This window comes from Salvia splendens, unplaced genomic scaffold (assembly GCF_004379255.2).
Source record: "Salvia splendens isolate huo1 unplaced genomic scaffold, SspV2 ctg640, whole genome shotgun sequence".
NCBI lineage: Eukaryota > Viridiplantae > Streptophyta > Magnoliopsida > Lamiales > Lamiaceae > Salvia > Salvia splendens.
In genome coordinates this window covers 39309-110279 of record NW_024599304.1, presented here as the reverse complement: position 1 = coordinate 110279, position 70971 = coordinate 39309, and the positions used below count along the sequence as shown (strand labels likewise).

The 70971-nt window shown below is 40.7% G+C and overlaps 4 protein-coding genes, 1 non-coding gene and 3 pseudogenes across 7 annotated transcripts; 5 read left to right on the top strand and 3 right to left on the bottom strand.

Moving 5' to 3' along the window:
* The window catches only part of LOC121790853, an 8323-nt pseudogene extending 1901 nt beyond the window's left edge, over positions 1–6422 (bottom strand).
* Positions 6423–9063: 2641 nt separating this feature from the next.
* LOC121790852 (60S ribosomal protein L36-2-like) lies at positions 9064–10555 on the top strand. Its single transcript, XM_042188959.1, has 4 exons — positions 9064–9177; positions 9494–9598; positions 10012–10211; positions 10336–10555. The coding sequence occupies exons 2-4, from the start codon at positions 9497–9499 to the stop codon at positions 10364–10366; spliced, it is 333 nt and encodes a 110-aa protein (XP_042044893.1). The 5' UTR covers positions 9064–9177; positions 9494–9496; the 3' UTR covers positions 10367–10555.
* A 564-nt stretch (positions 10556–11119) lies between these two features.
* Positions 11120–16296, bottom strand: LOC121790860 (annotated as a pseudogene).
* Positions 16297–31129: 14833 nt separating this feature from the next.
* LOC121790850 (signal peptide peptidase-like 1) lies at positions 31130–34191 on the top strand. 3 transcript variants are annotated; one of them, XM_042188954.1, is made up of 4 exons: positions 31130–31240; positions 31754–32720; positions 33268–33467; positions 33782–34191. In XM_042188954.1, exons 2-4 carry the CDS (start codon positions 31923–31925, stop codon positions 33822–33824), a joined length of 1041 nt encoding a protein of 346 aa, XP_042044888.1. In that variant the 5' UTR covers positions 31130–31240; positions 31754–31922; the 3' UTR covers positions 33825–34191. The 3 variants fall into 3 exon arrangements, with proteins under 3 accessions (XP_042044888.1, XP_042044889.1, XP_042044890.1); XM_042188955.1 differs by having other exon boundaries at positions 31235–31376; XM_042188956.1 differs by lacking the exon at positions 31130–31240 and having other exon boundaries at positions 31911–32720; positions 33268–33471.
* A 1209-nt stretch (positions 34192–35400) lies between these two features.
* LOC121790851 lies at positions 35401–38090 on the top strand. Its single transcript, XM_042188958.1, has 4 exons — positions 35401–35767; positions 37206–37269; positions 37850–37902; positions 38080–38090. The coding sequence occupies exons 1-4, from the start codon at positions 35584–35586 to the stop codon at positions 38088–38090; spliced, it is 312 nt and encodes a 103-aa protein (XP_042044892.1). The 5' UTR covers positions 35401–35583.
* Positions 38091–44019: 5929 nt separating this feature from the next.
* On the top strand, positions 44020–60516 carry LOC121790858 (annotated as a pseudogene).
* A 382-nt stretch (positions 60517–60898) lies between these two features.
* TRNAC-GCA lies at positions 60899–60970 on the top strand. Its single transcript has one exon. It is a non-coding gene; the product is annotated as a tRNA-Cys (tRNA).
* A 1105-nt stretch (positions 60971–62075) lies between these two features.
* Positions 62076–64746, bottom strand: LOC121790857 (tubulin beta-1 chain-like). Its single transcript, XM_042188966.1, has 3 exons — positions 64288–64746; positions 63365–63634; positions 62076–62948 (listed from the first exon to the last, which is right to left on the bottom strand). Exons 1-3 carry the CDS (start codon positions 64679–64681, stop codon positions 62263–62265), a joined length of 1350 nt encoding a protein of 449 aa, XP_042044900.1. The 5' UTR covers positions 64682–64746; the 3' UTR covers positions 62076–62262.
* Between the last annotated feature and the right edge of the window lie 6225 nt (positions 64747–70971).

Genomic DNA, 70971 nt, shown 5'->3' with positions numbered 1-70971 from the left:
CATACAAGAAATTTTATTTACAAGAAAAATACAGACACATAACCATTTGTATTTGCACTTATAAAATGCTTCAAACCAAATACAGCCCACAATTGAAGTAATCGAATCAAAGCAGAAATATCAGAGGAGTCACAACCGAATCAAACATAGGCAATTATCAATGATACTGATACGAGCGTGGATAGTGTAGATGCAGGGGAGGCCGAACCAGCTGCAGAGGAGGCAGAACCAAGGAAGTCAGCCTCGCAGCACCGTCCGAACAAGGATCCGAAGAAGCACCCGGAGGCATCCACCCGAACATTGAGGCCAAGAGATCGCATCAAGCCTCCACGGAGACTCGATAGCTGAGATGGAGAAGGCGTCGGCAATTGTTAGCGTTTTTAGTCTATTTTTAGTTTAGTTAGTTTAACTTCGGATTTATTATGTTTATCTTAATTTATTTTAATTATCATTAAGTCGGGGCCTTTCATAAGCCCCGTTCGGGTTTTCTTAGTTGGTTCTTTCCCGAACGTATTAGGATTACATCGAACCAACCCTAGGGTTTTAGTATAAATAGAGCCACAATGTAATTAGTCGATCATCTATGAAATTATTATACATTGGCTCAATTGCTTCTACAACAAGAAACAATACCTTCAGGCTGCCGACGAGAGAATTCTCGCGCTCAGCCGCCCTTTCGCCGTCTTCGTCGCCGACCCAAGCGTTGGGCGCTCGACCTTGACGTCGCTCGTTTCTTGATTGTGCTCGTGGAAATAACGTTGAGGGATTACACTCTTAACAACTGGTGTCTTTCATTGTGGACTCTTCATGGAGACCGGGAACGATCATGCTCCGCCAGTCGGCCTTCTCACTGGCGGTAACGCGCAGGTTATGATCGGTGATTCTTCGCGGCGTGTTCCGCCGGCCACCCGCGCTGGTGACGGCATGCAGCGTCTTCCTCACCGCGACACACCGGAGGGCAGTAATCGCTCTCGCGATGCGGCGGGAACAAGCGACCCGTTATCACTAGGGTTTGAGAAAATTTTGGCTAAATTTGATGCAATTGAGAATCGGTTGGGGAAGTTGGAGACTCGCCGTGACCCCGATCCGGATCCGCCTTATGTATCTGATGATCCGGACGTTGAGGAGTTTCAATTCCAACGTGAGGGGTGGCCGATCGACGATGATCTCCCCGGGACCTTCAACCACGGTCGGCGAAGCCGTGGTGGGGACTTACGTCGTCGGCGTGGGGCACTTCGCGACTCATTACATCGCGGGAGTCGCATGCAGCAGTTCGAACACGGGAATGCACCCTCTCGTTTTCGACCGGAGGCTCGGCAAGGCTCTAACTGGGATAGGCCGACAGATGGCTATCCACGGGATAGGGGATTTAGGGGGAACCGGCAACCCACAGCCTGGGACCCCCCAATCTCTCGTCAGGATTATGCGGCCGTTCGAAACGACCGTCCAAAGGAACTTTCCATGAAGGCGCCCCGATTTGACGGCTCGGATGCGACGAATTGGATTTCCCGGGTTGAGTATTACTTCGACCACTTGCGTATGCCGGACTCGGAACGTCTTCATTACGTAGTGATGCTTTTCCAACCGCCGGCAGCGGAATGGATTTTTAATTATCGGGAAAACAACCCGATGGTGACGTGGCTGGAGTTCTTGGAAGATGTTCGCCACAGGTTTGACCCGAAGAGTTTCCGTAACAGCATTGGACCGTTGTCAAAGTTGGTTCAAACGGGGTCGGTAACGGAATATCATGATGCGTTCGAGCGGTACCTGAACCGAGTAAAAGGCCTCTCCGACGAGGCGTTGATCCCTATATTTATAACCGACCTTAAGGAGCCTATCCAGGAGAAGGTGGAGTTGCAGGAACCGGAATCCTTGGCAGAGGCTATGGCATTGGCCCTGAGACTAGGGATATCACACGAGGAGCGCTCTCAACCGACGAGTCGTAGCAAGTGGGCCGGTCGTGACTCACGGTCTTACAATACCGTGACACCCCCACCGGCCGCCCAGGTGGAATTACCAGGGAAGGAACCAGTGAAGACGCTCTTCAAGCCGATCCGCGTCTCGAACGTAGAAAAGTCGGAACGGTCACGGAAGGGTCTCTGTTACCACTGTCCGGAAAAGTGGGCACCAGGCCATGTGTGTAAGCAGAAAATGTTGTCATACGTCGGCGAGGAAGAAGAGGATATTGGGACCAATGGGTCAGATGGGAGCGGGGATGGCGACACTATTATTACCGCAGATTTGTCGCATCTTCACGCCCTCGCGGGTGGTACTAAAGGTCGACCGTTTAATGTGGTGGGATCGATTGCGCAGACATCAGTGAGTATTCTAATTGATACGGGGAGCACCCATGATTTCTTACATCCACGTGTGGCAAACAAACTTCAGTTAGCACTATCGCCTATTCGTCCTTTTCGCGTTTACGTGGGCAACGGAGCATCCTTGGTCTGCTCACACATAGCACGTCGAACCAAGCTTTGTATTCAGGGCATTGACTTCCTCATTGATTTGCACATCATGGAGGTACACGGGCCGGATATCGTGTTGGGTATGGAGTGGTTGGAGTCCTTGGGAAAAATATCGGCCGACTTTGTGGGTAAAACGTTGGAGTTCAGTCGAGACGGGGTTCGTCTATCACTTCGCGGCATCCAGCCGACCCCACGCCTCGTCTCTTTGCAGTCCTTGGCAGTGCTGACAGCTCACTCATCGTCTCATGAGTTTTATGAGCTCATCCCGATCGAGGTGGACACGGCGACAGAGGAAACATTTCCGCCAAATCTACCTTCGGAGGTACGCCGGGTTCTGGATGGGTTTAGTGCGGTATTTGCAGCACCGACGGGCATGCCCCCGCGTCGTGAATTTGACCACCGCATCCACATGCTGCCCAACGCGAAGCAAGTCAATGTGCGTCCTTACCGCTATCCTTATTTCCAAAAGAATGAGATTGAAAGGCAGGTACGGGACATGCTCGAGCAAGGAATCATCCAACGGAGTCACAGCACATTTCTTCCCCGGTCCTTCTCATCCGTAAAAAAGACGGGACTTACGGATTTTGTATCGATTACAGAGCTCTGAACTTGGCCACAGTGCCGGATCATTTCCCTATTCCAACGGCGGATGAACTATTTGATGAGCTAGGACGAGCTAAGTTCTTTACTAAACTGGATCTGCGGTCGGGCTATCACCAGATACGGATGCATGACGCGGATATATTTAAAACGGCTTTCAGAACACATGACGGACATTTTGAATTCTTGGTTATGCCGTTTGGCCTTACCAATGCACCTTCGACCTTCCAGGCCGCAATGAACTCAATCTTCCAGCCCTTATTACGGAAGTGTGTGATCGTTTTCTTTGATGACATCCTGGTCTACAGTCCGACGTTGGAGGAGCATTGCTCGCAGTTAGCGGAAGTCTTGACATTATTACAGACACACGAGTTCTTTGTGAAGCTGTCAAAATGCTCTTTCTGCGGCACGACAGTGGAATATCTGGGTCACTTAGTGTCCGACGGGGTCCTTAAGGCCGACCCAGCAAAGATAGTGGCGATGACGTCGTGGCCAAGTCCAAAATCAGTTAAGCAGCTGCGTGGTTTTTTGGGGTTGACAGGGTATTATCGGAGATTCGTGGCAAACTACGCCATGATTGCAGCCCCCCTCACAGATCTACTAAAAAAGGAGGCATTTGCGTGGTCCTCAGACGCGGAGGCAGCATTCGCCAGACTGAAGGAGGCTATGACATCTGCTCCCGTTCTAAGCTTACCGGATTTTGATAAACAGTTCTGCATTGAGACGGACGCATCAGATGTGGGTATTGGAGCGGTGTTGATTCAGGATAAACACCCCATAGCGTACTTCAGTAGGAAACTTGGCCCGCGTCGCCGCGTAGCCTCGACATATCACAAAGAGCTGTACGCGATAGTGGAGGCGGTGCAGAAATGGCGTCAGTACCTTCTAGGGAGAGAATTCATCATCCGGAGCGATCAGAAGAGCTTGAAAGATCTCCTCCAACAGGTAGTCCAAACGCCAGACCAACACTTGTATGTCCGCAAATTAATGGGTTATCGCTTCAGTATTGAGTACAAAAAAGGAAGTACTAACAAAGAGGCGGATGCGCTACCTCGGCGAGACGACGTCGCGGACACGCCTAGCCACGGCGATCCCGATGTCGCACCGCGCGACACGGACAGCCAGCAGGACGCGCCGGATACCGCCGCCTTCCTCGCGATCGTCTCCCCCATTCCAGATATACTGGACCGGCTTCGCCAGGAGACTGCCCAGCTCCCAGACATGCGCGAGTTGGTCGCACAGATTACGGCAGGAAAAGCACCGCCACATCTATCCTTTATCGACGGCCTTGTTTATTTCAAGCGCTGGATCTTCCTCAGCCCCGAGTCCAACCTCAAGCGGCTTCTACTGCAAGAGAATCATTGTACGCAAATTGCAGGACATCCCGGGCATGAGCGAACCTTCCGCCTGCTCTCGGCGGGCTTCTATTGGGCAAATATGCGCACCGACGTGAAGAAGTTTGTGGACTCCTGCGTGGTTTGTCAATCGACTAAATACTCGACTCAGAAGCCTGCCGGACTGCTGCAACCCCTGCCAATCATGGTGGTGGTGGACCGACTTTCTAAGTACGCACATTTTGCCCCGTTACCTACAAAGTTCGACGCTCTACGGGTGGCTCATCTATTTATTAACACCGTGGTCCGTCATCATGGATTTCCAAAGACTATGGTCTCCGATAGAGACCCGGTTTTCTTGAATGCAACGTGGGCGGAAATGCTTCGACTAAGTGGCACCAAACTCCATTTCTCCACGGCATATCATCCACAATCTGATGGCCAGACGGAGGTTCGGAATCGTGGTCTAGAGCAATATCTCCGAGCTTTCGCTTCCGATCGGCCGTCGAAGTGGTGCAATCTGTTGCCGTGGGCCGAGCTGTCGTTGAATTGTTTCCATAACGACGCGCTAGGGACATCACCCTTCAAGGCCCTTTATGGCCGTGACCCCCCGTCATTGGTGGCTTCCCAACCGTCTGCCGCCACTCCCCCAAAGGCGGCAGAATTGATTGTTCAGCGCGGCGAGCTCCTCCGCCAGCTTCGCGGTAACTTGGAGCGTGCCCAGCAGAGGATGCGGGACTCCGCCAACAAGCATCGCCGGCATGTCGAGTTTGACGTAGGGGACCTCGTTTGGTTGAAACTGCAGCCGTACCGCCAACATTCGGTGGCGAAACCATTGTCAGCCAAGTTGGCCAGGCGATACTACGGCCCGTTCGAAGTTTTGGAGCAGGTAGGGCCCGTGGCGTACAGGCTGCGCCTCCCGGAAGGTAGCCGAATACATGACGTTTTTCACGTCAGCCTTTTGCGTGAATTTGTGGCGGGTGAAGGTTCGATGTTGCATGTACCGCTTCCAGACGACTTTGTGGGGGGGCGGCCGATTGTGCAGCCTGTAGAACTGGTGGATTCGCAGGTGATGTGGCATAAGGGCAGGGCAGTGGAGCACGTATTGGTCCGATGGTCGGATGGGTCAGACTCCCCGTCGTGGGAGCCTTTGGAAGTGATTCGTCGCCGTTTTCCAACTCTCCGCCTTGAGGGCAAGGCGTTTGTTAAGCCCGGGGGGGTTGATACGAGCGTGGATAGTGTAGATGCAGGGGAGGCCGAACCAGCTGCAGAGGAGGCAGAACCAAGGAAGTCAGCCTCGCAGCACCGTCCGAACAAGGATCCGAAGAAGCACCCGGAGGCATCCACCCGAACATTGAGGCCAAGAGATCGCATCAAGCCTCCACGGAGACTCGATAGCTGAGATGGAGAAGGCGTCGGCAATTGTTAGCGTTTTTAGTCTATTTTTAGTTTAGTTAGTTTAACTTCGGATTTATTATGTTTATCTTAATTTATTTTAATTATCATTAAGTCGGGCCTTTCATAAGCCCCGTTCGGGTTTTCTTAGTTGGTTCTTTCCCGAACGTATTAGGATTACGTCGAACCAACCCTAGGGTTTTAGTATAAATAGAGCCACAATGTAATTAGTCGATCATCTATGAAATTATTATACATTGGCTCAATTGCTTCTACAACAAGAAACAATACCTTCAGGCTGCCGACGAGAGAATTCTCGCGCTCAGCCGCCCTTTCGCCGTCTTCGTCGCCGACCCAAGCGTTGGGCGCTCGACCTTGACGTCGCTCGTTTCTTGATTGTGCTCGTGGAAATAACGTTGAGGGATTACACTCTTAACAGATACCAAATCAAGTGAAGCACCAGATAAGATATGGTAGCAAAAAGAACTACTTATGTACCTGATCCTTGACTACTCCGAATCCATTCCCAATTTCACAACTGATTGAACAAAGTAAAAATCTTGGGCATCACAGACAGCACACTTACTTGAATTTTCAAATGGGCACCAATAAAAAATGAGGTGAATGGGAACAGCTCCAGCCAATAACGTTGGAGTTTGCCACCTGCAACAAGGTCAACTAGTCAACTACCAACGAGCTTCAATTATTATTTATTAAAATAATAAATCAAATACGGTTAATTCAACATTATTAGATTACTTGTCAGAATATAAATTATTAATGACTTAAGAATAATGGGTTTTGATTCTTATTACTAATTTTTAATTGACTATAGTATATTGGAAATCAAGTCATGTGACTTTATGATACTAACAATTTAGCAGTGGATATAATAGTTTGATTCATAATTAAGTTGATTGAATAATTCGAATTATCACAAAATACCCCCACGAATAACTTTAGTAAAACAATCATAAGTAGGAGTTTTTACAATTGTTTTATTTTAACTCTAGTTTGTTTAACAATTGGTGTTTAAATTTTTGTTTATTTATCCATAAAAAAGTTTAACTGTTTAACTCTATCTTATTTTATTATTTGTCTTGATGTAAACCAGTTTCATCATTCATGTGGTTTTCCAGGGGGCCAGGACTGAAATCATATCATACTCACAGTTAATTAAAGGAATTAAATTAAAAAAATCGGTTGAAAGTTCATTCTGTTGGATATTTTGCTATCGTACGTCCTTCGTAAAAATATTGCATTATTATTATTAAAAATAAGTAAAATATGACTATAATACTTCTTTAAATACTAAGATAATAGTAGTGGTCTATTTTAAAATTATAACAAAGTATTTATGAGAGAATGTAAAAGAGATACCTCAAACGATAATATGTAATTCACCGAATACCTCAAATGATATTTTATTACATGTTGTATTAGTATATTGCTTCAATCTTTGGATACCTTTGTTATGATCTCATAGTTTGTTTCTTTGAAACCTCCAAAAAACACACCTCATATTGAGTTATGTTATTGTAATGCACCATCATCTCATTGCTTATATAAGTACGTATCTAATGTTTTACTATTAAGTTTTCATCATTTTTTTGTATCAACAAATTTTGCAATCTATATCAAACAAGAAACTAACGATCTATATTTAAGCTATTTGCCACATTTATTTCATAAATAAACTTGTTATGATATTAAATAGTGTAAATTCATTAAATACTCTATTCTTTTAAACCAAATTTGTATGATTACGTTTATTTGTTTTGCTCATTATTTTATGATTGTGTGCTTTTATATTCATTTTCATCACCTATACGTACATACTTATATTGTCCATATAAAAATTATGATTACGTTTTATTTGTTTTGCTCATTATTTTATAATTGTGTGCTTTTATTTTCATTTTCTTCACCTATACGTACATACTCATATTGTTCATGTAAAAAATGTCAAATAAAAAGAGAGGAAAAAATATTACTCTGACAATAGTTAGATCGCAATATATACACAGAATAAGTTCTATTAATTGATAACGAGAATATATATAAACTTTTCATATTTCTTAGTGAGTGAAACATAGTTGTACATTACCCATACATAATAATTAATAACTAATCAAATTGAAACCTTACTAATTCTTGCCATAAAATGAAATATTAACATACTTCTTGTCTTCATGTCTTATATAGCTTGAGTCTTGAGAGCATTTCAATAAATATTAAAAATAATTGATTGTACTTTCATGGTTGGAAACGAAAATTAAAGAAAAAAGAAAGAACCCTTGCACATATATAAATACAAGTTGCGAGTTGGGAGCCATGGCGGATCCAAAATAAAAAATCGTGGGGTCGAACTGAATAATATGAGATATATAATTGAACAAAAATACATAAAATATAAATACCACAATCTTATGCTTGCGAGATAGTTGGTTTCTTCGGGTATGCATTTTTTGGAAATGACTCAAAATCTATTCATCGGTAATAGTTGCAAACACCTCATTCTCGCTATACCATCGAACTGACGTTCAACCAGTCATCTCCCATCTTATTTCGCAACTCTAACTTAACAAATTTCATTGCAGAAAGCACTTTTTCAATAGATGTTGTTGCTACTGTTAAAATTAAGTCCAATTTTATCAGTCGATAAACCAATAGGAAAATCTTATATTTCGTCATTTCAACCACCACATGAATTCCAATTATTTGTGGCTCTTGCTCAACATTAGCATTAAAAGAGCCAATAGAAACTCAAGGTATTTTCTTAAGAAATTTATCCATTAACCTAAAAATAAAGTAACATGATCAATACTTTTTAAAGTCGAACTTCTAATTTTTTAGACAAAACCTTTTGTATTCTCCTCCAATTGAATATACGAAACATATTACAGAATAAATGGTTTAATTACTACTGTAGTACTATTAATAAGTGAGAGGCCAAATTAGTAAAGCCCAACTAGTGGTATTAAAATTTGTGTTTCTTTTTTTCTGCGTAAAAGCGACGACGGTCTGGTTTGGGGCAGGATCTTGGCGGCGTGGGGTCGGTGCTGAAGAAGGGTATTATCCGGCGATTCACCGAGGATGGCGGTGGGGTCGGCCGACCCCCTCCGACCCCACCTGGATCCGCCACTGGTTGGGAGCATTTAAATCAATATTAAAAAAAATTAACTGATTGGATAAAATGTACTATTGGTATTGGTATTGGTATAAAGTGTTGGGCTAGTGGAAGTATAATATAAGTAATTGGTTGGCCAAATGTAGCCCAACTTCAAATTCAACGATCCTATAAAAAAAAGCATTCTTCTAAACCCTAGTTTCAATCTTCAACCCTCATCCAAGCGTCGTCGCAGGGCAGATCGGAAAAGGTCTGCTCACCATTTTTCTCTCAAATTGATTATTCGTGCTTTGTATATTAATTTACCTTTGGTGCTTTTCGTGTCCTGCAAATATCAAAATTTTCATGTGCAATAACAACCGGCGTCTATTTATTCTCCTCTAGGTGTTTCAGTTTTCTCTCTCGAAGATTGTTTATTTATTTTTATTGAACTCGTTGCTTTAGACATTGTGCTTTGCCACTCTGGCCGTGAAGGGAGATTTATAACTCTGCTAGGACTTCCATTAGATTTTCGAGTATATTGTTTAAGGAACTGGAATTGATTTTTTGTTTGGTGTGGGATTTAGGTAATGGCTCCGAAGCAGCAAAACAGTGGGATATTTGTTGGGTTGGAAAAGGGGCATGTCGTTACCCCGAAGGAGTTGGCGCCACGCCCGTCTGAGAGGAAGGGTGTAAGTAAATTAAGATTATTATGTGAGATCATTTTGATGGACTTCTATTCTGTTTGATTTTTACAAACATTTTATGTTTCCATTTTCGATTGCTGCCAGTCTTTGTGAATATATGTGATGGAAGTAGGTTTTCAGTTTGTAAACTGTTAAAAAAAATTGAATGAGTTCAGTAACTCGGTGATTCCCTATACTACTATTGTACTGGTTGTTGTTGATATGTGAAAGTTCTATCATTATTTTTCTAACCGCTGAATTATTCATTTCCCATTTCAAAGAGTTAATATTACCGCTAGCTTTGTTAGCTTAATGGACCAACTCTGTACGGAACTTTTCTCTCTATGCAGGATGTTGTGCACTAGATTTTGTAGTGTTAATTTTATACTATACTAAATTCAACTGTTGATGTTAACTAGAAAACAAGCAAGAGAGTGCATTTTGTGAGGAGTCTCATCAGAGAAGTGGCTGGGTTTGCACCTTATGAGAAGAGGATCACCGAACTTCTCAAAGTCGGCAAGGACAAGAGGGCTTTGAAGGTAGCTAAGAGAAAATTGGGCACCCACAAGAGGGCCAAAAAGAAGAGAGAGGAGATGTCTGGTGCTCTCCGCAAGATGAGGTCAGCTACATGAATGACTGTGTTGTTATGCTTTTAATCGTTCAACTTATTTTATGATTCAACTGAGTTTGATATGTATGTTGGTCTCTTTCTTCATTTTACTTATGAGTTTTTTGTTATGCAGGGCCGCCGGTGGTGGTGAGAAGAAGAAGTGAGATCAATTTCTGTTATTTGCATTTTGTGAAATGTTTGGAACTCGTTGGCCTAGCTTCAATGATCTTTGTTCGTCATTTAGAAATTATGATCTCAAACACATACTATATTTTTGTTTTAGCGCCAACTTTTGTTCTTTTTTTTGTCTGATTTCTTCTTATATCAATGAAAACATGAGCTATTCTCCCGTAGTTTGACATCTTAGGTTCCGTTCTGTCTGGTAATTCAATGAAAATTGGCTTGAACGTTATATTGGCACGATAAAAGTCTACTTTTTTTTTGTTGCGTGCGACGTAGGTTTGAATCCAGCCATAATTTTATTCTGTATTACTATTAATTTTGAAAACTTATAAACCTCGTTTGGCCCGCACTCTGGTTGTGTTTTGATTAAAATTCAATTTTATATAAAGTTTCATATTTTCTGTATTTACATACCATTATAGATTAAAAATATAAATTTTAGTATAAAAATTCAAGACTTAGTTTGAAGTTTTTAATATATCAATTACTACGTGACAGTAGTTATAAAACATGCACCATTTTCAAGTTCCACATGAATAATTCTATGGGGTATCAAATATTACGTTACAATAGTAATAAAACATACACCATTTCAAGTTCACATGAATAATTCTATGGGGGAATCACTGACTTATCGAACTAGGAAAAAATAAATTTTGTTACATGTTTCATTTAAGAATTTACTATAACAAGAGAAACCATGCTTGAAAGTGAAACACTAGTGTGGGACCAACTTTGAGAGACTTGAAATCAGATATTAGGTGGTCGAACTTGTTAAACAGACATTTCTAACCGAAACTGGCATATATGATTACATTACCATACAACAATTTATTGCATCTTCTGCAAAAATCACTATGTGACGAACATTATTCCTCTTGGGCGTTTATTTCCTTGGGATTGTAAGTGAGAATGAAGCACAACATCGCAGAAGCAGTATGCCCAGAATGAAAGGTTAAAAGTTCAGATACAGACTACAAAAATCATGCCTTGAACTTCTGCGACAATCTCTCCACTCCTTCTTTCCAGTCTCCAGCAACGCGCTTTGCACCTTCCTTAACAGCTGAAGTCAATCCGGCAGAGTTACGCTGAACAACTTGTAAAGAACTGTCCCACTTCGATTTTCCAGCATCTTTTAGCTCCACTGCCTTTTTCTTCAAGCTAGATATGAATTCAACTATCATCTCAATGATTTTTGTTATTGTCTCTTTGCTTTTCACTCTTACTTCATCTGCCATTTTCTTAAGTTTGTCCACGAGGTTCTCGGACCTCTCAATGGATTCTTCGACAGAGAACTGCTTTCCAGCAGCAATCCATGTATCTCCAGCTTCAGCTTCCTCACGTAAGTCGTTGTCGACCACAACTTTTATGCCTTGTTGCTCCCATCGTTCTCTAGCCTCATCCAGGGCATTTGCTTGCACCCTTGCCTTTTTTGCCTCATCTTCAGCCCAGGCCCTGCACAAAAATACATGACAGAACTGACAAGTTATTCCAACTCATTTGACAGATCTCGAACGATCGTTCAAATGATCACAAGGGGTGGTGGAGGAGAAAATATTTTCACAGGAGTCTGGATAGAATAATAGGATGGACACTGCAGAAGACAAATCGACAATAAGGAGCTTCCATCATTATGCCAGAAAATAAGTTATTTTACCAAGTCCCTAATATTCACTCCTCGAAGTACTCTAAGTTTAGCATGAAACTAGGCCAACAAGAAAAAAATGGTCAAGCAAACTAGTATTGCAAAGATTGTTATGACCAGCACAGACTTCCTAAGTAGAACCATCAAAATTCTTTTATGTTGAATTAAAAAAAAAGTTTTTTCCCAAAAATTCATAATTGTAATAAGAACGCTAAACTTTTTCATAAGGAAAAGATGATATGAACTTCTCACCGTGCCATGGATAAGGCTTTGCGCTCAACTTCCAGCTCATATCGTAACCGTGTTAGTTCCTGACTCTCCTTTTCAGCATCTCTCCGAAGTTTATTCAGCCTTTCTTTCTCATATGAAGTCTCCATTTTATCGGTCATAAGGACCTGCAATTGTTCCTCCATTTCTCTTCTTAATCTAGAAAAAATTTCTAACTCTGAATCAACAGCAGCACGCTCCTTTATTAATGAAAGACTTTCCTCCTCCCTTGCAGCACTCAGTCTCTCCACTTCTCTTCTAGCTTCCTCAGCCAATTTCTCAACAGCATTGATCTTTTCCCTTTCCAGGGAAAGCTCCTTCTCAAAACTTGCATTTAGATCCTTCTCAACTTGAGCAACTAGAGCACTGTGCTCAGAAACAGCATTCTCTGCCATAGTTTTCTGCTTCAATCCGTGCAAGTTCATCACTAACAATAGCAAAAGCATCCCCAGTTGAAAGTGCAATGGCGGCCTGGGCTTTTGTAACAGGTTTTTCTGGCTGGAAAAGTCTTGTATATCCTGTCATGTAATGCTAATTGTAAAGAGAGAACACCTGCTTTAGAAACATAATTCCCCAACAAGAAAACTCACCAAATGCAAGAGTTATAATACCCTGATCTCCAGCTGCTATGTCTGCTACCACTGCAGGCCATGCATCAGGGTTAATCTTGTCAATATCCATGAATCCAGTTAACTGCTGCAAGATCTTAACTCCTCATTTAATGAAAGAAAACAGAGTTAGCAATAAGTTATCAATGACTTGTGTAAATCAAGAGTAAGTTATATTCTATATTTCTATCATTATGTGATAACCTTTTTGTCAACCGCTGGTAGCTTCCTTTTTTCAAGAGCCATCTTCCAACTCACAAGATCTTGACGAGATAAGGAGCTGTTAAAAGAACAAAATTTGAAACATAGAAAACAATAAAAATATTTAACAAGATTAGCAAATAATCCAAATGGTTATATCAACTCCGTTAGAAGGCATAACAACTTCACATCAAGGATAACCATTAAAATTAACAATAAGACCGGGAACAAAATTTAGGGACATATTCAAATCAGACTGATGATGTCATCCAATGGAAGCCACCCAGAACAAGAATGGTGAGAGTGGACAAATAATCTTAAACTTTCAACTTACAAAAAATTCAATATGAGGAAAATAGAGGGGCAATAAGAAATAAATTTTGCAGCCATGAATCTGTAATGTCCAAGATAAAGGGAAGCATTCCTCTTTATCATTATGAATCCAATTTGTCAATTTTATAGTTAAATAGTTGAAAATTTGAAGTCATCAATCACAAGGAATTTAACTGTTTATATACACCTTTCAGGAAAGAAATATAATGGACTAGTATCTTCTTTGTCGTATGATTGCATGTCGTGTCTTGAAAGCTTGCTGGCAATAAGTCCAGCCTCTGCCAAGCCTGAAAACATGTAAACTCGTTCAGACATCAATATTCAAAAAACAAATAGTTGGACGTTTAGAGCTATGGATTATGACCAAAATGTTAGATTTCACCTTGAATAAATGGGAAATCAGGGTCTTCAGGTGTAATGTCATCAAAGGCAAGTTCAGAAACATTTTCGATGAACATAGCAGGATAAACTTTGGAAGTTGTGTTCCTACAATAATTCCAAATACTCGAGATTAATATGAATGCTACATTACTTTGAGATTCATTCCTAATAGGCTAATATATGTCTCATTAGAACAACTTAAACCTGGAAAGAGTACTACTGGCTTGAACTAGCCAACGAGCATACTCCCGTTGTGTACATAAGTCTCCAGGTTGAACACAATCTTCAATGACCTAATAAGCACAAAATCATTTACACTTGGGAATGTGTGACCAAATCCCATCTTGTGCAGAATTCAGTATCTAAAGCAATATTCAACAAACCTTTAAGACTTGCAAAGCAGAAAATGCTTGACTTTGAAGTTGATCGACAATAGCAGGAACCAAAACCTTCCCTGGAGGGGATTGCAGAGCTGGAGAGACAAGTGATGGAGCCGGTATGCCAGCTGAAGTGAAATAATTTCCAGGAACCGTAGAGTCAAAAAGGGGTTGGCTAACTATGTCATTTTGATTGTTTTGAAGACCTTGATATCCAGATTGATTGGAGTCTTCTAGTAAAGGTGTCCAAGTCAATACAGTTCCATTTAATGTTTTCTCAACCGACATTTCAACATTTTGATTAAAAGCAACCTCATCAATTTTGCTTGAAATGACATCTATTGTTAGGAGCTCCTTGCTTGGCTCAACATCCATTATGGAAAGCACGTCTCCTGACTTCAAAAGCACTTCTTGGGTAATGCTTGTTCCAATAGTTGCATTGGACTCTGATTCGTTTGATATATTTGAAATTGAAGACTCGACAGAAGAAGGGTTAAGCGACAAGCTGGACTCTTGATTCAAGTTAGACAGCCTGTTCATACTGTCAGTGAATGAATTTTCTGAATCAGCAGCAAATTCAGATGGTTCTAGTGTACTGGCATCAGCAGGTTTGTCCAATGCTGGTTCAATGGGTGAGGAATCTCCATTAATATCATGTAGAGGATGTTTGTTAGTGGCTTCAGGAGAAACCATATTGCCGCTAACAGCTGATTCTGTTTGGACATCTACAGGACCAAAGACTCCACCTTCCTCCGATGACTGTCTCAAACCAGTATCTTCGCTGACTCTACTTTCTATAGCATCAATATTTTCGTTAATGGAAAGAGGATCTCCATCTTTACCTGCCATGCTTTCTGCAGTATTACTATCCAGCATCTCAACTACCTTCCCATATTTATCCCCCTCAACTTGATTCTGTTTGTCATCCAAGGACAAGGACTCTTCTTGTTCTGCTGTCAATTGCTCCATTTGTTCTCCAATTCCTGCACATAAGAGCTCATATATTCAAATATAAATAGACCTCCACATCATCAATAAAGAAGGGCAGGCCTCAGGGAAACATTCATCATATAACATGTCAAAAGGTGACAATATTCCTGTACAGAGATTGCAGGGTTGTAGTTATTCTTTTTAGCGACATCATCATCATTTCCTATTTGCTAAAGAAATGTCAATAGTTTGATGATTCTATCTGCTCCATGAAGCCCTATGTTTGCTAGATCTTAACAATATAACTACAAAGGAAGAAATTACCCACTTGTAGTACTCCTTCTACTCATAGAGAATGCAGCAAATGTGATGCCAGCAACCAGAATCACCCCGGCAACTCCTGCTGCCAGTATCCCTGAAAGTCAACTAATTCACTAGTGTTATTAGCCAACAACAAAAGCCACCAGCATAAAATTATACATGCACTACACACAGAAACAGCAAATCCATCAGCCTGAATAAACATATCCAGTGGAAATTTAATTTCAGGAGGCCAACTCTATTCAGGTAGAGCTCATAACTTCAGTCATTACACAGACTGGAGAAAGCAACATCATTCTTACCTACAGCCGATTTCTTCGGCTTGGGATCACCAGAACGTTTTTCAGCGTAACCAGTCGCCCAGCCAGAGAAATCATCAGCCGCAGAATTCGAGTTCGTCCATGATGAATTGACTGGACTACGTTGTTCCAAGCCGTTGCCGTTGACCGCGCTACTCCGTACAACGAGCGACTCGAGTTCCACACGGCGGCGATCGATCTTCGGAAGGCGAGTCTGCACAAACGCCAGTTTAGGTTTCCGGCCAGCGAATGCGAATTTAAGCTGAAACGACGTCGGACAGAACGCCGTCGTGGCCACAGCGTTCATTTCCGATTTCTTTTGGGATATAGGCCTCCGCGGCGACTATCTATTCCTGCAGCTCAAAATTGATAATGTTCGGGTTTGGTGGGGATAATTTTAGGGGTTTTTTCTTAGAATCGCGATAGGGTTTTGTGTACCAAGGTTTCCATCGCTGAGTGCGTACTTGTTACCCATCTTATCCGACGACGAACTGCAAAATTCGAGTTTCAGGGATCAACCGAACTACCGAATCGGCTAATTTGGTAGGTTAAATTCTTTCTACTTTTAACAGTAAATCGCTTAACTGTTAATCTGATAAAAGAATAATAAATCAATCATCAAATCCCATTTTGACGCTGACTACTTAGTTTCTTTTATGAATTTATTTCATGGAAGTAGTTAATTATGTATTTTGTGAGGGAAAAGAAATAAGAAAAGAAGAGAGAATCGGTGAATGATGGTTGGACGAATTTTTGATAGTAATAAATGCGGGTAAAAAAATATAGATCACGACACAAGGAATTACGTGGTTCGATTTACTGAGGTAAATCTACGTCCACGGGAAGAAAGGAGGGCAAGATTGTATTGCTTGATCTGGTTTACAGCTTACAAATACAGACTTGCTATATGATATTTGATGTCTAGAGAGCTTCTTCCTCTAGTCTATCTGATCTAAGTTCTATTTATACATTGAACTAAGATCGTGGCTTGCATCACCACTAACTAGGTCGTGGATGTCGTGGAGGTCATGAGATCCTGCATGGGTCCACTATCTCTTTGTTTGGTCCGCTATCCTGCATGAGATCCTGCATGGGTCCACTATCTCTTTGTTTGGTCCGCTATCCTGCATGAGATCCTGCATGAGTTGACACCACTAAATAGATCGTGTAGTGGAGGTCGTGGAGGTTCTGCATGAGTCCACTATCTCCCAGTTCGGTCGAATACTGAGACCGAACTGCTGAACTATTGCCGAGCAGCTTTTGCCGATCTGAGAGTAGAGCTTGATTGGTCGGCTTTTACCGAGCTGTAGGCTGGGGCCGAACTCTTTGGTAATGCCGAACTGATACTCTTCCTTGGGCTTTGGGCTGATGGGCCGTCACTGCTATTGGGCTTGTTTAGTACGTACCCCATCACTACCCCCCCCCGAAAAGCGAAGTGAATCACTTCGGCGAAGCGAGTCACTTCGGCATTCTGGATAAAGGTACGGGGGAGGCTGACGTCAGGGGACGTGCCTTGCGCGTGACTGCATTAAATGCGACAGTAAAATCCGGCCGTTGAATCCTGAAAAGGTGGGATTCGAAACGGTGCGATGATTTTGAAATCTTCTCCGAATCTGATAAATACGTCCTTTCTTCATCATTTGAACACTTTTGCTATTGCTTCTTCTGCATTCTCTCTCTTTTGCGTAAAAATTTCCTTCCGCTTTCAAGAATTTCTTCAGAATTTCTTCAGACTTTCAAATAGTAAGAACCATGTCTTCTTCTTCTGAGTCAGGTAGCGGTAGGAAAGGGGATAAGGGGTCTTCTAGCCGGAAAGAATCCGGGGAGAAGACCGTAGAGTATTTTCACAGCATCTTGAGTAAGGATACTGTGATATCCCTACACGAAAAATATTTTTTTCCTGGGGGGAAGGTTGCGATTCCCGACGACCTTCATAGGGCTGACTCGCCGCCGGAGGGTTACGCCACCGTTTATGAAGCCGGCTTGGAATGCGGGCTTCGTTTCCCTCTTCCCCCTGCCTTTGTAGAGCTGCTTGATTTTTTTCAACTCCCTTTAGGTCAGGTGACTCCGAACTCTTGGAGGCACTTATCGGCCTTTGCTACCGAACTGCGTAGGCTAGATAAGGATCTGTCTCTGAGGGCAATCCTTAATTTTTTCCAGTTTAAGAGAAAAGGATCTTGGTTTTACCTGATCCCTTTACAGCCTTTTAGGGCCTTCTGCAAAACCAAGTGGCCAAAGTGGCAACATCGCTTCTTTTTTTATAATAGGACAGCGGCTCCGGGCTTTCCCTGGAGAGGGCCGAAGTCCGTGATTCCTCATCCTCGGTTAGAACCGTTGGACGAGCTCGAGGGCGAGCTCAATAAGATTCCTATGATTAGGAAGCAGTACCTGGAGTCTGAGCTCGTCAAGGGCGACTTCGTGTTCGACTCCTCGTCTTCGGACGAAGAGACTGAGGGTGAGGACTTCTTTTTTGTGCCTTACTGCTTTTGTGGCGAAAACTAACCTTGCTTTCTTGCTTTTTGGCAGTGAACTTGCTAAATAAGATTAGCCGCAAATCCTCCGAGCTTAAGGAGCCGGAGAAACAGAAGGCTACCAGCTCGGCGCCTGATGCCGAGAAGAATCCGAAAAGGCAGAAGACCTCTTCTTCGGATCCAAAAAAGCCGGAGTCGACTTCGGCAAAGGGGAAGGGGAAGACCCAGAAGCCCCCAAGAGCGCCGGAGAGAGACATCGTCTTGGCGCCCCCTTCGGAGCATGTCTGTGAGCCTTTTGCATGGCCAACGGACTTTGCCGAGGTAACTTCTCTTCTTGATTCTTTGGCTTTGCTTCTTTCCTATGTTTTTTTGGTGGCCCCTCTGTTGACTCTTTCCATTTTCCATTTTCAGAGGAATAGCATGCTCAGCAAGCTCGTCGCAGTCGAACTCTCTAAAGCGTCCAGCGACTACGCTGAGATGCAGAGGAAGTTGGCGGCTGCTCGTCACCAGGCCGAACAGGCTAAGGCAGACTTTGAGAAGGCCAGAGCTGCTAGGATCTCGGCCCAGGATGAAGCCCAGTTTGCCAAAAACCAGCTCATCATCCAGCGAGAGCAGACGAAACGGAGGGATGCTGCCGCCGTGGTTGCCCAAGGGGAGGTTCTCCGTGCTTTCGCGGAGAAACTCTTTCTGAGCAATCAATTTTCGGCCTTTGTCGGTGATCTGCTGAAACTGATGACCGATAATGCCGAGCAGGGGCCCGAAGTCGTCCTGCCGCTGTACGGCCGAGAGATAGCAGCTCGTCTCCAGAGTCTGCCGCTCCTTGAGGAGCTTGCTTCGTCCTCGGTCCTGCTTTCTGCTGACCGAGTTCGTAGTTGCCGAGCTGACCGGGACGAGAATATGGAGGCTATCTTTGCCTCCTTAGGGCCAGTTTCACCCGCTCCAATTTTCCACGGAGAGGGTGAGACCGAGCAGCTTGATCAGCAGACCGGAGACGGGCAGGCCGAGCAAGAGGTGCTGCTGATCGGTGATGGGGGCACCGAGCAGGCTGGGGGGAGCAGGGGGGCCGAGGCTGAAGCTGAGGCAGACAAGGAGAAGGAAGCTGAACCTCACCGAGGAGCCGGAGACGAAGCTGGCGGAGTATGATTTCGTCTCCCTTCTCTTAGTTTAGTTTCTTCCTTCTTGTAAAATGGCCTTGAAGCCCTCCTTGTGTAAAAAATTTTTTTCTTATGAATGAAAAAATTCTTCTTTCTACACTTGTGTCTTCGTATAGCTTTTCGTACTCTCTTTTACTCCTGTTGTGGTTTACTACCTGCTCAGTAAAATGAAATGCCGAACTGACATAGCTGCTTTGTATTCTTAACTCTTAAGGAGCTGGAGGTACTTCACTGGAAGCGGCTGTACTCTTCCGCTTTAGACGAAGCTGAGAAAAAAGCCATAGCTGACCAGATGAAGAATGACGAACTCTTGGCTTGTTTAGTGAAGCTGGAGGCCGACAATAAGGACTTAGAGTCCGAAAAGAAAGATCTGGAGGCCGAGCTGAATATTGCCGTCGCTGAGAGGACTGCGTATGAGGATTTCATCTGCAGGCGCGGGGGAATGACCATCTCTGAAGTTCAGGAACGAGTTGACGAACTGTGGGAGGAATATCATGTACTCCGGAGGAACAATGCGCTGGAGAGCTCGGCTTGCCAACAAGTCGTGAAATCATTGCGGCGCTGGGCTTCTCGGTACGACATCATTCTTTCCCGGCGTCCCTCAATCGAGAGATTCCTTAGGCATTTCCCGCCAACAGATGCTCGCACTCCAGCTCAAACCTCTGATTCACTTGCTCAAAACCCTACTCCAAGTCAGCAACGAACTCAGGAACAACCGGAGACGTCAAGACGAGGACGGACTGAAGTTCGCAGAGGAGCGGTGACTATGAGTGAGCAAGATCGGCAAATGATTCGTGAAGAGACTCTTCGCCGCCGAGGTGCTAGAGCTTCCCGGGCTCAGGGAAGAGGCGGTAGGTCGATTAGAGCATCTCGTCGACCTGCTTATTCTTCAGCTGCCCGGAATGGCCGAACTCGGCTTCACGAGGATTTTGTGAATAGATGGCTCAACTTTAGCAACCATGGACAGTAGAATAGTCCTTTGTAATGGCGTAACGCCTTCTCGTAGGGCAGCAGAATTATATGCCGAACAAGATTTAATAAATGAAATTTTCATTTCGCTTCTATCACTGCGTATTTACAGCTCAGCGAAAAAATTTCATCGTGCTCGTCCTCGGTCTTATGAAGTAAACTTCTTTGACCGGACTCGTCCTCGGTCTTATGAAGTAAGCTTCTTTGACCGGACTCGTCTTTGGTCTTATGAAGTAAACTTCTTTGACCGGACTTGGTCCTCGGTCTTATGAAATAAACTTCTTTGACCGGACTCGTCTTTGGTCTTATGAAGTAAACTTCTTTGACCGGACTCGTCTTTGGTCTTATGAAGTAAATTTCTTTGACCGGACTAAGCTTGTGTCCTAATTTGGCGAGTTTTATCGCTCGGATCGGACTTTCCCTTGTCCTAATTTGGGGATCGGACTTTCCCTTGTCCTAATTCGGCGAGTTTTATCGCGTGGATCGGACTTTCCCTTTGTTGCAGTTCGTTTCAGACGAACTGCTTGTTTCTTAAGCTGAATTGTGGTCTTGTATCCTCCTTAGAAGCTTGGACTCACAATCGTTGGCTTATATATGTTCTAAAAAGGGGATCAGCCTTCGAAGAACAAGATACCTCAGTAACATTTGTAAGAGACGACACGCACATAGACAGACAAAACGCACATAGACAAATAAAAAGGACGAACAAGATTTTAAACTTTTATAAAACAAGCACAAAGAACAAGTAAAAAACAAAGAAAGCACATACCTCTAGGACCGAACTAGACACAAGACTGACTGACCGGACTGTCTCTTACAAATGGAACTTCTTGAGGTTGGAAATGTGCCATGTTCGGGGTACTTGTTCTCCTGACACGTGAGTCAATTTGTAAGACCCTTTGCCGAGGACTTCTGACACCCGATATGGACCTTCCCATGTGGGTTCGAGTTTGCCCAGCTTTTCTGCTCGGCTTACTTCGTTGTTTCTCAAGACGAGATCTCCCACTTGAAATTGCAGCTTTTTCACCGATCTACTTGCTCCTTGTACTTGGCTGCTTTTATGCAGGCCAATTCTCTTCTTTCTTCGGCCAGATCTAGTTCGGCTCTCAGTCCGTCATCATTCATTTCTGAGGAGAAATTTAGAGTTCGGGGACTGGGTACGCCGATCTCAACCGGAATCACGGCTTCAGTGCCGTACACCAGACTGTACGGAGTTTCACCGTTGGAGATTTTGGGTGTAGTTCGGTAAGACCATAGGACTTGAGGGAGATTTTCTACCCATTGTCCTTTGGCTTGTTCTAACCGAGCTTTTAACCCTTTCACCAAGATACGGTTTGTTACCTCCGTTTGTCCGTTTGCTTGTGGGTGGGAGACCGAAGTGAACCGCTGTTGAATATTCAGCTCTTGGCACCAATTCTTGAATGTCTTGTCGGTGAACTGAGTCCCATTATCCGAAATGAGGATGTGGGGTATGCCAAATCGGCACACTATGTTCTTCCAGACGAAATCCAATGCCTTCGAGCTCGTTATCGTAGCTAATGGTTCAGCCTCTACCCACTTTGTAAAGTAATCCACGGCAACGATAAGGAAATTCATTTGTCGAGGAGCTTGTGGTAGTGGTCCTACTATGTCTATGCCCCATTGCATAAAAGGCCAAGGGCTTTGCATAGCATATAGATCGGTCTGCGGCATCCTTGGGATATTTGCATGGATTTGGCACTTCGTGCATGTCTTGACGAGCTGCACTGCTTCTTGTACCAAAGTTGGCCAATAATACCCCCATCTCAGAACTTTTTTAGCTAAAGCTCTAGCTCCGATGTGGCTACCGCAAGATCCTTCATGAACTTCTCTAAGGATGTAGTCCGTCTCTTCTGGCCCTACACATCGCAATAACGGCTGAAGGTAGGACTTTCTGTATAGGACTCCTCCATGAAGTTCGTACCGAAGTGCTCGGCATGTGATTTTCCGAGCTTCTCTCTTATCCTCGGGCAGTTGTCCTTGATCTAGATACTGTAAGATCGGCGTCATCCAGTTCGGCGAGCTGGCTACGGAATGTACCTCAGCTTCATCAATGCTTCGGTGCATCAATTCCTCCACCTTTGAGCTTGGATATGAGGCTAACTTACTTAAAGTATCTGCTCGGCTGTTTTCCGCTCTGGGAATGCGGATTATCCGAAAATAAGAGAAACTTCGGCTAATGCTTTGCGCTTTGTCCAAGTATTTCCTCATCCTCTCATCACGGGCTTCACTTGTACCCAACAGGTGATTCACTATGACTTGTGAATCACAATGGATTTTGAGAGACTTGATAAATAGACTTTGCGCTAGCTGGAGTCCGGCAAGGAGAGCTTCGTATTCGGCTTCGTTATTAGTGGTTGGGAACAAGAACCGAAGTGAATAAGTTACCTCGTGTCCGTCGGAAGCGATAAGTAGAATACCAGCTCCACTTCCCGTTTTATTCGAAGCTCCATCTACGAATCCGCTCCAGCAATCCGGCGGCTCTACTTCGGATTCCAGGGGCTGTGCTAGTTCGGTATTGGCAGAATTTTTCTGTTCGGTAATGACAGGGATTACTTGATCGAACTTTGCCTCTGTAAGAAAATCTGCCAAGGCTTGTCCCTTGATGGCTTTCCGAGGTAGGTATTCGATTGAGTGTTCTCCCAACTCTATGGCCCATTTGGCGATTCTGCCTGATGCTTCTGGCTTGGTCAAAACTTGCCGAAGTGGCAGATCGGTTAAGACGCATACCTTGTGAGCATAGAAGTATGGCCGCAGTCTCCTTGCTGCATTTACTAACGCCAGAGCAATTTTTTTCCAGAGGTTGATACCTTGTTTCTGGACCTCTTAATGCTCGGCTTGTAAAGTAGATGGGAAGCTGCTTTAGGCCTTCTTCTCGTACAAGCACCGCGCTAATGGTTTGATCTGATGCCGCTAAGTATAAGAATATCACTTCGGCATCTGTTGGAGCAGAGAGAATTGGAAGCTTGGCTAAATAACTTTTGAGCTCGTCAAAAGCCTTTTTCTGCTCGGCTCCCCACTCAAACTTGGTGCCTTTTTCAACACTTTGAAGAACGGCAGTTGCTTTTCGGCTGCTTGGGAAAGGAATCTATTCAGTGCGGCTAGACATCCAGTTAGCCTTTGCACATCATGTATGGACTTCGGCATCGCCATGTTCTGAACAACTTGAACTTTTGAGGGATTTGCCTTGAGTCCGTCCTTTGAAACCCAACAACCCAGAAACTTTCCCGAATCTACCAAAAAGGTACATTTTTGGGGATTGAGTTTGAGGTTGGCTTTTTTGAGCACGTCGAGAGTGGATTTGAGGTTGTCTTCGTACTCCGAAGTGCTTCTGCTTTTGACGACTATGTCGTCAACATACACTTCAACCTCTTTTCCGATCAAATGCCGAAAAAGCTTATCTACCATCCTTTGATATGTGGCTCCGGCATTCTTTAAACCGAATGGCATCTTTTTATAAGCAAAGATGCCGAAGTCAGTAATGAAAGCCGTTTTTGAAGCATCATTCTCATCCATTAAAACTTGGTGGTAGCCTTTGTATAAATCAAGAAAACAGAAAATTTCGAAGCCGATCAAAGCTTCTACTTTTGTATCTATGTTCGGAAGGGGATAGCAATCTTTAGGACAGTGCTTGTTTAGATCGGTAAAATCTATGCACATCCGCCATCCTCCTTCTTTTTTCTTGATCATCACAGGATTGGCCACCCAAGAAGGATATTTCACCTCGAATAATACATCCGCTTTCAGTAATTGGCGGACTTCGTCATGGATGACTTGATTTCTTTCTGCCGCAAAGAGTCTTTGCTTCTGTTTTATAGGCCGGACTGAAGGATCAATATTTAACCGATGAGTGATTACCTCAGGGGGCACTCCGGTCATGTCCAACGGAGACCATGCAAAGACATCTTTGTACTCCTTGAGGAGCTGGATGGTTTTTTCCCGGAGTAGAGGCGTTCCCGCGAAACCGATCTTGACCGTTCTGGATGGATCATCTTCGTATAACTGAACGGTCATTGAGTTCGACTCTGGTGTGACTTCGGTCATTTCGCTTGCCTCTGACTCTGGCTGCTGTGATTGCTATGCTTGATGATGCCGATCTGATTGCTCGGCACTTTTAAGCGCAATCTGCAGACACTCTTTTGCTCTCTTTTGATCACCTCGGATGACCGCTATCCCACCTTTAGTGGGGATCTTGATGGTGAGGTGATAAGTAGAGCAAACGGCCCGAACTGAGTTGAGCCAGTCTCTTCCCAAGATGATGTTGTACGGGGACCGAGCTTTTACCACAAAGAACTCGATCATCGTACTGGAGCTTGTAGGCGCTTTTCCCACCGTGATCGGAAGGCTGATAATACCTTCAGGGCGGGTGTCCTCCTGGGCGAAACTTTTCAGAGGAAGTGGAGCCGGACTGAGCCGAGCTGGATCCACTTCTAGTTTATCGAAACATTCTTTAAAAAGAATGCTGACTGACGCTCCGGTATCCACAAACACTCTGTGGATCAGTTTGTTTGCCACTCCGGCTTGGATGACAATAGCAGCTTGATGAGGAGAGATGGCCGGGACGGGATCTGCATCTGAAAATGTAATCACTTCGTCCTGCTTCAGCCTTTTATGCGTTGGCTCCTCTCGATTGAAGCCTCTGCGCTCTGACTTCAGGGACGATTTAGTCTTCCCGGCAGGGAGAGCATCAATAGTCAGGATTACTCCATCATATTGCAGCTCGTCATCGTCTTCGGGGTCCTGTTGCTTTTTCGGATCCTGAGGAGCGCAGTTCGCACCTCTCTGCTTTTTGTTCTTTTTCGGCTGCTTGCTTTGGTATTTTTTTAACGTCCCTGCTTTCACAAGAGCATCAATACCTGCAGCCAAATGTCGGCACTCCTCGGTATCGTGACCGTGGTCTTGATGGAAGGAGCAATATTGATCCTGAGGTCGACGCGCGGCCGATTTCGTCATCCGCTTTGGTTTTTCGAACATATCGGAATGCAGTTCGAAAATTTCCGCTCTCGACTTGTTCAATGGTACGAACTGAGCGGGTGGCTTCTCAGGATTGAGACGTGGCCCCAATCGGTCTTGCACCGGAGTCCTTTGAATCCTTTCAAAAGGAGTTCGGCGAGGATGTCCCTGATCGCCAAAAGGAGTTCGGCGAGGATGTCCCTGATCGCTATGATCGGGCTTCCTCCTGTCTCCTCGGGATGAGCTGTCTAAAGACCGTTTGCGACGGTCTGCCTCATCGGCACGGGAGAACTGGTCCGCAATGTCCCACATCTCTTGAGCTGTTTGCGGACTGCATTCCACGAGCTTTCTGTAGAGAGCTCCGGGCAGGATTCCATTTTGGAATGCCGAAATGACAAGTAGATCATTGAGATCATCTACTTGTAGGCATTCCTTGTGGAATCTCGTCATAAAGTCGCTGATCTTTTCGTCGCGACCTTGACGTATAGAAAGCAGCTGAGCCGAAGTGATTCGGGCTTCCGCTTTCTGAAAGAACCTCCTGTGGAAAGCATCCATTAGATCTCGGTAAGATCTAATGCTGCCTTGGGGGAGGCTATCGAACCACCTTCTTGCGTTCCCGATAAGCAGCTCGGGAAACAGCTTGCACATATGGACCTCATTGAGACCCTGGTTCGCCATGTTATACTGATAGCGTCCCAGGAAGTCATGAGGATTCACTAACCCGTCATAAGTCATCGACGGAGTTCGGTAGTTCTGTGGCAAGGGAGTTCGGGTGATATCGTCCGAGAACGGAGTCTTCAATGCTCCGTACATGGCGAACCCGACATCTCTTCGATATGGAGGAGATGGAGTTCTCCTGTGATTCCGGTACCGAGGAGGAACAGGAACATGTCGGGGTTGAGGATTCTTCTTCCTGGAAGACACGGCACTACTGCGGTAGTGACTTTCATGTCTGGATGAGGAGGGAGAATCCACCGTTTTCGTCTCCGGCTTTTGGCCCTTTTGCAGGAAAATTAAGAACTCTTCCTGCTTCTCGGCCAAAAACAACTTGACAGCCTCGTTCAAATCAGGCTGCTGGGAAGACTCGGTGCGATGAGTCTTTGAGCGGCTTGTTCCTTCTCCGTGAGAACTGGAAGTAGATTTCTCCCGAGGCTGTTTTCCAGACCTGCGGGCTGGACTAGCTTCCTCATGGTTATCACGAACGGTATTATGGGTGTTACGTGATCTGGTATGCATTTTTTTTTTGGGTGGAAAAAGGGTCAAAAATTCGCTTTATCACAAATTTGGTTCTCTGTTTCCCACAGACGGCGCCAGTGATGGTTGGACGAATTTTTGATAGTAATAAATGCGGGTAAAAAAATATAGATCACGACACAAGGAATTACGTGGTTCGATTTACTGAGGTAAATCTACGTCCACGGGAAGAAAGGAGGGCAAGATTGTATTGCTTGATCTGGTTTACAGCTTACAAATACAGACTTGCTATATGATATTTGATGTCTAGAGAGCTTCCCTCTTTAGTCTATCTGATCTAAGTTCTATTTATACATTGAACTAAGATCGTGGCTTGCATCACCACTAACTAGGTCGTGGATGTCGTGGAGGTCATGAGATCCTGCATGGGTCCACTATCTCTTTGTTTGGTCCGCTATCCTGCATGAGATCCTGCATGGGTCCACTATCTCTTTGTTTGGTCCGCTATCCTGCATGAGATCCTGCATGAGTTGACACCACTAAATAGATCGTGTAGTGGAGGTCGTGGAGGTTCTGCATGAGTCCACTATCTCCCAGTTCGGTCGAATACTGAGACCGAACTGCTGAACTATTGCCGAGCAGCTTTTGCCGATCTGAGAGTAGAGCTTGATTGGTCGGCTTTTACCGAGCTGTAGGCTGGGGCCGAACTCTTTGGTAATGCCGAACTGATACTCTTCCTTGGGCTTTGGGCTGATGGGCCGTCACTGCTATTGGGCTTGTTTAGTACGTACCCCATCAGTGAACAATGCAAAATTTTCTAAAGTTAAAAGTTTGCTATGTGTCGATTTCATATTACGAAGGTGAACTGGATCCCAATACTGAAATATTTCATTTGATTAGGTTGGTCAATTCATGTTTTTTGTGAAAGAAATAACAAGAGAAATTTGCAATAATAATCTCATAAAATGAAAATTTCATCTGGACTTATGTCCTAATCGACCGACGATCATCCAATTAAATCTCAAAAACTAAAAGTTCATCCAATATAATCCGATAGTGTGAAACCTCTCCAAAAATTACTAAGTATTAATGATGACACATTTTAACTCGATGAATTCATAAAGATGCCAAAAATTACTATACTAGAGTATTAATGATGACACATTTTAAACCGATGAATTTATAGAGATGCCAAATGCAATAGGGCACATGTAATTGTAAATGTTTACCAATAATCAGTAGCTAAGCAATCGAGACATCATATTCCAACACTGATGTATGTATGTATTGCTTGAGTTACTACTTGTACCCCATAATTTATTTTGTTAAGTTTTTAATACATTATTCCAATTTCTCAATATGCTAGTATTGTTTTACGACGTTCTCCTACTTTCCTTTTTTGTGTTTTGTAGAGTGGTTTAGACTGGAAAAGGAAAATAAACAAGGTTATTCCCATGTTTTGTACTGGACAAATGAAAAGCGAGGCCCGAAACAAAAGGCTGCGGCCCGTCCAGCCCGGATGAATAGTTCCTATTTTCACTATTATGCTTGGTTAGTTTGTCCACCAAAATTGTAGGGATTATTCACTATTTGTGAGGGATTTCCATCTCCTACCCTTTCCGTCTCCTCTTTTTTCAATTCTCTCTCATCTGCGCCGTTTCACTTCATTTTCTTCTCTGAGCACAACCTTTGCTCTGATGATCCATTCTGTGTGCCAACGATGGTGCCGCCGACGCTAAGCAATGTGTCCGGCAGCAGTGGTTGCAGCTGGACTTCAGCTCGATGCTCTAGTCGCCGACGTCGGCGTTAGGATCATGGCTGTCGCCGTCCCGTCCCAATCCGGCGGTAGTGGTAGCGCGAGGAGAAATCGCCGAATTGGCAGTGACAATTTTAAAGGAGATCTGAGCCACCGCCGTCCTAGACTCAGCGGTAGTGCCGCGCTCTTCGTTGTTTGGTCAGCTCGGCTCAGGATGATGATGAGTGGCCTGTTAGGCAAATCGCCTATTCGATTCGGTTCGTTTTGGGGGTTCTTCGTGTTCATTTCTAGATTTTGGGATCCACTTCGGGTTAAATTCTTAATTTTGGTTGATTTCGTGTTCAATTCGGATGTTACATTCGATTGGGGGTATACTCTTCTCTTGATTCTGGTATTTGGGTGTCAATTTCTGAATTTTGATTGAGTTTAATTTGTTTCTGGATTTCAAATTTCTTGTTTCTGTATTTGAGTTCATTTCATTTCTTAAATGAAAAATTTAGGAATAAGGGTTTAAATTCGCTGATCGTAATTAGGAATTCAATTTACTGATCTTTCATAATTTGGGATCGAGGCATGCTTATTCTTCCTAATAAGGGATTTCTGATATTTTAGCTTATTTAAGTGCTTTTTTAATATTATTTCCCTCTAACCATTTAACAATGTCTAAATTACCCCATTCAAAGTCGAGAATTTATTCAATTTCTTATCTAATTTTCCTACTTTTTTACTTCCTACTTTCCTTTGTATTCTGCCCAATTTCATTTCAATAAGTTTGCTTAATTGTCATCAGCCAGTCATCTCTCTCTCATTCTTGAAACTGTATTGACTATTGACAATTGCTCTGTACTCCCACTTTAACTTTCACTGTTATTCTGTCTTCCTCCTTCCTCCACTTTGGGGTCTCTCCACCTTCCACCATTAGCTTTTCCCCCATTTTTAAATGTAAGCTCCCAACACACTATGTCACACACACCAGGTAGAGCACATAGGACTGCAAAGAATTATGGGGGTGTGAAACCCAACATAAAGATTGGATTTTGAGAGAGAAAGATGCAATCTTTTTGAAATTTGATTGTAGTAGGGAGGGTTTATTTGTTGGCTGCAAGTTTTGTTGAAAAAATTCATCCGGGGTTTGCAGAAGTGGGATAGAGAATGATTCTTGGATTAGTGGGACAGTAGTGTCAGTACATAAAAAACAAAACAAACGAAAAACTGAATTTTTTTTGTTGAAAAAGTGGAAGAAGGCATAAAAATGATATCTTCAGGCATAAATTTGGTGATGACAGTGATTGGATTCACAGTCAGTACCTTGTTTATAGTGTTAGTGTGCACGAGGTTAATTTGTGCAAGAATTCAGCTGAATGCTTGAAGGGGGTAATTTAGACATTGATAAATGGTTAGAGGGAAATAATATTAAAAAAACACTTAAATAAGCTAAAATATCAGAAATCCCTTATTACGAAGTATACGCATGCCTCGATTCCAAATTACGAAAGGTCAGTGAATTGAATCCCTAATTACGAAAGATCAGCGAATTTAAACCCTTATTCCGAAATTTCTCTTTCTTAAATGTAGTGATGAGGGTAATAAGGTCATTTCACATTGTATATGAATAATAATCCCAAAAATGATCAAATCTACAAAACAACTTCTTAAAAATTTTAGAGTAAGTGCCAAAATGATCCTAAACATATAACGATTTTGGTCATAAACATTATCTTTTAAATTATTTCGTCCAGAACAATTGAAAACGAGCCGGATTTGATCCTTTTTGGACGACGCCGTCTAAAACTAACATTCAGCGCCAGTTTATGTGATTTTGACAAGATTAAGTTACTAATTATGTTTTTTAGCACCTAATTTATAACCTAATATTTTGTTTGCAAAATTTTTAATGTAAAATACTTTTAACTACCAAAAAATGCAAAAAATACAAAACAAAAAAAAATTCTCTTTTACGTTTCTCATTCTGAATTAAGAAGGCAATTTACACAAATTGAAACCTAATTCCAAAAAAAAAATTAAAAAATAGAATCATTCCAGATTCACATTGCCGTAGTTGGTGATGGGGCAGACGAGCGAACACGGTGGGATTGCAGAAGTTGGAAGGCGGCAAGAGTTTAGAAAGAGAAGGAGGAGAAGAAGCCAAGAGATGTGAGTTCGCCGTGGAGAAAAAAATAGGAGGAGGAGATGGCCGCTACGTGCCGTCGCACGGAGGAGACGACAACTGCACTGGCGGCAGAGTGAGAGAATCAACGACGAGAATGGGGAAGAAGGAGGAGGCGCCTCCTCTCCTTTCCAAAAATATTTTCAGTTTGTTAGGGTTAAAGGATATCATCTTCTTTAAAAAATTTTAGAATAATAATTCTAATTCTAAATTGTTTTTAAAAAAATTAATAAATTCTAATTCAAAAACCTAATCCGGTCAAAATCAACTAAATAGTCGTTGACTATTAGTTTTAAATGGTGCCGTTTTAAAAGGACTAAATTCGGTCCGTTTTCAATTGTGCAGAACGAAATAATTCAAAAGATAATGCTCACGACCAAAATCGTAAAATCGCTATATATTCAGGACCATTTTTTACTTTTACTCAAAATTTTATCCATATGATATCCTATCTTTAGCCCGAAAATTTTATCCCAAATTAATTATCATATCATATCCTGTCCATGCTATAAAACGGGTATGGAATAGCATTCAATTTTTTTATAAAGAAAGTAACAATATGTATATGTAGTACTACAGTGTACTGTATACACCGCGAAACGTGGAAAAGGAAATCTAGTTTGTGAACAAAAAATTAACTCAAACAATAAAAATAATGAAATAAGGAGCAAAAAAAAGTTGCATTCATTCGAAACAAATATATCGATATACTGCCGGCCGCGCCTGCGTCTCACACTCACTCTCTCAAGTCTCTCTCCAGTTCACTTCTCACTTCGAACCTCCCCATCATAGAATCCCCTTTTCGAAAATGGTAAATCTTTTTCTTCAACGGGACCAAACAATATTTCCCTCTCAGTTCTTCTATAAAATAAACATTTTTCTTGATTTTGTTGGATTAATCCACCATTGAGTGTTTAGTCAACCCTTCTGATAACTTTTCTTTCAAGGTAGACTATCTTTGCAATTTTTAATTAATTTCAACTTTGCATTTTATGCACTCTTTCGATTTTGGTTTTGGAGAGGTGTTTTGGATCGTATGATATAATGGGGGTTGCTATCCGCTTATTGGTGGATAATCAAGTTTTTCAAGCGAATCATCTGTGATTTTAGTGAAATTCTTCCAAAAATGGATTACTGAAATTCCAGAAAGGTTGTGTTTTTATTGAGACACAATTAGGGGAATGATGTGCAGTATTTGTGATTTACTTTTGTTAATTCATAGCAGTCTTTTGTTGTTGCAATCAGATGTGAGATGTTATATAGTAGGAGTATGTTCTTGTTAATGTGGACACGATCGATTACTCATGAACGTATTCATTTCCAGGTCTTGGGGTGTTGTTCATATCATATGTCGAGCAGATAAAAGTAGAGTCTTGATTGCTCGTGATTTGGATGAATCTTTTCAAAATTTAGGATTTTGTCTTTGTTCCAATCCTTGTCAGCAAGTAGGTGTTTTCCAGTGATTTTGAGTTAGAGGTCTACATATTTTCAGCATGGAGCCTCTCTGGAAGCTTGCATATTTACTCGAACCGTCGTCGCTCACCCTCTTTGTCACAGCCATAGTAGTGTCATATGCATCTGCTTCAAGAGCTCTGAATTATGGAAAGGAAATGGAGCGCAACCGTGATTTGTCTGAAGCTTCCATTACTCTAGACAGCTCTCAGGCACTGATGATCCCGATAATGAGCTCTTGCAGCTTGCTATTTATGTTCTATCTGTTTTCTTCTGTCTCTCAACTTCTGACTGCTTTTACTGCAGTTGCATCTGCATCTGCCTTGTACTTTTGCCTTTCGCCATATACTGCTCAAGTCAAATCTTACTTTGGTCTGTCCGACCCATATGTATCGCGGTGCTGTGCCAAGTCACTTACAAGAATCCAAAGTATCCTCTTGTTGGTTTGTGTCTCTTTAGTTGTGGTGTGGCTGGTCACGGGGAACTGGATTTTGAACAATCTGTTGGGCATCTCTCTTTGTATTGCTTTTGTCAGCCATGTTCGACTTCCGAATATCAAGATATGCGCGATGCTCCTTGCCTGTTTGTTTGTGTATGATGTGTTCTGGGTTTTCTATTCAGAGAGATTCTTTGGAGCAAATGTTATGGTATCAGTTGCAACGCAACAGGCATCTAATCCTGTTCACACTGTAGCTAACAGTCTGAATCTTCCTGGCTTACAGCTAATAACAAGAAAGCTTGAGTTGCCTGTCAAGATTGTGTTCCCCAGGAATATGTTGGGCGGTGCAGTACCTGGAAATAATACCTCGGACTACATGATGCTTGGTCTCGGTGACATGGTAAGATAAGTTGCTACTCTAATTAATCCACTTTGACTTAGTATGCTTGAAGTGGTCTAACATGCAGCTAATTTGCAGATTTAAGTCTTTAAATGGTCAAATTTATTATTCTCAAAATTATACAAACATTTCAGCAAATCCTCGGCAACATATTTCCATCCTAACTATTACTACCTTTTACTCTTCCATACCACTTTATACCTCGTGTTGAAACTTTTTATAGTCTCAGTCGCTATCTGGAAAATAATTTCCATATCCTGTCATCTGTCACACTTGATTTTGGAGCAGCTCTTTGAATTTAATTCTTCCAGCTATGAATGGAGGCAATTCGAGTGTTTATGTTAGTGTTATACAGTCAATCACATCATATGCTGCTGCTAAACTTCTCTTGGACAAATGAAATGCTCTGTTACTGTTGTTGGCTTGTTGATTGGTTCTGTTTTTAGTAATTTCATGATTGTTTTTATTTTTCCGCCCTTCATTTTGTTGTTGTGATCTTTTAAGAGATTTGGTAGAAAACTACTTAGGTTGTATGATAATCTTGTAGGCTATCCCCTCAATGCTTTTGGCATTAGTTCTCTGTTTCGATCACCAGAAGGGTCGGGATAGTAAAAATCCCTTGGATGCACAACCTTCAAAGGGATTCAAATACTTCTGGCATGCTCTTGCTGGGTATGGTGTTGGACTGTTTACTGCCTTGGCAGCTGGCATCTTGACACGCTCGCCTCAGCCAGCACTTTGTATCTGGTACGTCTGCTGGTTTCTCAATTGTTTTATTTTTAGCTCCCAACACAGTTAATAGAGGTCAGACAGTTGTGTGTTTCATGAGGGGGTAAAATGTCTCATGATCACAGCATCACTATGTCCTTATGACATCCCGTATAATTTGATTGAAATAAACAAGAAACTATTTGCTCTTTTAAACTCAGTATTCTGATTCCTTGGGTTTTCCCCCTGTGGCTCAGGGCCAGGGCCACCCCTAGAGGCTAGAGCATCAAAGTACTTTTTTTTCCGAGCTGTCTCTAATACTGTTACCCTGACTCGACATGATGAATGCGTAGGTACCTTGTACATTGGGGCCGATCATCATCCTGTCGTGGATGAACAAGGATCTAGCAGAGTTGTGGGAGGGAACAACGGGAAATCCAAACGAGAAAGCACATCTCACAGGAGTATGAGGCTATGAGCGGTAGTTTAGATCAGCCCTCGGGGCCGATATTTGAGTCTACCAAAGTTGTATGGGGAAAATTTAGGACTTCAACATCTTGGTAGTCAACTAGGCTTTCAAAGCAAGTTTGTTTCTTACCTATGTCAATATTATCACACACATTGAAAAATGGCCAAAATTGCTTTAAATTTTATCTTCTAATTGCTGCATGGAAGAAAATATGATACTCCATTTTGTAATTCTAATATGTTGGAAATTTCAATCAAAATATAAAGAAAGCTCTGCCAAACTTCACTTTTGTCACAACTTAGACCTTTCAATTTGATGTGTCTTTGTTTATTTTACTTTATTGTTTTAGTTATATTATGCTCATTGTCACTCAGTTTTTCTAAAAAAACCGTTATTGGTACAATATAATTTATTTAAAATATTTCAATTTCTCAGTCTTCACTGATTATATGTGCTTGTTTTTAGGCCGTCCTCATCCAATCACCACTATTCATGACCCACGTCACTTTTTACTAAATCTCTTCATTAAGAGAAAATCTCAAACTCTCTGTAGCTTTAATGTTAAAATTCATAATTTTATTGATAAACATGAAAATTACATAATTGAAAAATACAAAAGTTACATAATAGAAATGCTAATATTATACTCCCTCCGTCCCATATTACTTGAACTGTTTCATCTCGGCTCGTCACAAATTACTTACACTATTTCTAGTTGAAGTTAGAATTAATGTATTTAATTAATATGTTAGATTAAGTTAAGAGCTCATTTATTAAGTGATGTGTCGTTACACTTCAAATTCTAATTTAACTACACTAAAAAATCAATTCCAAATTTACGGCCTAAAATGAAAAGTGCAAGTAACTAAGACGGATGAAGTAATTTATTTAATGCAACAAAATACATTGTCCTAAAAGTGAAGGGCTCGTTGAAAATGATGTGCGAGATCGGCTGATGGTAGCTAAATTTTGTCCAAATGTGCTCGATTAGATCTTCTTGGAGTTGGGTGTGGGCGAGAGCATCGCGCATCCTTGCCCGAACATATAATTTCTCGCGTATACAAATGTAACAACCCAGAATTTTATAAGGGGGGTTTTTTTTACGAGATCAAATAAAAGCACGGTGCAGCTGATATTGAGATTTTTCAAGGCAACACTAAAGTTTTAAAGAATCTTACGTCAAGTGAGGAGAATTTAGACAAGGCAACTTATAACTTTTGTGCGTTATTTAGCAATTATTTTCGATGAATATCCACAGAATAAATCCAAAATAAAAGTTGTTAATGTCCGGCATATCCATCGGAAGTTCGAAAAAGTCTTATGATACCAATTTATCGAATCCTAATCTAAATCAATTGGGGAGAAATGTGCGAGTGCCAAATAACCAATTCGATGGTTGTAGTATCTTTCCAAGGAAGCCCGATGTATCACTCATGTTCCCTACATAAAGAAAGAAAAGAAAAAAAAGAGTGATTTAAGGAAATAGAAAAAAAGAAATTGGAAAATTGAATGAGATTTTTATCCATTTCTCTCCCATTTACGGGAACCATCTACACACTTTCAACTCCCACTTCTACACCGCCACACACATACACACACTAAATATCTCTCCCTCTAGAATTCTCTATGAACATCTCGCCACTCTCTTTCTAAACACACACAAATACACGTAATGTTGGGAATGAGATGGACTCCCCCAAGACCGCCATCCTACTGCTCCTCCGGCTACGAGCTCTTTCCCTACTAACTTCTTTTTCCACCGATTCTCAATTCGAAGAATTCAGAGGCGGCGTCCTTTCTCCTCTGGCGGATTCGCCACCATCTCGTCGGAAATCCGGGGTCCCATCGTGCGTGTTTCTCCTCTCCAAAGGTACCTCAATTCCTCTACAATAGCCTCAATTTTGTGCATCTCATAACTCTGTAACCAATCCAATAATCTAGTAACCAAAACAAAACCGAATCAAAGAATCGAACTTTAATTTCACGAAATCAACGTAAGAACTTTACTTGCGGAGTGGTTCGGGTTGGTTTCGGGGCTGCGCGGTGTCGTTTCGGGGCTGTTCGAACAACGAGCAGACCCGTGGCGACCGCAGACGGCGGTGGACGCGCCCCGGCAGCAGCTTTTCCCGGCGGATCAGCGGCAGAATCTCTCCACCGCGACGGTGATTTCACAGCAGCGACGGCGACGCACGGCTAGGTCCGTTGCTATCTAAACCGGAGGACGAACAGGCTGACCGCCGGCGAGCCACGACGAATTCTGGAATTGGGCGTTTGGAAAAATCGAATGGATTGTTGTAATCTGAGATAGAGTCGAAGGAGTATTGGAGATGGCGGCGGTGGCTGGCGGAATCGGAGCAGGCGACGCCGGATTGAGAATTTCTTCAATTTTGTCGAGAGAGAGAGAGACGAGGGAGGAAGGATTTCTCAATTTGGAGAAGTTGGGAGAAAGGAGAAAAGTGAAAAGAGGGAGGAGAAGATACCGATAGTGGAGAAGAGAGTATTGTTTGGTGGGCCATTTTTCTTGGGCCTTCCTATTTTATTTAGAGGAAATTGATTTTGGCCTATATCCAGACATCCCATAGTTAGAAAGGTTGTAGCAAAGTTTGTCACTGTAGCTTGTAAAGCCGACGGAGACTTCATGCTATTTACATAGCATCCCCACATTATGACATTGAAAAGCACGACCAGTGCATGTTTCAACTACAATATTATATCACATATCAATTAGAGAGAGTAGTGATAACCATAGACAAAACATATGATCAATAAACTGAAACTTCTTTCGGGCTGATCACCTCTTAATTAAGTTGGGTCAGTTTAAAATAAATGCTTAGGCTGATAATTTAAATCGTGGGGAATTATTTAATTAAATCCCGAAATAATTTTGAAGTATGAATAATTTATCCCAAGTCCGGAATATATAATTTTTCTTAACAAATGGAAATAGTTGCGATAATTCAGATATGCACCTAAATAAATTTTGGGGTTTTATTTCGATATCGTGGAAGAAAATACGAGGAGCCAACGAAGGAATTATGGGCGTAAGTGGCCGACCGGCATCGCCCCGCGACGCCTCGGGCGGCCGCTAAGGAAATGGAAAGAAAGAGGGAGACGACGTTCTCAAGTCACAGAAATAATTAAGTTTAATAAAGAAGTGCTATTAATTAATTTTTCCCAATTTAATTAATATGCAAGTTTCTAAAATTTTCTAACGGTGAACAAATGATAAAAGAAATAAAGTAGGGCATGCATTCCTATAAGTATGTGAATTTATCGAGTCTTATTAGTACGTTGTTTGTTTTTAAAAGGCTATCTCCGTGAGTCAAGGGTGGAGTCAGGAAAATTCAAGTTAAAGAGTTTTAAGCGAACAAGGTGAGCTTTCTTATACTAAAAATACAAATCGTATTTTGTGAAAACACAAACACATGTTCGTGATTTTTTTTAAAGATGTTGTCTTGTCATAAATGTTTTGTATTATGCCTATCTGTTGGCTAAGGCCAAGTGAATTATGAATGATGATATAAATCGAATTTGGGTCCCAGTGAGGGTGGTGTCCCTGCTCGGACTAGTGTACACAAGCTACCTCTGACCGTGAACGGCAGAGCAGGTGACCGTGGAAGGTGGCCACCTTCCCGGCACAAGCTACCTCTGACATGTTGGGCAGAGCAGGTGACCGAGGAAGGTGGCCTCCTTCCCGGCACACGAATGTAAGGTGACCGTGGGAGAACACCATCTCCACGGCACAATGTGATCAGATATGGCTAAGGACTGGAAAAAGGGGCTGCAGCCCAATGTGAATATTTTTAGTAAGCTCAGGTCTTTTAAATAAAACCCCTGGGTGTTACTTTGATGATGGCTTGACAATATTTTCAAATGTATATGTGTAATTTTCGGCAATGTGTTCACTGAGTACTTTTTGTACTCAGCCCTGCATATATTTCTAAATGTGCAGGTTGAGCAGCGAAGTGGTGGAGGAAGTGCTATTGATACAAGACATTTTATTCAGTCAGATTTTGACTCTCGGAGGTTCATGTCTTCATACATGGAACCGCGTTCATTTGCTTCCGTTGTGCATCTTAAAAGACTCAAGTCTATTTTGTTCAAAACTCTGATATTTTAAAATTTCTTTACAAACAATTACTCGAGTTTTCATGATCGAGTATCTTTTCTTCTATGTATCAGCACTTGGTTAGTCATGTATCGCAACCAATGCTTGATTTTATTTTCCCCTTATTTCTTTCCCCGCTTCTTTAATCCTCCCCTAGTCGCGATCAACCGTGTTTTCTATCCTTAGAAAATGCGGTCGTGACAACAAAGCGACGCACCTTGGCGAGGCGGAGTGCTTGCTGTAGAGTTGTCAGGGGTGTCATTGTCGAACCAATTTTCCACCTCCAATACTTCGTCTTCGACCATCATGTTGTGCAAGATTATGTACACATATATGATGTTGGTAAGGTTGTTCACAAACCAACCATAATCGGGACTTTGATAATGTTGAATCGAGCTTGTATAGCCCCGAACGCTCTTTCCACATCCTTCCGAGCAGCCTCTTGCTTCTGCGCAAAAGAGCTAATTTGGAATCTTATCACACTTTTACAACTGTCCCATAACTTAAAATTTACGGCAATGACATGGAATCATTTAGTGACATGACATTTATGTGGTGTTATTTAATGACACGACATTATGATGTGGTATTTCTCCTTACATAAATGAGGTGTATTACAACTTTAAAAAAACGATGCCGCTCTTTATTCTCAACAATTTTACCCTAATTCTCATCGAATCTCTTCATTATCATATAATTCAGCCCTAATTCTCTTAAGTAAACGATGTTATGCCCACATTGGAAAACACCTTCATCCATGTCACCATATAATCACAAAATTTTAAGTTAGGGGACAATTGTGAAAGCATGATAAGTTATGAAAACTTTGTAAGTTGTGGGATTGACCTGAAATCAACCGAAAGTTGGATTTAATTGGCCCTTTCCCCAATTATTAGTACTCATATTTTGAATACATAATTAATACTAGTACACTTGAAGAATGTGTCACGACTCACGAGCATAGGTGGGCGCCGAGTGTGACGACCTTCCATAATTGAATTACCTCTATTATATTATCATTTGATGCACTATAGAACATGACAAAATATTAATCAAAAAATAATTTTATAATATGAGTTTAAATATTATAGCGGTTTATTATTATAATTAACTATATCAATTTATCTAGTAGTCATACAGTTAAATGATATGTCACATGTTGGGTGCCACAAGGTTGGTATCATTGGACCATATTATTTAATGCACTAGGAATATAAGTATGAATTTGTGTAACACGAGCTATATGAGTAGAAGATTGTATTATATATACTGTTGGAAGCTCGAAATTGTTTTGTATTATACACGTGAGAATGAAGACATGGATCAAGCATAAACATGCACAAACCAAACTGGACCGCCGGTTCACAAACCGAAACCGGCGACGGCGGTTCGAACCGGTTCAGGTTCAAAAAAATTGTGAACCGGAACCGGCGGTTCACCGGTTCCAACGGTAGGATTCTGGCTAGGGCGTAGGTTTTCAGGCATGGTGTGCAGAAAAACCGGCGGTTTACGTCAGAAACTGGTGGTTTTCGGTAAAAACCGCCGGTTTTTGTCAGAAACAGTCGGTTTGAACTGCCGGTTTTTGACGGTTCAGGACCTTTTTCAAGTGACAACGTATAGGTGGCAGTGTATAGGCCTGAAAATCGGTCAGAAACCACCGGTTTTTGGCCAGAAATCGGCGGTTTCCGTCAGAAACCGTGGACTGAACTGCCGGTTCAGTCCGAAACTATAGGTTCAGGTGAAAAAACCGGCCAAAATTTAAAATTGGAATTTTTTTATTTCTTCCAATTTTACTCCTATAAATACCCCCACTTCTCCCCATCTTTTTTACTCACCATATTCTTGTGTTAATAAGGATTTATTTCTCAATCTCAATTTCTCTATTCTCTACCTCCATTCTCTCTAATTACTCAAGTTGTTTACTGCTATATTTGTTGTTGTGTTCGTAATTTACCATTTATTCAATACTCCATATTCCATACTACTTTCATTTTCCATTATATCTTCTTCTCGTGGTGGACCGGGACGTGGTGATCAGGGAAAAGGAATTTCCCAAGATCAAAGTAGTCGTCCCCAAAAATCAAAGCGACCTAGTCGCCGAGAAGTTATGGAAGAGGTTTCCCGAGTAGCGGCTGAACGTATTCAAGTAAGTTCTAAAAAATAAAATTATTTTACAATTTATAATTTCATAAGATTGAGTTTTTCAATTTTTTTGTGTTTCTAATTAAAACTTCAACTTATATAATATTTATAAATATAAGGAGATCATAGGACCGCCATGCTACTCGCTCAAATGCACCAAGGTGGGGGGGCAGTGGTAGTTCTGTGCAACAAGATGACGAGTACGACGTGGCTATATCGTTGGACTCGGACAACAATAATGATAGATCTCGTTCTCGTTTCCGTCTAGCAACCGGCGAAAATGAGGACATGCCTCCCCCTCCACTCACTAAAAAAGCATTGAAATCTGGTATTTTTGTTAAACACTACAAAAAGGTCCTGGTGGTAATTTCAAGTCCTAATGATCCGCTCTCTCAAGAAGAGACATCGACGTTTCATGCATATTGTAACTATTGTGATAAAGTCTACAAATTTGTGAGTGGTGGGGGATATGGCACCCTCCGTCGTCATTTGGTGACAAAGCATCCGGTAGAATGGTGACAAACCCAACTAAACTTCCAACCCGCTGGCTTAGGTTCGTCATGTACGCATCATTTTAAATATGATCCTAAAAATTTTGCTGACGTTTTGACTATGGGCTGCAATGAAGCATTTTCCTTTTAATGTTTATGATGACAAAAAAATTGAGGTTCTATGCAAAGTGGTTTGAACGTAGCTGTCAAAAGAGTAGGTCGAATGACCGTTCAACGATCTATTGTTCGACAATGTTTGGAGAAAAAAGTTGAATTATCACGTTATTTACTCAACTTGGGACACAAAGTGAACATTTGCTCAGATATATAGACCGGTTCTTTTAATAGGCATTCATACATGGGCATTACGGTTCACTTTGTGGACAATAGTTGGACTTTGAACAAGCGTTTGATTAGTTTTAGAGAATTTGAGACACCACACACTGCACCCGAAATTGCTTCTTTAATTATTCAAGTTTTGAATGAATTTCAATGCAATAAGATATTTTCTGTTGGTTTTGATAATGCAACTACTAACACTGCAAGTATTAATGACTTGATTGCGGCTTGTGCTCCGGTTATTGGTGGTAAGTATTTTCATCAAAGATGCATATGTCATATTTTGAATTTATGTATACAAGATGCGCTTGAATTATGGCAAAAGCATGTTAGTCCTATTAGAACTGCAGTTAGATTAATCCATCAAAAGCTGCCTATTGGCACCTATTAGAACTGCAGTTAGATTAATCCATCAAAAGCCGCCCATTGGCAAAGCTTGGAAGAAGTATTGCCATCAAAATAAGGTAAGATATACGAATTTTACCATGGATGTGTCTCATAGATGGAATTCGACATATGATTGTCTGAATTCTACTTGGGAGCATAAAGATTCTTTGTGTGATTTTGTAGAACCTATCTCGTTTCTGATTTATATCTGTCGCATAGTTGTTGGGATCATACCGTGAGTTTATTTAAATTGTTCAAATATTTCAAAAATGCGACTGTTGAATTATCGGGTGTTTATTATTGCACTGTTGTTCGTGTTTTAGAGCATTGCATGTATATATCACTTGGTTTTAAAATTGCGATGAAAAATGCTTACTCTTCTCCTGAATTGATGTGTGTTTTATATTATATGATTGACAAATGGCTTAAGTATTTCAGTGAGATTCCAACGGTGTTTTTGATTGCAGAGGTCTTGGATCCAAAATGGAAATTAGCCGGTACCTCCAGGATTTTAGATTTCTATTTTAACAATTTGAGTTATATTGATCTTGGTCCACTTCAAGCATTGCAAGCGAATAACAATGACTAATGGGGAGTAAACCTAGCCGAAACATTTCAAATAAACCTCCCGGACCGGTCAATTGTCCAACAAACCTTCGAGTTTAACTTGCGTGCTCTCTACACCGAATATGAAACCAAGTATAACAGGACCCACCAAGTCAGAAGACCTACCCCTCCTCAACAACATAATTTTAGCTTCGCATTTCAAACTGATTATGATCACCCCGACGCGCAATCCCAATTAGCCGACCTATACAGCTACAGCACCGGCGGAAGGTCGACCTCAGGTATGGTAAATGAGTTAGATTTATATTTCGATTCACTCTTTTCCTTTGGTGATGAAGGTCCTACTCCTCCCGCCCAAATCAACGTCCTCGATTGGTGGGGAACACACAAGAAAGATTTTCCCATACTTGCGTCAATGGCCAAGGAGATTTTTCGATTCCGGCTTCCACTGTCGCCGTCGAGTCCGCTTTCAGTGTTGGATGAATCAAGAAGTAAGCTCTCCGCAAAAAATATGGAAGTCGTGATGTTACTTGATGATTGGGCTAAAGCTGACGTCAGAGAACAAGAAAATGATTGGGATGATCGTCAGGAGGAATCACAAAAGATTTCACTGGGGATGAATCGTAGGCCAACCGTCAATCGCCGACCAAGCCAAATATGTAAGTAAGGTAAGAGAACTACGCGGGCTTTGATTCTCTAATGCAAATGAGCATTGGGGATACGTAGACACTTCAACTTAAATTTTAAATTTAAGTTGAGCTCAAGTCCTTTTTCCCTAATTTCTTTTTTTTTCCCATTTGTTTCTACTTTAAAAATATGCAAATACAATTAAATAATTGTATTTGTATATACTCTAGTCGGTGAAGTAGATTTCTCTATAAGGCTAAATCCGGAAAACTTTGACAATTTTACTATAATTGTTGATTGTTAGACTAAACTCAACATTTAAGGTTGAATTGCTAAATGTGTCCTCAATTTAGTTATGTAGAAACATCTCCTTCGCCGACTAAGAGTATATATACTTATAAATTTATTGTTCATAACTTCAAGTCTTTTTTGTAATTTGTAATTAGCTTCGTTGTAGACTAGTAGTCTCGTTGTATTTAAATTTTTGTTTAAGACTTCAAGACTTCAAGTTTTTTGTGATTTGTAATTGTTGTAACTTGTAAGCTCAATAAAATTGCAATTTTCATCGTGATTTTTTGAATTTTATTTACGCACATTTCATAGATAAATAAATAAGAAAATGCAAAAAAAAAAATTACGAAAGGCCGAACCAGCCCGGAACCGGCGGTTCTGAACCGCCGTGGGTACCGGCGGTTTTTTGAACCGGAACCGGAACTGCCAGAAACGCGGGCCGGTTCAGGTTCATGAAAATGTTGAACCGTGAACCGGAACCGGTGGTTTATGAACCGTGTGCATGCCTAATCAAGCATCTATGCAGGTAATTTGTGTACTTTCTCCTTGCACGTATCTATGCAGGTAATTTGTGTATATAAAGCTGTTTCTTTTTCCTCATGATGTCTCTTTTATTGCCTTGTTCTTTAGATTTATATTAATATGTCACCCCTCCTCCCCAACACAAACACAAAAGACAAAATACCAGTGTCAACAGCCAAATATTGTGGAAACATTTTCATCGGTATTACAGTATTGGATTTGAGTTCACTGTATCTATGGTTGATTCATTGTGGAACAATCATTGAATCGATCATTCTTAGTATCCCATTCTGATTTCAGCACCTACTCTCTTGCTGACATTGCACCCCTTTCTCTCGTTGATCTACATGGACTTTGAGCTGTTCAGACGGCGGTTCAATCAAAAAGATTCTTTGCCATGTGTCTCCACTGAAGGTAATCTCATTAGTATGGTGCGTAAGCAGTAAACTCTGGCTTCTTACCATTATTGATTTCTTTTGAGGTCAATTGAGGTTTAACTTGTAATACATGATTTGGTGAGCAACATCCTGTTTAAGAAGGTTGAGCTAAGTAGCATCTCAGATGCATTAATGGAGTTCGCAAGTACTAGAGATAGTTTGGTTCCACTCTAATAATCACTGATCCAGAATGAGGAACTGTGATTTGCATTTTGCGCTCTATCTGAGACGCAACTTCTGATATCCACGTGGAATTTGCTGGTGGAGTCTGCAGAAAGTTGGAGACTCAAGCAAGAAGGTTGGTATCTTCTGACTATTTTCCTACATTTTGTTTTGGTAGCCACAAAAATCAATAGCTCCTATGTCTAAATGTGGGGTCGGTAGGCTGTAGGGTGGTGGTGGTAAAAGCCAGCGCATTATAAAATAAAATCCGCGATCATTTCTAATTCTATTCACACTTTTATGCCCTTTAGATCACAAATCAGCATAAATGTAAGGCCATCCACAACGCTGTTCCTATACCGTTCCTATACCGTTCCTTAAACCACTATTTGAGGGCCCCACTGTACTTTTTTACTCCATTCCTTAACTAAGGAACGGAACCTGCAACCCTCCGTTCCTTAACCGTTCCTTAACCGTTCCTTAAATTACTATTCATTCTATTTCAATTTTTATTTTTATTTCCAACTAAATTAAATTAAATAAACACACTACAAACATACTTTATTAAAAAACAAACATACTTTATTAAAAAACACACAATATTAAAAAAAATTACAACTTAAACTTAAAAAAATTAAAAAAAACACACAATTCAAATCCTAAAAAAATAAAAACACACAATAAAAAACACACAATTAAACGTGGGAAAATAAAAAAACTACTCCGCCGGCGAATCATCCTCCGGAGGCGGTCGAGGTTTAGGGGAGGGGGAAGACCAAGTAGTCCTGCCATATGCACAATTCCGTTCCACCAGGCCGTGAATTGGGCGTACGAGAAGCGGGAAGTGTCCGCCATTGTGGCGGTTATGTACGCCACCATAAGTGTGTTCGAGCCTCCTTGTGAGCCCGATCCCGAGGCCGACTGGCTTGATTCTCCTCGGCCCTTCCTCGCTCTAGCCGCTTTCGCCGCCTTCGTCCCTTGCGGACGACGGCGCCCACGGCTAGATCCCTCGTACTCGGCGGCCGTAACCCCAACCTCCTGCGTGCCACGATCACTGGGCGCATCGGTGTCACCAGACGAGTACTGGCCGCTCGTCGTGTGCTTCGTCCGCTTTGAGGTTGATCCCGAGCTGGAGCGGACACCACCGGCCCACCTTTCCTCGTCCTTGACGAGCTGCCAAATATCAACATATTTGAACTGTACACCGGTGTCCTGGTGGAAGGCGCGCATAGCCGCCCTCAGTATGTCGGCGCCCGAAGCTCCGCTTTGGTAGTGCGCCGCTTCGGAGGAGTAGATCCCGCATAATTTTTTGACCCGTAAATCGACTCGGCCAAAGTGAGCACGAAGCATTGTATATTTGCGCTTCCGGGCCCCTTTCGGCTTAGTCTCGTGGTAGACATCACGGACCTTTTCCCAGAAGCACTTGGCGGCTTGTTGGTTGCCGACGATGGGATCATATGAGACGGTGAGCCAGGCGGTGTACACCGCCTTTGTTTCTTCGTTGGTGTAGGGATGCCGGCCCAGATCCTCCGGCTCCTCCTCCTCATCCTCCTCGGGTGCCTCAGACGCAGCCCTGTAGCTTCCACCGCCTCGGCCTCCTCCCTGAGTGGGTTCAACGGGGATATCCTCCCGAATCTGGGACAAACCCTGGGAAAGCCGCGAGCCGGAGCCTCGAGCGTAGGCATCCACATCGAAAGTGGGTGGTTGGTACCCACCCGGCGTCGCCGACCCCTGCGTGCCCGGCGTCGATGACCCAGAACCACCAAGTGTGTTGTACATGGTCTCCCAATCGCCGAACGCGTTGAGATCCCACCCTCCGGCGCCGCCACCACCGTAATTGCCGTCGCCGGACATTTTTTGAAGAGATAGAATATGAAAATTGGAGAGAAATTGATGTTGATGTAGGAAGAATAGATGTGTAGTTGTGTATAAAATGAATGAATTAGGTGTATTTATAGAATAAGAAAATAAAAATAAAAATTAAAAAAATTAAGAAAAAGTTAAAAAAACGGTAATGTTACCGTTTAAAAAAATTTTTTTTTTTTTAAAATTCGATTTTTATAAAAAAAAAATAATTATTGCGTCATTGCTGACGTGTCCCACTCGCGGGCCGGCGAGTGGGAAGCACGCACGCACGGGGATCGGCCACGTCGCCCAGGCGCGTGGCGGCTTGTTCCGTGCCGCGTTACGTGCCGTCGGCACCCGGCACGGAATGGGAACGGGACGGGAGCGGAATGCAGCGCCGCAACGCGTTCCGCGGCGAAACCGTTCCGGCGGAACGGCACGCGGAACGGTTTCGGCACGCGTTGCGGGTGCTCTAACTTACTTGTACACATTCTGTACCACTATGCATGCCATATATATGTCCGCGCTCCGATTTACTTTATTGTAATTACTTGTGTTGGTAGATTGTGATAGCTTCGGTTTTGAGCTCGGCTGTTGAGTTCGGTTTTTTTGAGCTCGGTGATGGTGTTCGGTGTCAGAGCTCGGTGTTACGAGCTTAATCGTGTTCGGTGTTAGAGTTCGGTAGTTCGGCACCAAGTTCGGTAGCTCGGCAGCTCCGTGGTCTGGAGAGAACGATCAAAGCATGAAGAAGAGTTCGGCTGTTATAACATCTCGTTTCAACAGCCGTTGGATGTACTTAGTTAGTCAAGTTTAATCCTGACCGTTAGATGGAAAATAGCCGTTAGTTAGTTTTGAGCTTTTAATAGTTTGTTATTCTGCTTTATTCAGTAATTTTTCATCTTCCGTTTCTGGTGAATAAAATTCTCTTTCGATTTCCAAGTCTTGATTTTTCTTCTCCCAACATTCGACAATCTGTAGCTAGGATTAACAATTGGCGCCGTCTGTGGGAAGGAGTTGAAAGGAGGTTGGTTTGCGGATGATTCAAACGATCTCGATGGCGACAAGGCTTGAGGCTGAGAAATTCACAGGCAAGAATGATTACGGTCTGTGGAAGATGAAAATGAAAGCGATTCTGATCGATCGTGGTTTGGCGGCGGTTTTGGCTCCGGTAGATAAGGAGAATGCGCCAGTTCTTGATGAGAAAGCACAGGCGAAGTTCGATGAAATGATACAGCGAGCTCACAGTGCGGTTATTCTTTGTCTCAGTGATAAAGTTCTGAGGGAGGTTCAAGAAGCGACCACGGCGGTTGAGGTGCTAGCGAAGTTAGATGAGGTCTATTTGGCAAAATCCCTGGCCAATAGGCTCTATATGAAGAAGAGACTGTATTCGTACAGTTTTGTAGCCGAAAAATCGATCGTCGAACAATTGGAAGATTTTAATAAGATCATTGATGATCTTGGGTCCGTGGATGTGAAGATCACGGATGAAGACAAGGCTATACTGGTCTTGAATGCGTTGCCAAGTTCGTATGATCAGCTAAGCGATGCAATAATCTACGGCAGAGATAAGCCAATCACATATGCCGAGGTTCATGCTGCGTTGATGGCGAAAGAGATGCTGCGAATGACAGGTGGGAAGGCATTGGAGACACAGGCTGAGAGTCTCAATGTCAAGAAATTCAAGAATAAGAGTTTCAAGAAAAACCAATATAATGAGTTTAAGCCTTCAAGCTCGGAGGGGAAAGAAACTCGGTCCTGCCACTGGTGCAAGAAACCAGGGCACCTCAAAAAGGACTGCTTCGTGTGGAAGAAAAAGCAAGCGGCTGAGGGAGGAAAAGCTGTCAACACAGCAGAATATTGCGAAGAGGATGAAGTTTCTGTTGCTTTGAATGTGATGGAGGAAAAGGGAAAGGAATCTTGGATAATGGATTCAGGGTGTAGCTTCCACATGAGCCCGAATCTGGACTGGTTCGAAGACATTAAAGAGTCAACAGGAACTGTCATTCTAGGCAACAACCAAGTGTGCTTGATAAAAGGCATAGGTACCATCAAGTTGAAGATGGAGAATGGGTGTATGGTGACTCTGAGTGATGTTAGGTATATTCCTGATGTTAAAAGGAATCTAATATCCTTAGGCTCTCTTGAAAGAAAGGGATGCAGATTTGTCTCTGAAGGTGGGCAGATGGTTGTTAGTAAGGCAGGGAGATCTATCTTGAAGGCAACTAGAAAAGGCAGTCTATATTACATGATGGCTGCTGTTCAGAGAAGAGACTCAGGGCATGCACACAATGTGGTTGGTGATTCTTTGAGTCTGTGGCATACCAGATTGGGGCACCCAGCAATTGGTAGTATAAAGGAACTGGTCAAGAAGGGTGTATTGCAATGCTCAGATCAGACTGATACAACTCAATGTGAGGAGTGTGTGTTAGGGAAAGCCAAGAAGTTGCCATATCCCAACAGCACACATTCTTCAACAATGCCTCTAGATTATGCCCATAGTGATCTTTGGGGGCCTGCACAGGAGAATTCAATTGGAGGTGGCAGATACTACATGAGCATCATAGATGATTTCAGTAGAAAGGTCTGGATTTACATATTGAAGCAGAAGTCAGAGGCTCTCAGCTGTTTCAAAACATGGTGCAGTGAGGTTGAGGCAGAGAAAAGGCTGAGTTTGAAATGCTTGAGGACAGATAACGGGTTGGAGTTTCTGTCCAAAGAGTTTGATGAGTTTTGCAAATCAAAAGGCATCAAAAGACACAAAACAGTTCCATTAAATCCGCAACAAAATGGAGTGGCCGAGAGGGTAAACCGCACTATCCTTGAGAGAGTTAGATGCATGATCTTGGCTGCTGGGATGAAGAAGCGGTTCTGGGCAGAGGCTGCATCCACAGCTGTTAAACTGATCAATAAATGTCCTTCTTCCAGCATTGGAGGGGACACACCAGATTTCAGATGGTATGGGAAGCATAGTGGCTATGATGGCTTGAGGACTTTCGGTTGTAAAGCCTTTGCTCATGTGAAGCAAGGTAAATTGGAAGCAAGGGCCCTAAAATGTGTTATGATTGGATACCAATCGGGTGTGAAGGGCTATCGGTTGTGGTGTGTGGAGCCAGAAAATGAAAGAGTTGTGATAAGTAGGGATGTAACTTTCTGGGAAGGTGAGATGCCTTTTAAGAAAAATTCAGAGACTGCAGTAGATAGTTCTGGATTTGAGGTGGAGATTGGGGGAGTTCAACAGGAGCAGCAGGATGAAGATGAAAGAGAATCTGAGTTTCCTGATGCCTCTGATCTTGGACAACCAACTCAGACGGCAGCAACACCAAATGAGCCAGGAAGCTATAAGCTGGTCAGAGATCGAGGTAAAAGGATCAGAAAGCCACCAGAGAGATACTCTGATGCTGAATTCCTGTTTTATGCATTACTAGTAGCTGAGGAAATAGAGTTCTCAGAGCCAAGCACTTATGAAGAGGCTATGGACAGTAAAGATGCAGAAAAATGGATGCAAGCCATGATTGAGGAGATTGATTCACTGCTTAGAAATGGGACTTGGGTGCTGGTGGAAAGGCCCAATGGTAGAAGGGTAGTGAGTTGCAAATGGATTTTCAAACAGAAGCTGGAAGGAGCTGATGGTAAAAGTGTCAGATTTAAAGCAAGGTTGGTTGCTAGGGGTTTCACACAAGAACATGGTATTGACTATGATGAAGTGTTTTCACCTGTTGTGAAACACACTAGTATCAGAATCTTGTTGGCTATTGTTGCAAGAAGAGATTGGGAGCTTGAACAACTTGATGTCAAGACAGCCTTCTTGCATGGAGACTTGAAAGAAACCATCTATATGGCACAACCAAAAGGCTTTGAGAGGCCAGGTGATGAGGGAAAGGTGTGCTTGTTGAAAAGGAGCATATATGGTCTGAAACAAGCAAGTAGGCAGTGGCATAAGAAGTTTGATGATCACATGGTTAAGAGTGGTTTTCTGAAATCAAGCTATGATGAGTGTGTCTACATTAAGAGTGTAGGTGGAGCTGCTGTGGCATACTTACTCTTATATGTGGATGATATGCTCTTGGCTGGAGCAAGTTTGAAAGAAATTCAGAAAGTTAAGGCTGATCTCAGTAATGCTTTTGAGATGAAGGATTTAGGCTCTGCAAAACGAATTCTGGGTATGTCTATTTTCAGAGATAGAAAGAAGAGAGAGATTGTGTTGTCTCAAACTGATTATGTGCAGAGAATACTCAAGAGGTTCCAGATGAGTAACATCAAGGAAGTCTCAGTTCCTATGAGCCAACAATATAAATTGTCTGCAGACCAGAAACCAAAATGTAAGGCTGAGGAAGATGAGATGAGACAGATCCCTTATGCTAGCATCATTGGTAGCATCATGTATGCTATGATTAGCACAAGGCCGGATGTGGCACAAGCTATTTCAGTAACAAGTAGATATATGTCCAACCATGGTAAGGAGCATTGGGCTGCACTGAAGTGGTTGATGAGATACTTGAAAGGAGCATCGGATGTTGGTATTCTGTTCAAGGGAGGAGAAGACCATGAAGGGGATGCTTTGGTTGGCTGGTGTGACTCTGATTTTGCTGGTAACTTAGACACCAGGAGATCTCAGTCTGGGTTCCTATTTACTTTGTATGGATCCGTCATCAGCTGGAAAAGCAGCTTGCAGGGAGTGGTTGCATTATCAACCACAGAGGCTGAGTTCATGGCTATGACATCTGCTGTGAAAGAAAGCAAGTGGCTAAAGGGGATTTTGGAGGATTTTGGTGTAAAGCAAAATAGTGTGAGCATTGGTTGTGACAACAACAGTGCATTGAGCTTGGCTAAGCATCAAGTATATCACGAGAGGAGTAAGCACATAGACGTGAGGTTGCACTTCATTAGGGAGGAGATTGAAAGAGGCAATGTGAAAGTCTTCAAAGTTCACACTTCAGAAAACCCGGCAGATATGTTGACTAAGCCATTACCTAAGGAAAAGTTTCTGCTATGTTTGAAACTGGTGGGACTGGAGAGGAGGAGTTCTGGTTGGTGACTCCGCTATCACAGGTGGAGTTTGTTGGTAGATTGTGATAGCTTCGGTTTTGAGCTCGGCTGTTGAGTTCGGTTTTTTGAGCTCGGTGATGGTGTTCGGTGTCAGAGCTCGGTGTTACGAGCTTAATCGAGTTCGGTGTTAGAGTTCGGTAGTTCGGCACCAAGTTCGGTAGCTCGGCAGCTCCGTGGTCTGGAGAGAACGATCAAAGCATGAAGAAGAGTTCGGCTGTTATAACATCTCGTTTCAACAGCCGTTGGATGTACTTAGTTAGTCAAGTTTAATCCTGACCGTTAGATGGAAAATAGCCGTTAGTTAGTTTTGAGCTTTTAATAGTTTGTTATTCTGCTTTATTCAGTAATTTTTCATCTTCCGTTTCTGGTGAATAAAATTCTCTTTCGATTTCCAAGTCTTGATTTTTCTTCTCCCAACATTCGACAATCTGTAGCTAGGATTAACAACTTGTGTTTTCAATTTTTGGCTAGGCAGATCTTATTTATTGCCAGGAGATTTGAGAAAAATCTTAAATTTAAATACTCTATTTGGATATGGTGAAGTTAGGCCGCATGTGACGCTCACAAGACATAACGTGGTGATGTAGGAGGACAAAACTATAATGCATCATGAAAAATTATTAGAAATTGACTATTATGTGGGAATCACAATTGCTGGTAAATAGTAGCAGGGCTTACGGCATCAGCAGCGGTAGAAGGACGGCGTCCGTACGTGCCAGCGGCGTGGAACGCTGCTCGCCGCTGCACTCTTACCTCTGGCGCAACGCTGCTCTTAGCTAAGAGCACGTCCGTGGCAACGAGCAACTGACGTGGCGACTCCTGATTGGCCAACGGCAAATTCATTGGAATTTATTTTTTTAAAAAAAAATCGGATTTTAATTTAAAAATTCGATTAAAAATAAAAATAAAATATTTTCCCACTTCCTAAAAAATTATATCTGTTTTCTCCCCACTTTTAATTTATTTTTCATTTTTTCCCCAAAAATACACATTTTCATCTATAAATACCCCCACTTCCACACAAAAAATTTCACACAACACTACACAATTCTCATCTAAATTCTCTCATTTCCATTCTTACAATTCTCAATCTTTCTTTCACTCTTAACAAAAAAATGACCGGCTCCGGCGATCACCCCTCCGGCTCCCACGGTTGGAACCACGAATGGTTCGGTTCACAACCATTTCCTAGTCTGGAAACGGAATTTTCGGCCCCTCCTCAAATCCAAAGTTCGCAAGCCCCGGGTGGCTACCGGCCTTACCCGGTCGACGACCAAGATGCCCCTGATGGGCAATACGGGTGGGCACCCGAACCACCCGTACCTAGAGCGGGAGGGAGCGGTGGAACTCAAACTCCTACTCTTCCTACTCGTGGTATCCGCACCTCGTACACTCCGGTGGAGATGGAGCAATTATTCAAAGCATTTTTGTCTATCTCCGAAGATCCGGAGATTGGTACGAACCAATCCGGGGACCATTTTTGGTGGCGCATCTGTCGCCGGTACAATGAAAACCGGCCGGCTGGAACAATCAAGCTCAATGAGAGTATGGTGCGCAATGCCATATACATAGCAAACGAAGAAATCCAAAAGTTCTAGGGGTATTACCTCCAGGAAGAGCGGTCGGCGGGGAGCGGCCGAAGCGAGGTCGACATCATCAGTGTCGCGTTGGCGACCTACCAATCCCAACACTACAAACCGTTCAAGTACCTCAATGTTTGGCAGGAGGTGCGTGGGCATCCGAAGTATAGGGGGGGTGTAGCATCCTCTTCTAGCTCATCCGGTAAACGGTCGAGGTCGGTATCTCTATCCGATGCCGGCTCTGATGAGGTGTCCACCCAGTTCCCAACGCCGGCCGCAAGGAAGGAAGAAGTTGACGGCCAACCGCCGTCGCGCCGCGACTCTATCCGCCCCCGATCCCGATCCCGCTCCCTTTGTGCCACCTCAACCCCCCCACCAACTCGTTATGGGGGGTTTTGGCCCAACTCAATTTGGCCGATAGGTCAAATATGACCCCGAGCAACTTCGATCGCACGTGGCAATGATACGGGGTCTCCAAAGAACATTGGGGTTAGAGCCGGATGAAAAGTCTTCCACGAGGGTATTTTAGCCTTTAATTATGTAATTTTTATTTTTTTGGAGTTTAATTATGTAATTTTTATTTTTTAGGTGTTTAATTATGTAATTTTTAATTTTTAGGATTTTAATTATGTAATTTTTAATTTTTAGAATTTTAATTATGTAATTTTTAATTTTTTTGTTATTTGTAATATTATTCCAGGTATTTTTAATGCATTTTAATTTTGTGGAAATGTTTTTATTTAAATTGAATAATAGAATGGTGGGACTCTTGAGCTTGTCCATGCTGAAGAGCACGGATGTGGGTGTTGTGTTCTTGCCTAAGAGCAGAGAGTAAAAAATATGTAATTTTTAATTTTTTTTGTTATTTGTAATATTATTCCAGGTATTTTTAATGCATTTTAATTTTGTGGAAATATTTTTATTTAAATTGAATAATAGAATGGTGGGACTCTTGAGCTTGTCCTTGCTGAAGAGCACGGATGTGGGTGTTGTGCTCTTGCCTAAGAGCAGGGAGTAAAAAATAATAAAAGTGGGTCCGGGCCCACATCTGTGCTCGTTGGCAAGAGCACAGATGGGGATGCTCTTACAACATGACATTAAAAAGAATATGTATGAAATTAATGAGTTAATGTTAGTCTTATTGTATTCGTGTTCTTATAGATTGATTTAGTGATAATTGTTGGTAAAAATATGACAATTTCAAGTTGAGTTTGGATTGGGTTCAGATCAGATTCTAGTAAATTTTTGTTAGTAATTAATATCAGTATTTTATTTAATTATTTTTTGGTACTAGTTCTTTATTAGAGTTAAAATTAAGATATTATTCTCTCAATTGCCATATGTCAATGTAGGTTGTAGTGCGGGTTCGTATGATTGCTATATGTTATGTCTGGTCTGTTTCGTCAACACAAATCATATCGCGTTGATAACAGTTTCATATTGTGTGGGGGTTGAGTTTGTATTAGTGTTCGAGTTATGAATTTCATTTACAAACTGCAATTAAGTTTTACCTTAATAGGTTGGATTGTTAATCGATTGACTCGGGATAACAATCCAACCCACTCAATATATCATCCCTCCTCATAAGTTGTAAATATTAGTGGGTGAGCTTTTTTCCTTTTATTTTTTTCTTGTATCAACAAAGTTATGGTAGTGTAGGACTATTTTGATTGAATTTTGTTGTGGTTAAAAATTCCATGCCCTTTAGACAAAATAACTCCTAAATTTTGACATCTTAGTTGTAAGTTGGGGCCCTGACCATTAACTAGGTTAGTGACTAAAAGAAGAGAGACGTATAGAAATGTTTAGAATGAAGAATTTTGTGCATTTATTGGTTGCACGCAAGTGGACCTTTGTACTAGTACAAAATATTCGGCAAAAAGTGCCTAAATACAGTGTAAATTAAATATCATAATTCCAGAAACTGTGATACAGTCAGTCCCCTCAATTCTCTGCGTAAATTTCCGCAAGAATAAATAAAAATAGGCCAAACCGTAAATTTCTTATTAGGGCATAAAAGAGTGGGCAACAACCATAAAATGCTAAATAAAAATTTCATTCCTAATCACTTGACCATCAATCTGTTACGGAGTCAACATCACTTAGCAATAATGGAATTCTCATTATTGTTGCCCCTCTAACTAATTTCGTAAACCCACCCCTCAACACCACAATAATTTATAATCTTCATTTCTTTGGTTTGATATTTGCAAAAAAACAAAAACATACTATAATAGTAATTCTTAGTACTTTATTTTTCTATTATTTTTACTTTCTCTCTTCTCTTTTATTTATCTATTTTTGTCTTTTCTATTTTATTTTACTTTTTTTTTAATTCATTCAACATAATTTTTAAAAATTTTGTGTCTAAAAGAGGAGGGAGTAATGACTATTACTCAACCAATAATATTTAATGTAAGTAATATAGTGATACTTATAGATAATAGTAAAAGCACGAGATATAAATGAAATATGACAAACAAATTCATTCCGATCTTATCTTGCTTATTGCTGTGTGTTACTTTTTGAAATACAGATAATTGCATCCTTCATAGTATATTGTTTAGTCTAAAATCCGTAAATTTTCGTAGCTTCCAAATATACTTTGTCTCTCTCTTATGTATTTGGAGATTGACATTAGCGTTGCTTTGTGTGCTCCTTTTCGTGTAAAGTAGGACCAACTTCTCAATATATTCACACACACACATAGAATCTGAGTCTATATATATGAAGCATTTGGGGAGATTATAACAACTCAGAAATCCGACAGAAATGAACACGAATGCGTCGTTTAGCATTCTGGTGGTGGTGGTAGTGGTGCTAACGTGCGCTCCGCGGTGCATTATCTCGCAGCAGCGGCGCGTGAACATGACTCTCGTCAGGAACGCTTCGTCGATCGGCGCATGTAAGTTTTCCGCCATTAACGTGATTCCGATCTCACCATTTCAAACACATTTCAATTACTTCAACAATTGAAAAAATAAATGTGTAGATTGCTTGGACGGAAGTTTGCCGGCGTATCATTTTGACAGGGGATTCGGGGCGGGGGCGCGCAACTGGCTTTTGCAATTTGAGGTAATTTTATGGGGCAGAAAGGGAAAAATATTTCATGCTTCTGCCATGTCAGTCAGACATGGTCCCTTTTGCCCCTTCTTTTATTTAATTAAATATTATTGTTCTCTCTCTCCGATCTCAATCATTTTCCATTTCCAATGATGCGCATGATTTATAAGACCAAATGTTTCACACTTTTCTGGTACATGTGTATTGCCATTCTCCAAAAAATAACACGTCCTCCTAATTTCTCGAACCCACTTTTATCATCTTATATATATAATCATACTAAATTGAAGATTTGGTAAACAATATTGCATGTCGCATTTCATTAATTATCCAAGGTATTCATTGCAAGAACCAGATTCTCCTTGCTGACTATGGTGTTTTATTCGTGGCATTAGCCGGTTAGCCCCCTCCCTTACTGAAGATTTACCTTGTACATCCTTTCGGTACTGTTAGTTTCTCTCGTATTATATTCACCTTAGTAAGTAAATAGCACATGTTAATCTTCAATTTTGATGGATTACCTAATAATTTTGGAAGTTAAATCGAGATAGTCGGATAAAATTATAAATTTGTCTTCCATCTTTCCAATTCTCAATTTATACATTTATATTATTGAAGTTATCTTAGTCTACATAAAATTTAGCATGATATTAGAAATATAACTAGCACAAACTACTATATATACTAGTTTCCATCCGCCGGTTTAAACGAACAGTAGGCTTGGGAGATGCGTTTCCACATGTTGTCGATCCTCTGGTTGCTCAAGCGAATGGGATCATCGCAAACATTGATCCAGGCTTTTGACAAAGCCACACACTCCTCCTCACTCCACACGGTCCGTCTTGTCTCCTCGTAGTCGTCATCCGCCTCAGCCCCCGCCTCCTCCGCCCCAGCCCTCGACTGCGAGGACTCACCCGCCACCCCCTTGCCCTTGCCGCGGCCCCTGCCTCTACCCTTGCCTTTCTTCGAACCACCCCGACGGCCTGCAGCCGGTGGACTCTCAGTGGGAGGCACCTAATCGGAGATATACCCAACTCCTCCAGTGAGAAAGTCTCAGCAGAAGTGTACTGAGACTCCAGTGGAGTACATGTCTAGGATGCCCCTGCAAAAAATCAAAACTGGGGCGATAGACATTGTCCCCGGGCGACCCAGCAGTGGCCAGCTGCCCTTGCATCATCCCGCTCATCTGGGTCATCATATGGGGCATCATCCCGCTCATCTGGGTCGTGCCGGCACTCATGCCCGCCATTTGGGGCATCATCCCTGCCATCTGGGGCCAAGCGTACATGTTATAGTACTGTGACGGCATCATCCCAGACATCTGGACGCCCGTTCCACTTCCAACTGGGAACGAGGGTGTTTGTGTTTCGCTAGTGGCTGGGGAGTCGCTGTCGTGGTGCTCCATTTATCTTGAATAGAATAAGAGTAGAGAGATATAAATTCGTTAATACAAGTGGTGCAAATGCAAATGAACCGAAATGAGTCGTATATATAGAGTTTTTTAAAAAAAATAAAAAATTGCTCTCGTCTGTGTTGTCGTCCGTCGGGCGCCCACAATAGCGGACGAGACGATGGACACCGTGACGGACGAGCGCAAAAACCGACGGACGAGGGGTCGTCCGTTTGTGAGCAGGACGCCGGTCTCAATAGTGGATGAGCGCGACGGACGAGCGGCTCGCCGGTCGCTCATCCGCCGGCTCGTCAACTATTGTGGATGCTCTTAGCATTGATACTCTACCAAATGAGGACCGGTTATAATTAATATTTTAAATTTATTGTTTTTGCTAAAAAATGGTGAGGATACTTGATTATTTTGCAATTTGGATAATAACTTAATCTACATCTTAATTTAATAATAGTGCTATTAATTATTTGTGATTAATCTTCTAATAACCACTAGACTAGTATAATATTGTTAGGATTGTATGTACTGTATATAAATGGTACTCCTACAACAAATGAGGACTATAGGTTATTAATTTCGACCACATGCATTGCCTGTGTCGCTATTGAAAAAGTAGATTAAAATGCTTGACCAACATATATACTTGAAGACAAGATTGTTCAAAGATTAAATTATTAGCGGGTAAATCTAAGCTATAGCTAGGTCTAACTATAATTGCAACCCGATTTCATTTTCAATCTTATCATACTAGTATTAAATTGGTGATTATTATCGTTTTATTTTAACAAGATGGAGTAATTAATAAATAGATAGATCCGTGTGAGTTGTTATAGTAGTAGTATTAAGAAATTAGTTGTCGAAATTAAAGATTGAAGAGGACAATAATGCATGTGATAATACAGGGTGGTGGGTGGTGCAACGACGTCAAATCCTGCCTCGACAGAGCCTCTACTCGTCATGGATCCACTCTTCACATGTCTAAGGTTGAGGTGTTTTCCGGCATTTTGAGCAACAACGCCTCCTTTAACCCTGGTATATCTTGCCTTTTTTTTTCTTTCTCAATTCTTTGTTTCCACACTTTCCTCTATATCTTGAAGGAAATATGAGTATTTGGAAAAATATAACAATAAAACCGGATTTATAATTTATAGCTGTTCAAACAATAAAACAATTGGGGCGTTCCAGATAGAGAAAATTAGTAGCCATGACACTTGCACATGTAGTAGATCTAGGTTGCCATAAAAATAACTTATACCCAAAGAAAAACAATAACCATCAAGGGTCATTTTCCTTCTCAGCACAATAATTAAAGTTTCATCTGTTTATTTTTATTGGTCCAAGTCCAGAGAGAAACAAAAAAATGAGAGGCCACGGTTGTGTTGACTTGTACGTGTAAGTGTCATGCCAATCATGATTCATACACACATGGTATTAATTGTTACTCATGTAAAGCCAAAAACAGGAAAAGGAGTAGAAAGGGAGAAACCAAGTACTAACAAAAAAAATTAAGGTTTGAAATGCTACATTATAGTTCTGAAATGTAGTTTTTTAGTTAAAAAGCAAATCTTGTTTAGCTAATTCTTGTAAAAGGATGAGAAGAGCAAATCTTTGTGTTAGCATCAAAGAGTGTTTAATGACCACTTGTCCAATCTAGCATGGTAAAAACTAACTAGCAAATTCAATCACAGATTTTTACAACTGGAACCGTGTAAAGCTAAGATACTGCGATGGTGCCTCCTTTGCTGGGGATGCTGTATTTGATAATGGAGTAAGCAATCACAATCCGTATTTTCTTTTAATAAGGAACATATTTTATAAATTTACCGAGCATTGTATAATCTGAGTTTTTCGCCATTTTGAATGAACCACAGACATCATTGCTTTATTTCAGAGGCCAGAGAATATGGAAAGCAATCATTCATGATCTTCTCCCCAAAGGCTTAGGCCAAGCAAGAAAGGTAGTTTAAGCCTGTATGCATAAATTTTGCACAAAAGGATTTGATTCAGTTAGTGGAAGTTCCATTCTTTCTATCATGGCAGGCTTTGCTATCTGGTTGCTCTGCCGGGGGTTTGGCCACCTTCGTGCATTGTGACGACTTCACTAGCTATTTGCCAGCAAATGCAAGTGTCAAATGTCTGAGCGATGCTGGCTTTTTTCTTGATGCGTAAGCTGTTAGTGTGGATACAATATTTATTAGACTGAATTTTCTGCATTCGTTAGAATCTAAGGTACTGCGTTAATCCTTGCAGACGAGACATTGCTATGAACCACAGCATGCGATATTTCTACAAAAGCCTCGTTTATCTGCAGGTGCGTAGCAAGTTAAGGGAATCATGTTTTGTGACTTTGTACTGATTTGAACTTGGCAGGGCGTGGAAAAGAACCTGAATAAGAACTGCACGAGTTCTGGTTATCCCGAACTAGTATGTTACTCTTCCTATGTTTCATATTTCACAAGCTAACTATATGATTCATTAGAGGACTATTAACCTACTTATCTCTCTGTATTTCCGCTTAGTGCTTCTTCCCACAATACGTTTTGCCATACATCAAGACGCCCTATTTCATCTTGAACACGGCTTATGATGTGTATCAAGTAAGAAGATATCCTGTTTACATATGATCCTTGTGGCTCTTGTTATACAACAATTAAACTCTACATCTATGTTTGACAGTTTCATCACATTTTGGTGCCTCCGGCTGCTGATCCCCATGGCCACTGGTACCATTGCAAGCTTAGCCCGAAAGATTGTAACGCAGTCCAGATTGCTACTTTGCAAGGTTCATCTCCCTTTATACTAATGTTCTTCTTTTCACCAAATAAAGGAAAGAAACTAATCTAATCTAATGGATTAAAGCATAACATCACTATCCATTTATACATTCTCCCAGGATTCAGGAGATACATGCTTGAAACGCTGCGGCCGTTTACATGAACTCAACAAGTGGAGGGATGTTTATAAACTCTTGCTTTTCTCATTGCCAGAGTGAATCACAGGACACTTGGTTCGCACTCGACTCTCCAAGAGTACTCAATAAGGTTTGCCACATTTCTCCTTTCTTACTACTACTAGTCCAAAACACAAAATTCAACTGATCCGATGTGGAATGAACAGACCATCGCACAAGCCGTTGGTGATTGGTACTTCAGCAGAAGGATAAGCAAGGAGATAGACTGTGCATATCCTTGTGATAGTAGCTGCCATAATCAGTTGAGCTGATATGTAGATTCTGGTATGCATGTCTGTAGCTGGTGGAATGAATATACTCCTATTTAACTGAAACAAGCTGCTGGTATTAATCTGCAGTTTGTTTTACAGGAATTCTTTTATACAAAGAAGCAGCATATATAGAAGGGTATTCTTTAAACACAGGATTTCCATTCTTCAAGGAAGCAGCTTGGACACATTCAAATTTAGGCCATGTAGCATATAGTTATACTACAGATTAATTGTGGTGTGACCTCTTCTTTGTAAATGATGAGATTTAGACTTCACTTAGCCCCCTCCACATTGGAGGGAGAAATTTATATCAATAATTATTTGCTAATTTGAGGAAGGTAAACTTCGATTATAGTTGGTGGTGGCTCCATTTAAGCCCTACCAAAATGACACCTTTTCTTATAATGAATTACTAGTTGTTATGCTTACTTGTAGTCATATCCTGAATTCCTTATATTGGCTTTCTGAATTCAATTATGTAGAGAAGTTGTAAATGTCATGCTAGTATTAATTTGGTATGGTTGTCCATACCTGGATAAATTATTTTTCTTTAAATATATGTCAACAAAATTTTTTTTGAAGAAAACGCTTAATATGTCACCCGAAAAGATAAAAAAAATTGTTATTGAAAGTCAGAAAATACTTTAGACATTTCTCCTTTACAATAAAGACTAGAATAATCATACTTCTATGAATATAGATATAGTACAAACAAATCATGTACGTTTCGTTTTTAATATGTTCTACTAATATCGTTGAACAAGAAAGGGTCCATAGCTCAGTGGTAGAGCAATTGACTGCAGATCAATAGGTCACCGGTTCGAATCCGATTGGGCCCTTTGTTTGTTGATTTTTGTTTTCATATATCATTGCTCAATGAAATTCATTTGTTAATCCAGGGTTTAAATGGCTACAGAAAAAGTTCTAGGCTTGTAGGGTCTTTGATTAATGTAGTTACAGGCAAACAAGTCCAATGAATTCGGTTGATGTAAAACCTCTCATTCAAAAGTGAATACATTCTTTAAAGGAAAATTATAAAATGGACAGGGTTGTTTGGGCCACTAAGTATGTACGTATTTTAATAATGCATATATTAATTGCTTCAACCCATAATTAATGTGGAGTTTAATCCTCCAAAGTAGTAATACTAGTTTAGCGGAGAGTCTGGAGACTATATTGACACAAACGTGACAAACCAACGCATATTTGCTAAATAATAGGCCATACGTTTCGTATTAGCATTTATTTCTCATAAACATGTTAATTAAGTTGTAATTTCATTCACATAATAGCTTCGCAATATGCAAAGCAAAGACGGTGCATAATGTATATAAGCTGAAATAGTGGAATCAAATTAATTCAAAATATTAAATTTGGTTAGAATTTTTGGATCAAATCTGATTTTTTTTCCCTTCAAATTTCAGATTTAGGTTCACGTTGCTTAAAGTTGCTGAACATTTTCCATCTACCACATCGCATATTGTTTCCGTTACACATTGAATTTTCTTGTGGCTTAGATCATCTCCAACTATTCACATTAAACTCAAACTCATTTTACGCTTAAATGTCACATCACATAGTAATTTTATTCCAACCATTTACACAAAACTCAAACCTAAAAAAATATTCTATGTTTGTCTTTTATACTCATAAATTTTGAAAAAAGTTTCTGATTTTGTTTAAGTGAAAATATAAAGATAGGGATTTATTTACTCAAAAATAAAAAATAAAATTGTTTTGGAGTACCATTAAAGCTAAATTGCCTGCTCCATTTTAGGTTTTTCCGTTTTAGTATATTATTGGAGAGTCCTTGTTTAATACTCCAGTTCCTTTGTCTATTTCACGAACAACTCACAAGCTACTGGTTATAACGATTTCTAAACTACAAGAAGAGTTATGAGATGCAGAGGAAGATTTTAAAAAGTTAATAGCTCAGGCATCAAGTAAAAGAGAAAGCATTCATGATTTATCTTTGCTGGCTAACAAACTCAATTCATATTCAAGATAGCATTAGTTAACGAAAAGAAAAGCACATTAGAAGTCTCGCAAGAAGGCGAGAGTGATAGTAACCTAATCCCAGAAAGCAAGTAAATCATCCCTTAAAATACACAAACAATAACAAGACCAAAATCTAAGATTCCTCCTGATACTCATCCTCATCTTCATAACCATAGCCTTCCTCTTCCTCATCTGCCGTTGCATCTTGATATTGCTGATACTCAGAAACTAAATCATTCATGTTGCTCTCAGCCTCTGTGAATTCCATCTCATCCATTCCTTCTCCAGTGTACCAATGCAAGAAAGCCTTCCTCCGGAACATGGCCGTGAACTGCTCACTGACCCTCCGGAACATCTCCTGAATTGACGTGGAGTTACCAATGAAGGTTGACGCCATTTTCAGGCCAGTTGGAGGAATATCACAAACAGTCGACTTGACATTATTGGGGATCCATTCAACAAAGTAAGATGAATTCTTGTTCTGGACATTGATCATCTGCTCATCCACCTCCTTCGTGCTCATCTTCCCACGGAACATGGCTGAAGCTGTCAAATAACGACCATGGCGAGGGTCAGCAGCACACATCATGTTCTTTGAATCCCACATCTGCTGGGTAAGTTCGGGAACAGTGAGGGCTCTGTACTGCTGTGACCCACGAGAAGTGAGTGGAGCAAATCCAACCATGAAAAAGTGCAGCCTGGGGAAAGGAATTAAGTTGACAGCAAGTTTCCGGAGATCTGAGTTGAGTTGACCAGGGAACCGCAGGCAGCAAGTCACACCACTCATGGTCGCAGAAATCAGATGGTTAAGATCTCCAACTGGTAAACAAGAATTTAATAAGATAGGTCATGCTGAAATAAAAAATTCCACAAGCGCACATGAACTCAAGATGCAAAGAATCTGAATGCATGTGCCAACTTAGGAGACAGAATTAAGAATGTTATGCACCATAAAATCCTTGGCCAGCACATATAAGCTACTCTGAGACCATGTGATGGAATATGACAGTGAAGTTATATAAATTGTAGGGAATAAAAAAGGAGAGTCAAAGTTTAACATAAGTATATCTGTCTGTTGGATAACTAGCAACAATGCAAACTTTAGTTTCCTTAAAAATACACACAACTTGCCTAGTCAAAGATGCACAAAAAGTAAGATGGCATAATCATGCAGAAAACTATATTCCAGCATAACAAGATAGAAATCATTGAACCATTAAATAAGCGCAACTTACAGCTGGGAGTGGTAAGTTTGAGGGTTCTGAAGCAAATGTCATACAGAGCTTCATTGTCCAACACCATGCACTCATCAGCATTCTCGACAAGCTGGTGGACGGACAGAGTGGCATTATAAGGCTCAACAACGGTGTCTGACACCTTAGGTGATGGGAAGACAGAGAAGGTGAGCATCATGCGGTCTGGGTACTCTTCCCTGATTTTTGAAATGAGAAGAGTCCCCATTCCAGAACCTGTTCCACCTCCCAATGAATGACACACCTGAAATCCTGAGAAGATGACAAATAAAATGGTTTAGTCAAATGAAATTGTATAGAACTCACATATACTGCATTCTCTTCGTCAAAATTAAAAACAATTTGAAATTGCTTGCCTTGTATTCAAGATGTTGCCAAACTGATGAGAATGCAGATCACTCCGTAGAAAATAACAAAATGAGATCTCAAAGCAAAAGGATATGCAAATGATAAGGTCTTTAAACCGGTCAAAATGGTATTGTCTACCATCCTAACATTTAAATGCATAGCTTATAGATTTAGTAGGACTATTTCTTAGATGTACACCTAAACTACTAGAACAGTACAAGTAACAAAATAATTACAATCAATAGATTCAACTCATAAAGAAAAGAGCCAACACTTACTCTTAGAAGTTAGCTAAAACTCAATCAAAATCATTAAAGGACTGAAACGGACGGAGTAACTCAAGCTTCTCAGATAAGTTCATATCCGCATATTCACTTTATGACTTCACAATAAATCCGAACAGTACCACATAAAGAACGAACGGAATATCTTAACAAATCGAATTTAAATCCACAGATCTACCTAAAAAACCACATCAAACTAAAGCAGTTTCCATAAAAAGAGAGAGAAATGAAAAAATAAGGTAAAAGTTGAAACAAAACTAAATCATAACTCACCCTGCAAGCAATCACAGTTCTCGGCTTCCTTCCGCACAACATCAAGCACGGAATCGATTAATTCCGCACCCTCCGTATAGTGACCCTTTGCCCAGTTATTTCCGGCGCCGGATTGGCCGAAAACAAAGTTATCAGGCCTGAAAATCTGCCCGTACGTACCAGATCTAACACTGTCCATAGTGCCGGGCTCCAAATCCATGAGCACGGCACGGGGAACAAACCTCCCGCAGCTGGCTTCATTGTAGTAGACATTCACGCGCTCCAATTGGAGATCGTTGTCGCCATTGTAGCGTCCGGTGGTGTCGATCCCGTGCTCAGCGCACACTACCTCCCAAAATTTGGCACCGATTTGGTTACCACACTGGCCACCCTGGATGTGCAAGATCTCACGCATTTTGCAGTTGCTTGTTTGCAGAGAGAGAGAGAGTTTCAGTGTGTACAGAGAGAGACAAAAGTAGGGTTGGTGGGAATGGGGTTCAAATAACTGGCAATTTTCAGTGGGAATTTGAATTTTGAATTTCTTTCCACAATCGAGATAAGATTGGGTATGCACGCGATGAAGCTAGAGTGGAATATACGCGCTGGGTCACATGGTCAAATACTCAAATGTTGCAGTCACGTGGGATGTTGTGTAAAGACTAAAGTGTACTACGGGTATGTGAGATTATATATTTTCTGATTAGGCAATTCAATAGCTCAGCCATAGCCTAGCCACAAACTCCTCCTATCATATCATCAATACTAAAAATCCTCCTGTCACATCATCAAAACAAGCAAATAGCTTAGCCATAGCCTAGCCATATCACTCAAAAATATATAAAACAAATAATTAACAATCACACAAAATACGGAATTAAATTTACCACACAGATACGGGAAAATTCAATAATAATATTAAAATTTTAAAAAGTACATTAATTAAAAAAAATACACTTCATTAAAAAAATACAATTCATTAAAATTAAAATAACATTACAACATCCTCATTAATGAGTTTGTCCCACATCGAAAGTGGAATATAAAACATTCAAGGATGTCTCTATAAAAGATAAACAACCAAGAATGAGTTTGTCCCACATCGAAAGTGGAACATAAAACATTCAAGGATGTCTCTATAAAAGAGAAACAACCAAGAATGAGTTTGTCCCACATCGAAAGTGGAACATAAAACATTCAAGGATGTCTCTATAAAAGAGAAACAACCAAGAATGAGTTTGTCCCACATCGAAAGTGGAACATAAAACATTCAAGGATGTCTCTATAAAAGAGAAACAACCAAGCATAAGTTTGTCCCACATCGAAAGTGGAACATAAAACATTCAAGGATGTTTCTATAAAAGAGAAACAACCAAGAATGAGTTTGTCCCACATCGAAAGTGGAACATAAAACATTCACGGATGTCTCTATAAAAGAGAAACAACCAAGAATGAGTTTCATAAAAAAAACAATAAAAAAATTAAAAAATCCGTTGGGCGATGCGCTCGGCGATCCGGAGCACTGCAATAGCGCCGAGCGGATCGCCCAGTGACTGCCTAGCGCCGCGAAACCGCCGAGCGCTCGGCGGTTTTTAATTCCGAAATCCGCTGGGCGGTTGCAATGGACCGCCTAGCGCCGGCGCTCGGCTAGGCGGTGCGCTAGGCGCCATTGCGGATGGCCTTAGAGGAAACATCTTTTTTTGTCCACGAATTTTACCAAAGTATCATTTTAGGTCCGTGAACTTTGAAAATATTATTTAAGGTCCACCAACTATGAGTTAATATCATTTGAACTACTTTTACTATTTTCAAGTTTTTTAGACGAAAACACCATCAATACCTTAAAGGGTGTATATTTTTAATAAATTTATCATATACTCATATTTTTTTTATAAATATCTTTACAATATATTTTTGAGAAATTTTCTAAATATAATTTGACCTTCAATATTATCATTTAATTTTGTGACATGCAAGAAAAGATCTTTATTCAATTTTTTATTATTAAAGAAAAGTTCTTTATTCAATTTTTAAAAAATTAATATAAAAAATTGAAGAAGCAATTTTACTTGCATGTCACAAAATTAAGTGATAATATTTAAGGTCAAATTATATTTAGAAAATTTGTCAAAAATATATTGTAAAGATATTTATAAAAAAATATGAGTATATGATAAATTTATTAAAAATATATACACTTTAAGGTATTGAGGGTATTTTCATCTAAAAAACTTGGAAATAGTAAAAAGTACTTCAAATGATATTAATCTATAATTGGTGGACCTCAAATGATATTTTCAAAGTTCACGGACCTAAAATGATACTTTGGCAAAGTTCGTGGACAAAAAAAGATGTTCCCTCTTCTGTTTATTAATTGTGAACTATAAAAATGGTCTCTGGATTATGAATTTATCTAGTTCATAGTACTTGAATTTAAAAAATGTTACTCGACAATCCTGAATTAAGTGTTTATCTCAAAAATTGTCTTTTTGGCTTTTTTTGAACCGAAATGTCCGTTTGTGATGCTGGACAATTTAGTATTTTTACACTTTTAACTTTTAAAATCTGATATTATTTCGGTGATGTACTAAATCTGATACTCCTATTATTTCAAAATTATCATTTTTCTTCCCTTTTATCATCCTCCACTTTGTTTCTTATTTCAATATTAGATTTAATTTTATAAAATTAAATTTTAAATTTAGATTTTTAAATATCAATAATTTTTTGATAATTATTAAAAAAATGACAAAAAAGACTACGTTTTTGGAATGAATGGAGTATAATAGAATAATAGTAGTCTCAAATTTTTAGTCAACTTCAGAATATTTAATCACAAGTAATTATAACAATCGAACGAAATCTATATAGAATAGCTCTTATTTTTCTATCATGATTCATTATATTTTTTTAACTTCTTCAATTCAGGTGAGTATTAAATAACAAAAATTAATAGTGTTAGGGTGTCAAAAAAAATTAATAGTGTTAATCAATATTTATAGTGTCCTTGAATTAATAGTTTTAATTAACAAAATTTATTGACATTTAAAATTTTAAATTTTAAATTTAATTTTATAAAATTAAATCTAATACTCCCTTCGTCCCAAGTTACTTGAGTCGTATTCCATTTTGCATTGTCTCAAGATACTTGAGTCATTTCTCTTTTTGCCTAAAAACAAAACATCTAATCACATTTACTTTATTCTTTATTTTACTTTATCCTCTCTCATCTCTCTTACTTTATTCTCTTTTCTACTTTATTTTATTTTGTTTAACTTACTAAACATAATTTTTTTAAATCTCGTACTGAAATGAAACGTATTAAGTAACATGGGACAGAGGGAATATTGAAATAAAAAAAACAAAGTGAAGGATGACAAAAAGGAAGGAGAATGATAATTTTAAAATAATATCAGATTTAGTACATCACTGAAATAATATCAGATTGAAAAAGTTAAAAGTTTAAAAACACCAAATTGCCCAGCACCCCAAAAAGGCATTTTTCGGTTCAAAAAAGTCAAAATGACCATTTTTTAGATAAACTCTTAGTCCAGAGATGTTTGACGATATTTTTAAAGTCCAGGGACTATGGACGAGATAAACCCATAGTCCAGGAACCATTTATGTAGTTCACTCTTTTTTTTAAAATTAATTATTTTTTGTGGGAAAAAGAAGCATTTCAAATGTTATGATAGATTATGTACTCCAAAATAGAATGAAACTTTAGTAGATAATAAAATCGCTTGTTGGAATCAATTTTTTAAACAATTATACATGGAATTAAGTACACATAATAGTAATAATTAAGCAACTATATTGGATGCAGGTGTTAAATCGCCATATTATTGCTTAAGACAAGAAATACACTATACTAACTGGATAAAATCTTGTGATGTACCTATCACCTTATTCATTTAAGTTATGCTTTTGTTGTCATTTTGTAGAATACTAATTTGCTGTGTTATGCTCTTGGAAGTATCACCTTGTTCATTACTACTAGGCTTGCTTCTCACTCTTAAGTTATGCTTTTAGAAAAAGCAATGAAATTATGTCATCTACTCATGTGAGTAACACCAGATGCCCTCACCGTCATCATCATGATCATCACAACTTCATAGTAAAGCAAGGAATATAGAAACACAAAAGCATTGAGTTTCCACAATCTTGAAATGATTTGTGAACTTGATTTGGAAGACAAAGACGTATTGTTCGGATTTCAGGCAAAAATATCGAAGTTCATGAACGACTACAAAATACTCTTACTCCGTAATACTTTATTGAATCATCAAATCTATTATTTGAGGCTTCTGAATTAGAAATAAAACAACTTAAAAGTCCCAAAATAATGAATCTATTAATTTTTATCCAAGCCTCAATTATAAGTTTGGCAATCATTATCCCGATTAGTCAATAAAATTCTAAGGGTCACCCCATAACTTCTATACACTAGTTTCGTAATTTTTGGTTGCGATTCTTAAAAAAATAACTCCTCCTTAATAAAGATGTACTCGTAATATTTCTTTAAGAAGTGACCCACAAAATCCATAAGTGGGCACAATATAAGAATTTACGTACATATCGTGAGGTATAACACTCAACATCAACATAATTACGTATTGCTACATAATAGGAGTACTTATTAGTGATTCTAATAAATTTAGGGTTTTTTTGCCTATAAATATATCAACTTTCAACATTTTCTAATTTTTTACTTATATTTTTATTTTTTAATGTCAATACATGAATTTTGGATATTTTTTTATTTTTTTCATCCAGCAAAGAATTCCGATCAAATTAAAGTTGATATGGAGAAATGTATCAAATCAATATGACATGTTATTAGCTTGCAAATACACGAACTTTTGACATTTTTTAATTTTTTCCCAGATCTTTACATCTTTCTAATTTAAATGCATAAACTATTAGATTTTTAATTTTTTTGTTTTTAATAAACAATTTCAATCATAGTAAAATTAATTTGTGAATTTATCTGGTTTTATCCTTTTTCTTGTAATTTTTAGTTATTTTAGATGATAAAAATTTTAAAATTAAATATGTCTAATATCTTGAAAAATAAACAAAATAAAAGGTGTTGTGAATTGAGATATTCGTGATTTTTGTCTTTCAAATTGCATTTGGTTAGAATGGTGATTGTTTTCATTTTTATATATCAATGCTTTGTTTTTGCGATTTAACATGACTATGTACAAATTCACATAAATTTTATTTTGATTATATAATTGTCTTTATTCAAATGACACATTTTTTATAATTTTAATAATTATTATTTAAAAATTCACTCTTCATATGTTTTAATAAATAGTACTCGTATAAATTATTATTCATATCTAAACTACCATTTTAAGATAAATTACCATTTTTTATCCAAACGATGTCGTTTTAATACTCGTTGTTTTTTTTGCCACGTTAGCACTTCCGGCAAACACGTTAGCTTCAATTTAAAGAATATTTAATTATGACGAAAAATCAGAAAATTTGAAAATTCACGTATTCACATGCAAATAACCAATAAATTTTTAACTAACTTTCACAAATACAAATGAACGCTAAAAACTACTCCCTATAAAAGACATAAATTAATTTCTCTAATTTTCAAATTTTATTTAAAAAATTTAACGACTAACAAACATAAAACATTGAGATCTTATATATTTTGACATCCTAAATTGGACAATCAGTAAAATATTTAATTAATAAACTTAAGTCTTAAAGATACGAGGTACTCCTACATTACAACACATTTATACTCATATTTCGGTGCTGACAAACAGGGGCGGATCCAGGAATTCAACTTGGAAGGAGCAAATATATTTTTATAAAGAAATTTTAATAGTTTGAGGTGGAGCATTTATAAAGAAAATTGAAAAAATTAGAAAAATGAAAGAACAAAATGATATAAAAAAAATATATTCTCCCAAGTAGCTTCGCCCCTGCTGACAAAGATAGTGCTAAGAGAGACAAAATAAAACTAACAGCAATCAGAAATTTCCATAAGTCGGTCTGTTTCTGATAGATAAAAGGATCCACCAACATGCTAATCTAGTCATGGGGTAACTCCGATGGGTCTGGCATAGATCTTCAACCGGAGTCCACCTAAGGATCCTCCTCGGAACTGCTATATAGCTGTTGCTTGGCTCCCTCCCGGTACTACCTGGGGCATGGTCAAATCGCCTAGGTGGCATACCGGCCTCGTACGTCCTCGAAAGTCTGCGCTAGGCGGCTAGGCATAGAGGGTGTGACTAGCAGTGTCTCCACTCCAGATAAGAGGGAACGGGGTGGGGTGCCTCGAGATCTGGTAGCGGCTGCAGATGCGTGGCACCCGCCAAAGTAGCCTGTGGGATGGACTCCTCTACAGGCGGGCGAGATGGCACTGCCTCACACACATCCCCAGTCCGTCGTCCCAGAGTGACCCGCGATGGGGATGGTACCCTCTCTCGCGGGCGAGCGGGCTGGGCCACTAGTTCAAGCAAACCGAACCGGTCTAGATTGCCTGTTACTACACCCGGTCGTAGATCGCCTGGTCGCAAATACGGTCCCCGTGGAGCCTGACCGTGTAAGTTGTAGTAGTAGTGGATCTCTCCCAGAAATTGCGGCAAGTCACCCACCAATTCGTATGATGGGTACCGCCGAGTAATAAAGTCTCGGGTCATATCTATTGCCCATCCAATCCACTCATCCGGCAGCAAG

What these genes read in the sequence shown, in the direction of transcription:
- LOC121790851 (XM_042188958.1), top strand. Translation starts at nt 35,584, where the DNA reads ATGGACTCCCCCAAGACCGCCATCCTACTGCTCCTCCGGCTACGAGCT. An exon ending in CGTGTTTCTCCTCTCCAAAG is followed by an intron (nt 35,768 to 37,205) that starts GTACCTCAATTC and finishes TGTTTTTAAAAG; the next exon opens with GCTATCTCCGTGAGTCAAGG. An exon ending in AAGAGTTTTAAGCGAACAAG is followed by an intron (nt 37,270 to 37,849) that starts GTGAGCTTTCTT and finishes CTAAATGTGCAG; the next exon opens with GTTGAGCAGCGAAGTGGTGG.
- LOC121790850 (XM_042188956.1), top strand. Translation starts at nt 31,923, where the DNA reads ATGGAGCCTCTCTGGAAGCTTGCATATTTACTCGAACCGTCGTCGCTC. An exon ending in TGCTTGGTCTCGGTGACATG is followed by an intron (nt 32,721 to 33,267) that starts GTAAGATAAGTT and finishes ATAATCTTGTAG; the next exon opens with GCTATCCCCTCAATGCTTTT. An exon ending in CAGCACTTTGTATCTGGTAC is followed by an intron (nt 33,472 to 33,781) that starts GTCTGCTGGTTT and finishes ATGAATGCGTAG; the next exon opens with GTACCTTGTACATTGGGGCC.
- LOC121790857 (XM_042188966.1), bottom strand. Translation starts at nt 64,681, where the DNA reads ATGCGTGAGATCTTGCACATCCAGGGTGGCCAGTGTGGTAACCAAATC. An exon ending in GAACTGTGATTGCTTGCAGG is followed by an intron (nt 63,635 to 64,287) that starts GTGAGTTATGAT and finishes TCATCTTCTCAG; the next exon opens with GATTTCAGGTGTGTCATTCA. An exon ending in CAAACTTACCACTCCCAGCT is followed by an intron (nt 62,949 to 63,364) that starts GTAAGTTGCGCT and finishes CTTGTTTACCAG; the next exon opens with TTGGAGATCTTAACCATCTG.
- LOC121790852 (XM_042188959.1), top strand. Translation starts at nt 9,497, where the DNA reads ATGGCTCCGAAGCAGCAAAACAGTGGGATATTTGTTGGGTTGGAAAAG. An exon ending in GCCCGTCTGAGAGGAAGGGT is followed by an intron (nt 9,599 to 10,011) that starts GTAAGTAAATTA and finishes GATGTTAACTAG; the next exon opens with AAAACAAGCAAGAGAGTGCA. An exon ending in GGTGCTCTCCGCAAGATGAG is followed by an intron (nt 10,212 to 10,335) that starts GTCAGCTACATG and finishes TTTGTTATGCAG; the next exon opens with GGCCGCCGGTGGTGGTGAGA.